This window comes from Electrona antarctica, assembly GCF_951216825.1.
Source record: "Electrona antarctica genome assembly, chromosome: 13".
NCBI classification, from domain to species: domain Eukaryota; kingdom Metazoa; phylum Chordata; class Actinopteri; order Myctophiformes; family Myctophidae; genus Electrona; species Electrona antarctica.
The window spans coordinates 14,439,461-14,491,090 of NC_136794.1; the positions used below are offsets into that span (position 1 = coordinate 14,439,461).

General features: G+C 41.8%; 1 protein-coding gene across 3 annotated transcripts; it reads left to right on the forward strand.

Moving 5' to 3' along the window:
- The first annotated feature begins 554 nt into the window (after positions 1-554).
- On the forward strand, positions 555-50,177 carry mlphb (melanophilin b). 3 transcript variants are annotated; one of them, XR_013791378.1, is made up of 14 exons: positions 555-630; positions 4,267-4,437; positions 17,801-18,022; positions 18,571-18,704; positions 25,674-25,715; positions 30,686-30,750; positions 37,332-37,512; positions 38,458-38,693; positions 44,142-44,513; positions 45,568-45,720; positions 46,497-46,565; positions 46,951-46,999; positions 47,418-47,507; positions 49,411-49,444. XR_013791378.1 is itself a non-coding variant. In XM_079518288.1 (14 exons), the coding sequence occupies exons 1-14, from the start codon at positions 623-625 to the stop codon at positions 49,435-49,437; spliced, it is 1,824 nt and encodes a 607-aa protein (XP_079374414.1). In that variant the 5' UTR covers positions 555-622; the 3' UTR covers positions 49,438-50,177. The 3 variants fall into 3 exon arrangements, 2 of the variants coding, with proteins under 2 accessions (XP_079374414.1, XP_079374415.1); XM_079518288.1 differs by having other exon boundaries at positions 47,413-47,507; positions 49,411-50,177; XM_079518289.1 differs by having other exon boundaries at positions 44,142-44,507; positions 47,413-47,507; positions 49,411-50,177.
- Positions 50,178-51,630: the final 1,453 nt, after the last annotated feature.

Below are 51,630 nucleotides of genomic sequence, written 5' to 3' on the forward strand. Positions count from 1 at the left end.
AACAAGAAAATTGGATTGCTGGAAACTTCACATGGCTCCAATTAAATTGGACACTTTGGAAAACAGGAAGTACTGAACAGATGGGAGGAAATTGAACGTTTGTGGAAAAAAAGACGAGTGGAATGAACTGACAAGAGATTCTTTGTGGTGATTTTGGATCTGCCCTGATTTGAATTCATATGGTGTCTGGAGTTAAGGTTTTTACTAACATTTAAACTACATGGTCTTCAAAAGGAACAGCATATTTGAACGGAAATTTGTTTGCTCATTTTTAGCATTTTAAAATACAAAATGGTACAACTGTGGCACTCAAAGAAATTAAATTTTGTCACGTCACTTCTGTGAAGCAGATCCTACATAATGGTCAAAGTGGTCAAGACATAAACCTCTGTCTGTATGATATGGCCCATGGCTGACCTCCACACCGGGACATAAAGGACTAGCCTGAGGCCTGAACCTCTGAAGAGAGGGCAGCAGCAGGGAGGCGGAGATGAGGCCGTTTGCCTCCTGGTTAACTAGACATGTGATTAGCTTTGCTGTCGGCTACTTACTAACTTAGCTGCCCTGCAGTCACTCTGTCCGTCTCTCAGGGGAATAGGAGCTGGACTAGCTGCCAGAAGCCATGACAAGGTACGTTAATAAATTGATATGTAGAAAAAAGGAGAATCCCGCACACTGTCTTCACTTAGGTTGGTTTTTATTGCAACGTTTCGGTCGTCAGACCTTCATCAGGCATGATGAAGGTCTGACGACGTTAATAAATTGACCTCTAGAGTGACGACGTTGGAAGGTTGTGTCAACCGTATATTACTGTTTATTCAAGTCTGAAACCCCTGGCTTGTATTGATTGATTTATGAATGATAGTACATACAACTGCTATACAGCTACTGTACTGTCAGTTGTGTTCAACTGGCTCCAGGTTGTGTTGTTTGCGCAATTTCAGATGTGAGAAGCATCCCCTACTCATGTGAAAGGGAATATATGGACTTATAGGAGACTTTGGTGTAAAATCTATGTGTTGTTAGGCTTTGGTGGCTCTCTGAAACTTCATGAGTTTGAGTCTGTAGTTTGCTAAATAAAATATAAGAATAGGATGAAGTTCTGTTAAATAATTTTTAGATAGATTCCCTTTTGAAATAAGGACATGTACTATTTAAAGCAATTGCACATACCTCAGTTGTCCCATACCGGAATGAAATGACAAACAGTACACACCCTCTGTGCAAATACTTAATGAGACCATGTGTGCACTTGGCACTACACTTCCATCCTTGGGTGTGTGAACTTGGGAACATTATTGCTTGCAAATAGATGTAGCCAAATATGCATCAGCTGCCATTTGTAGATATAAAAATCACACCCGTGTGAACTGAGTGGTGTAAGGTTTTATATAGCATGATCAGCTGTGGTCTGACGTAATGTCTGACGTAATGAAATAAGGTAAGGTATTATATAGCCTGATCAGCTCTGATCTGACGTAATGAAATCACACCTGGATGTGATTTCACAACTGGCTTTTTTTGCGCAGAGAAAATGACCACGGTTGCTACGGTCATCCAGTTCACCCGGGTGTGATTTAATTACGTCAGAAATTATTTTGAACATAGCAACCATGGTCATTTTTTTATGCACACAAAAGCCAGTTGTAGGAGTGGTTTACACCACTCAAAAATCACAAGTGAGGGTGAGGGGCGCTCTTATCATTATACATCATCATACATTATTTTTCTCCTTTCATTGTCAATGGCAAATATGAGACATGTGGGGACAAAAGCTGTATATAGGAGGGGCTAGCGCCCCTCAAAAATTAGATTACTGCATCGTTTGACCATTATGTTCATTGTGTGTGATCATTGTTCAAGTGATCATTGAAGTGTGTGTGTGTGTGTGTGTGTGTGTGTGTGTGTGTGTGTGTGTGTGTGTGTGTGTGTGTGTGTGTGTGTGTGTGTGTGTGTGTGTGCGTGCGCGTGCGCGTGCGTGTGTAGTGACATCATCTTCTCCTAAATAGATGTTTTGTCCTGATGGTTAAATGTCTCCGACTGCAGACATGACATTAATCTAGATTAAGTCAGTAGCAGATCTTGAGACCATCCAAATTCGTGTATTTAAGATTATTTTTGGGCAATTTTGCTTGATTTTAGGTATCCAACTATTCACGATATATCGATAAATTTAGCAAAAGATTTTCAAAAAAGAATCACACCCGTGTGAAGTGAGGGGCGCTCTTATCATCGTACATTATCATACAGTACATCATCTTATTCCGACCAATCAGAATTTGCATCCTCACCTTCGTCTTCAATGTTAGTGTTACGCAATGTTTCTGTTTACACAAACACTCAAAATGTTCCATTCATTGTCAATGGCATTTAATGTTTGTGTTAGGACAAAGTTTGTGTTTACACACACACACACACACAAAAAGCTGGACATAGGAGGGGCCCCTCAAAAATATCAGGATTATTTTGCTGAATTTTTTAGATATTGCATTTTTAAGTAAACTAGATCGGTGCCCGTTGGGTGCAGGCACAATTCCATAGGCGAAGTCAGGAATACAGACACGGCCATTAGTGGGGGGTTTTTAGGGACCCTAGCCCCTCCAATGTCTGGCTTTCGGAATTACGTCATGTGGCAGCAAAGTCTATGGCTTTTTTAATGTATACAAAATGAATTCATTTTTATAAACTTGCAAAGCTGATCAATGATAGCCCCGACTAGTAGCGATGTGGCGATGTAGTACCCGAGTGGAATATTAAGAGAGTGGCGACACAAGCGTTGAGTCCCATTGTAACAATGGAATGCGGAAGTGCTCATTCTATCTCAATGGGATAGTTCCAATATTTGGAACTATAGCCCATAGACACCGCTTTGCGGCGAGATCAAAGCGTGTCGCCACTCTCTTACTATTCCACTCGGTGTAGTATTAGGGGCGAGATTTTCATAATTGGCTGGCCTCTGAGCCAATGGGAGACTAGCCCTATAGGGCCAATGGGACACTAAGCCCGGCATCCCTCCCCCCCACCACCGCACCATGACTAGAGACTGCAAACGCGACTACAGAAAGCGCCACTAAGGTACAATATGCAAGAGAATGGAATGCAAGCTGATATGTGACTTGAGTCATTTCTATTTCTTTTAACATTCTTGCTTGATGACCAAAATAAGGACACTAGATTGAAAGTGATTCCTCTTACCGTATAGTGAGTAAGAGATTGCAGATAGAGATACAGACAAGTCTGTCTGTCTGTGAATAAAACACACATTGTCTTGTAAACAATGTACCACTAGATATATTGACATAATAAAGGCATGTATGTCATTAAGGTAAATAACCCGACTGTTTTAGTGCTGCTGGGATGAGTTCCTTGGATGTCATGGTAACCTTGACCAACCTTAAACCTTCCTGGTTGTTAAACAAACACTCAGGATGTTTGCTTAACAGGCAGGTTAATACGTACTGCCTTTATCACATAATGGGACCATGGGCTGTCTAGTGGTGGTGGATGCTGATGGGTATTTTGATAGATGTAAACCTGTGAGAAAACCTAGAATGGAGAAAGACCAAATTAATCAATATTATTACCTTCTAAAGTCAAATAGTAAGAATCAGAAAACCCTTTAAAAATCCTTAGCCAACCAGGCAATGAAGAAAACCAAAATAGTAATTTAGACGACTCCGGAATGAATGCACACGACACTGAGAAATAAAAGAAAGATAATTTAGTGAATCATTTTCAGTAAAATGATGTTGCAAAGATTCAGGAAGTTACAAAGCATTATAGTCCATGTTACAAAATGTCTGTTTCCCCTGAATAATGTCTCTAGCACTGTCCATGGTTTTTGAGTGGTGTAAACCACTCCTACAACTGGCTTTGTTAGTTTACGTGTCTGTCTGTCTGTTCTTACCAAAAAATGAGCATGGTTGCTATGGTCACCCAGTTCACACGGGTGTGATTTCATTACGTCAGACATTACGTCAGACCACAGCTGATCAGTCTATATAAGACCTTACACCACTCAGTTCACACGGGTGTGATTTTTAAGATGCAAATGGCGTCACAGTTGTTTATTAGTTTTGGATGAGGAGAGTCCACATGTTGAGTGAAGGATGACATGGACCGACATGACGGATGTTGCGGACCCTGGTTGATCACTCTGACTCAGACATAACCATTAAACAGCATGTTACCTACTAGTTAATATTATGACCATCATCATCACAAGGTTTTGTATATATTTATCTTTTTTTCCCACTGTTACTGTAGCCCATCAGCATTCCGTGTGGCAGGTTCTGGTCCTCCTGATCTCATGATGATGCGTGACAGTGTGGCTAAGAAGTTGGACCTGTCCAAGCTCACAGACGAGGAGGTCCAACATGTCTGGGATGTCGTGCAGCGAGACTTTGACCTGAGGAAGAAAGAGGAAGACAGACTTGGGTAAGATGAATCCAAAACACTCGTCGTTTGATATTTATTTTACATAAAGACCTGTCTGTCAACAAAATGAACAAATGTAGATTCTAAGGCCCAATTTATGCGTTGTCGTACCGTACGACAGCATCACACGCCAATAATAGCTGATCTGTGAGTTCAGAACGCATCACATCCACAACAAGTTTATAGATCAGCTATTTGTTTACAAATTAGGCTTTATGCTGTCAGTAGATGTGGATTCCTTCCTTATTTTGACCCAATGTAAAACGGAAAACAAATAGTTTTGTTGAGTCACATCTTCTCCATAGAGCGTCGCAATCCCGCCCCGATGAGCGGCTCAGAAGATAATTTCCCATTCATTTTTCCCATAGACATTTCAGAAAGTATTTATTTAAAGACCTTTAAAGCCTCGGACAAAGCCAACTCGGCTGCTGACAAATCATGACAATAAACAATTAATTAGAAAGAAGAAAAAAAAAGGGCACGGTACACCTTTTTTCTAATTATTTGTTCGGCCCAATTTTTTTTGTTTATTGTCATGATTTGTCACCATCCGTGTTGGCTTTGTCCGAGGCTTACAGGTCTTTAAATAAATACTTTTTGAAACGTGTAATGGGAAATTATCTTCTCGTCGTCATGAAAGGGGGCGGGACTGCGACGCTCTATAATATGCACTGTGCAACCCACTGTATGGCTTTCGTTAGTTTAGTCTAGTCTCTCTTGTTAATTCAGGTCTTGTTTATTGACCATTTCTGTGATATGGCATTAGAAGTGAGGGATTATCAGAGAATTATTGTTCCTTGAATTGGAGGGGGAAAGTTATGTTCATGTGTTCGTGCGTGCGTGCGTGCGTGCGTGCGTGCATGCGTGCGTGCGTGCGTGCGTGACGGCCAAGCTACACCAGGCTTTTCAGTGCGCGTTACACGAATACGCACACACGAGCATGCGCAAATTTAGGTGCGCGAAAAGCCTGGTGTAGCCCGGCCGTCAAAGAGTGAGTGAGTGAGTGAGTGAGTGAGTGAGTGAGTGAGAGGGTGAGTGAGTGAGTGAGTGAGTGAGTGAGTGAGTGAGTGAGTGAGTGAGAGGGTGAGTGAGTGAGTGAGTGAGTGAGTGAGTGAGTGAGTGAGTGAGTGAGTGAGTGAGTGAGTGAGTGAGTGAGTGAGTGCGTGAGTGCGTGCGTGCGTGCGTGTGCAGTCATGTCTGTGTGGAGATTTAAGAAAGTTGTCAGTTCATGAAGGAATTGTTACGTCATGACAACATCGCTGTTGGAAAACAATTCTTCAAAGCCTTTCTTGCTCAAACAAGATTATGTTGGATCCAACTGGAAAGTAGTAACCTCTTTAGGTTTGCAGTCTGGGAGAGTGCAATGCTGTGTATCTCTGTGGGTTCAAGAATCCAATTTGAATTAGACTTGGCAGTTGACTATAGGGGATACAGATTTTGGTTTGTTTTTCTAATGAGTCAAGCATCACAGCACAAGGTCACAGTTTAGACCTATGGGTCATATTAATAATGACCCTAACACAACAAATGTGTACAGTACCATCTATGAGTGCATGTCTACAAGTAGTATACACAATAATACTGTATGGCTGCTTGATGCCAGAATCAGAAATGGACAGTGGTAGGCCTATATAGTAACTAAGTACAGTACATGTACTCAAGTACTGTACTTAATTACAATATAAAGTATTTTTACTTTTACTAGAGTACTTCCGTATTATACTTTTAGTCCACTACATTTATTTGAAAACTTTAGTTACTACTTTGTTTTTTATTATTATTACAAAACATACATTGACTTCAGCACTTTATATACTTCGGCTATTTGAAAATAGCCGATCTACAAGCTCACAACGTGTTGTACTGTATGCAGAACTATACATACCTCTGGTGGTTAACACACAGACAAAGATTCAAAGAAACAGAACGACTGTGACATGTGCATAGTTGAGGTGCTAAATGTGATACTATGTTATGCTGGGAGATGAAAATGCTTGACCTTATTCACCACATTGCACCATAACGTATGTCAGATACGTCCATAGATGTCCTCTATAAAATGTTATGCCTTAAGCTGTTGTGATGTGTAATGATACCATATATTGTACTGAGTCAGTGACACAGACATATTCTACGTAGACAGCGAAATCCTGTGTTAACTGGGTGTACAAATGTATTTGTTACTTTTCAGTACATTTGTACAGTCACAGATAAATCCTGAGGATTTGACTGTGTAGCAGTGTGTACTGTGTACACAGGGCATTCACTTCTAGTCATTTTTACTAGTTGACTAGTTGCCTAGTTTACTAGTCGACTAGTCGACTAGTTGTTTAACTACCTATTGTGTAAAAAATAAAATAAATTAAAAAAATAAACTTTATTATTATTATTATTTTTTAAATAAATATTTGTACATTGAAAAACTGTGTACATGGTGACTATAACTATAATCTACCTGATCTTGAGGCCTACAAAATCGGGGGAAAAAAAATATATATATATATATATATTTTATTTTTTCTTATCAACTAGTCAACTAGTACCAACAAGGTCGACTAGTGGATTTACTAGTCGACTAGTTGCTTAATGCCCTACATGACATACACACATACTGGTTCAGTGAACCAAGAAGAACGCAGCCTGTTTCTGAGTCTGACCACTCGCTCTCATTAAACAGTGAGACAGGAATCACATGAGCCTTGGAAGCTGTGCGTGTAATGCCACCTAATTGGTTCAGTCCCAGGAATCTGCTGCTTCTATTCCCTTTCAGACAGATTTTATAATTCATCGGTTTCACTTTTTCAGCATTCTGTACAGTCTATGCTGTGTGCTGTACAGTATGTTGACCTAATTATCTTTATTCAAGGTGAATTATGGTGGCAACTAGGGTAAAAGAAAGAAAGTCATCATTTTTCAGCAGAATATTTACTTCATGTACTTTTAAATAAAGTGAAGGGGAAAGAAATAGGACCTCAGTCTCTACGAGATAATCACCAAATCGTAAGGTGCGTCCATGCATCTTCTGGGCAGCATTAAGGTGCGTCCATGCATCTTCTGGGCAGCATTAAGGTGCAGAGCCAGTTCCATGACAATCTATCTGGAAAGTCTCTGTCGTTTTGTTTGGGACCAGTGTTGGACTAACCAAGCGAACGGTCAACCAACCGACATGATCATCCTTAAAGCCATGCACTGCAAGTGGGGCTAAAAATGTAAAAATGAATATAGAAATAAACTGCTCTAAAATTGAACAACCTTTTGAGGGCCGCCAGCCCCTCCAACGCCTGGCTTTCGGCATTATGTCATGTGGCAGCCAAGTGTATGGACTTTTAATGTTTGTTTAGAGCACTTTATACAAACATTACCAGGCGCCCTTCAATTCACACTTCAAGTCCTAACCGAACATGATTGTATCCAGGGTTTGTACTGTACACTACAGTATGCTTTTTGTTGATATCTTATTATTTGTATTATATTGAATAGACTTATGCTGTTCTACCTGGTAAATAATTGCATTCAGGTCACAGGTGTATGACCGAGCATGATTAGAAATAGAATGGAATCCTGCAGTACTTTCGGTTCCCATGATACAACTGGATAACTAACTTGCAATCCAGTTCATTTGAACAACCCTCTTGTTGAAAGTGTGTCCGTTGATTTCATCTGTTTGAAAATGTGCATGTACACTGAAGCACATGATTGGACCGCACCAGACCACTGTAACAAACCAACAGCAGATGACTCAGACAGACCAACCACACGTGTCTCCCATGGGAGACAGTCTGGTGGAGGGGAAGAGATGGACAGATGAGGGAGGGAATTTCCTTCTTCTTTGGTTGAGTTTACGGTACAAGCCAGAAAACTTGGTGTAGTTATAGATTCATATCTACACATCAAGTCAATATCAATCAATATCAGCCTAAATGAGCCTATAGTATTTCCATCTGCACAATATAGCAAGAATCAGAGGATTAATGTCCAAACAAGAGTTAGAAAAACATATCTATTCCTTTATCTACAGTAGGTTAGACTACATGGGGCATTGAGGTCTTCCAAAAAGCATCAGACATCAGGCAGAACTTATTAAAATGGTTACTACATATACTGGGCTGGCAAGGTTTCATAAATCAACTCAGGTGCAGAAACACACAGACACGCAGCAATGCAAGCGCAGCAACACAGACACGGCAATGCAGATACAGCAACACAGACACGGCAATGCAGATACAGCAACACAGACACGGCAATGCAGATACAGCAACACAGATACAGCAACACAGATACAGCAACACAGACACGGCAATGCAGATACAGCAACACAGACACGGCAATGCAGATACAGCAACACAGACACGGCAATGCAGATACAGCAACACAGATACAGCAACACAGACACGGCAATGCAGATACAGCAACACAGATACAGCAACACAGACACAGCAACACAGACACGGCAATGCAGATACAGCAACACAGACACGGCAATGCAGATACAGCAACACAGACACGGCAATGCAGATACAGCAACACAGACACGGCAATGCAGATACAGCAACACAGACACGGCAATGCAGATACAGCAACACAGATACAGCAACACAGATACAGCAACACAGACACGGCAATGCAGATACAGCAACACAGATACAGCAACACAGACACGGCAATGCAGATACAGCAACACAGATACAGCAACACAGACACGGCAATGCAGATACAGCAACACAGATACAGCAACACAGATACAGCAACACAGACACGGCAATGCAGACACAGCAACACAGACACGGCAATGCAGATACAGCAACACAGACACGGCAATGCAGATACAGCAACACAGACACGGCAATGCAGATACAGCAACACAGATACAGCAACACAGATACAGCAACACAGACACGGCAATGCAGACACAGCAACACAGATGCTGCAACACATTCTGCCTTTAAACCAGACATAACTGACTTATTTTAACTTCCCTATACACTGGTTGCCTGTCTGTTTTAGGTTAAGATTTCTGCTTTATTTTCTGTAGTGACAGTGAGGGAGACAAGAGGGGTCTGAGAGAGAGAGAGAGAGAGAGAGAGAGAGAGAGAGAGGGATTGACAAGCAGCAAAGTGCCTTGGGTTGGATTTGAACCCGACCCAACTGTGGGAAGGGAAGGATTGCAGCCAAATCTATGTGGTATGCACTCTTAACAGGTGTGCCACTGGGGCACCCACCGCCCATTACTGATTACATTTAAGGCACTTCATGGCCTGGCCCCTAATTACATGTTGAGTTCAGAGTTATGAACCCTTTACAAGCCTGTGTACAGCATGAGGTCCAGGCAGGAACTTGCTGGTGGTTCCTGAGTCAAGGCTGAAGAGAAAACGTGATGGTAACTCAATGTCAGGGCTCCTTGACTATGGAACCGATCAATCACTATTTTCTTTTGAATTACATCTTAAAGCTTACTTTTAAATGGTATTGTTACTTGTTTAATGTTTTCGATAAGTGCTTCATACATTCTGTGCACAACACTTAAAAGATACTGTGAATAATGAGGTACTGTGACAGGAATGTAAAACTAACAAGATGAATTAGAGGTTTGTGATCAGAAGAATGGCAGTAGCCTCTCTCTATTTCTCCCATTTGTCTCATTTTGATTACTCTCTCCCTCCCTCTTCCCTTTATGAACTGGTGATGCAGAAAAGGCTTTGAGACCAGTTAAGCAGTTCATATACAAACAAATTCAAAGTGGAGAATAGAACATCTGATAAACAGAGACAGAGAGACAGATGTGGTTAGAGAGGAGAGGCAGTGACAGAAATAAAGAGACAGAGAGACAGATGTGACTCGGGAGTAGAGACAGAAAGATGAATGTGGCTGGAGAGAAGAGACAGAAAGAAAGACAGAGAGACAGATGTAGCTGGAGACGAGAGACAGAGAGACAGATGTGACTGGAGATGAGAGACAGAGAGGCAGATGTACTCTATAGTTGGAGAGGAGAGTGACTGGAGAGAAGAGACAAAAAGAAAGACAGAGAGACAGATGTAGCTGGAGACGAGAGACAGAGACAGATGTGGCTGGAGAAGAGAGACAGAGACAGATGTGGCTGGAGAAGAGAGACAGAAAGATGGACAGAGAGACGGATGTAGCTGGAGGGGCGCAGACGTTGCTCCGATTTGCAACAGTCTGACACATGCAACAGTCCGACACATGGTTGCTGGTTAAGACTCACTCGTGGCTCCCGACATGCGTTTCCAGTTAAGACGCATGCGTGGCCGGTTAAAACTCACCCGTAGCTCCCGACATGCGTTGCCGGTGGCTCACCCGTGGCTTCCCTGTGAGGTTAGGGTTAGGTTATGTTTTGGGGTAGAGTGTTGGAACTAATGCCTGTTGGACTGTTAGTACGTCGGAAACAAACACATGCACCCGTAGCTGGAGAGGACAGACAGTTACAGATCGTGACAACTTCAGTCTTTCTAGGCCTTTGTTCCAGGTCAAAGTTCTTTGTCGGCTGTTTGTGTTCTGTTTCAGAGGAGGACCATTGTTTGTTGCTTGGCCAGTGTCGCTGGTCTTTGTCCAAAGCCTCTGGAATCTATAAATAGATTGTAAAAACTTTTAACTCATGTGGTTTCATGTTTAAAAACTATCACGCCTTGATGCTGTCAAGCCACAGATATGTTGGATGGTAGAAGGCAAAACAACTTCTTTTGAAAATGATTTGGGACATTTTCCTCTCCTAACCTCAGTAGAATAACTGTGGGATCATGTGCATAATTTCCAATCAGAAACCTTTACCTTGACACGCGATGTCAGTCCAACATTTATACATGACCACAGGAGGAACGAGCACATGGATGCAGTACTCAGCTTACAGTCTAACATGAAACTTAAATACTTGAACTTACATTTAGATATTAGACTAATGCACAATGGTAAATTACTCGAAGATGACATCTCGTATAAGTCGTATTTGATTACTCATAGCTTCAGGGTGTCTTGTGTTCTCTTGGCCTCTCTACTAGGTTATGCAATTGTTTGAAATCGTATTCATTTACTTTGAGGTTCTTAACCACTTGAACCATAATAGTGTCCCTAATCTGGACACCAAAGAGATCTTGTGTGGACAGAAATAGGAGGGGATAGTATTGACCATTGTACAAAAATAGAATCCAAATAGTAGAATCAAAATTATATGAATTTAAATTCATATAAAAGGATATACAATGTGAGAGAACATGTGCAAGAAGTATTTTTCAGTTTTCTGGCCTTTTGAAAAACACATAACTAATGTTATGTAACTAAGTGATCTGGACAGCTCTCTACTTCTATTGGGAAAATGTGATTCAGATATTCAGACAACAAACCCTGCATGCTTTCACTTATCTGCTTGGAGCATGATCCACAAGTGTCTGTACTCTTTATATCAGTGCCTCATGTTCTGCCTGCTTTCCCTCAGTGTGAAACCGCTAAAATGTTCAGACTACAGAGGTCATTATCAACCTCACACACAAAAATTATAACTGTAAACATTCGTAACTAAAGTGTCTTTAGAAGCACAGCAAGTCTTACCAAGTACAGTATGATTCAACAAAGTAAATCAAGAGTTGGAGATGTGTACAGTGTATGGTTTTTATTATTACAGCTATGTGATTAAGAGAGACTTGGAGGAGGTTGTGTTAGACCTGCCAGTGTGAACGTTGTTTGTTTGGAGAGTCTGACTGTTATTTATGACAGGATGATGGCGTTACCTTTACAAATGATGGTTTATATACATTACAGAACAGCATTGGAGTCACTGAACCTGAATTTTTGGTAAATAAATAGCTTGGTTGAAAAAGCATAGACAGACTCACAGCTGGATATGAAGTCAGATACTGTATAGCCATCTGTGCTAGGCATCCATTCAAGTCATATTAGTTAATTGCTTCCTCCTACACTTGAGGATAAACCTGCTTTATGTAACTGTCTCTCTAAAAACTGCTACGGCCAAATATTTAACTAAGAAGCCTTAACTTAACGTTAACCGTGCTTAATGTTATAGAACTGTGGGCCTCCGGAAGCCATTATCTTTATATGGTTTTAGGTTTTATAAGTCTCTCTCTCTCTCTCTCTCTCTCTCTCTCTCTGCGTGTGTGCGTGCGTGCGTGCGTGCGTGCGTGCGTGCGTGCGTGCGTGCGTGCGTGCGTGCGTTCAGAGCAGATCTCCATGTATGGGATCAGACAGCAGCAGTCTGGGTGAACGTCTGGCTCCTGCAGGATTCTTCAGCTAAACACTGCAATTCCTGCTCTTAATCACATTATAAAGAGGATCTGACTGCTGCAGTACTGCAACCAAAATGCTTTATTATGACATTTATATAATATGTGTGAGAAATTCTGTCCTTTTGTTGTACAGTTGATAAATTGTGTACAGTAGTGAGTCTTGAACAAAATCAATCGCAAGATGCACAGTAAAATTCCTTTATTAATTTAACTGAGTGTTAACCAAATGGACTCATAAGTCCACTTGGTTACATTTGTACGTGAGAATGTACAAACAGTTGTACAAGTGTGAATCAATTTAATAACACTAAGGATTTTACGGTGAAGATTTTGTGTGTGCACAATGACCTCTTTCCCAACCGGTGGAAACGGGGCCAATGTGGCTCTCCACCCAACAGAAATAATTCAGTAAAATTAGCCTGATTTCTCATCTGATCTGTGGTGAGAGACTGATGACTGAACCATTTCAGCTGTTGTTTGTTGCCTTTAGTTTGTGGTGTTGTTGCTCAGTAACTAGAATTAACGTTATAATTACTAGCTCTCCATTTGAGCATAACATCTGTGAAACATCTGTGAACAGAGGAGGACACTTCACACGAATAATAACACACACTCTCGCCGGCTCCCCATGCAGGATCTCTAAATATAGGCGCTAATTTGGTCATGACATCATAATGTGTGTATTGATTTGTCTTAGTGTAATTCTCATGCCCCTCCCGAGCACACATATATAGTTCTTTCCCAGTCTGAAATTGCTGAGTCATTTCCAGCAATCTCACAGCACAAAATGTTTCAAATTGCTGAGTCATGCTTTAATTGCTATATATGGGTGCCTGCCATGAAGCTGACCGTCAAGACTAGGACAGCCAGCTTCAGTTCTAAGGCCAATCTTTTCCATTTCCTGAAAACGTAACGGTTTTGGACATACAGTACAAGGTTTCCACACAACAGCGATGATATACTCAAGTCATTTTGGAATAGCCATTTTTGCTATTCCAGAGCCTGGTAGATTTATACTGTTGTACTGTACATCTAAATCACAGGGCAGCAGCTGCCCAACCCCTCTACGTAAGAGAGAGGAGGATGCTTACTAAGTCTCCCTTTTATCCAGTAGAGCCGGGCATGATTGGAGAAGCATGACCTTTGATAAACAATGACAGTCCTCTCATTCTGAACAGGCCTCTAGTCAAACTCGTTTTTTTGGGGGGCTTGTTATTGCAAACATCTCTTTTGCTACTGTCAGCATTTTGCAGCACAGAGCCGACTGAGGCTTTCACTGTTCAGAGTCTCAGAGTCACAAACGTTATCCAACCGAAATGGAAATAACTCAGAAGTCATAATGTCATTTGTGAAATTCTAGAAGCGTACAGAGCTGCCAAGAGGTTTGGTGCCACACAGCACTGAGGAGAGAGTTGGGTCTGGAAAGACTTCTTGGCTTGGCGTTTTAAAAGCATGTCAACTACAGTTTGAGTGTGGTTGAATCTGTCCTGGTTGTAGGGTTATTTTCTGATTATGGTGTTCAACTATTCATTGAGGAGGTCGGGCTGGCTACAGTCCTTGCCACACCAAAAGAAAGGACACTTTCCTTCTCAAGAGCCTTGTAAGAAAGATGGGTTAGAGGACGAGCAACATTGAAGAAATCTATGGCTGCTTGTTTTATATGAATAAAAACCCTGCGTTGATCTCCTTATCCCTCCTTCCCTTTCTTTGTTTTCTTGGAAAAATAGTGTGAACAAAGTTGAAATTGTTTCCATTAAGTTGATTTAGTGTATTGCAACAACTTACTCATAAAGCGTTCAATGACTCAGGATTTCACCATTACAATTGCCATATTATGTGTAATTGTGTATACATAGACTATCTATTGTAGTTTCTCAGTGGTGGTGAGCTGTGTGTTTTAACGAAATGTACCTTTTTGGTAAATGCTCCATTGAATTTTCAAGGTACAAAAGGGTCTTAAAGGCCTTCGGAGAAGTCATTTTATGAAACTTCATACCAAACAATCATCAGATATTTGCGTGTGTGTGTGTGTGTGTGTGTGTGTGTGTGTGTGTGTGTGTGTGTGTGTGTGTGTGTGTGTGTGTGTGTGTGTGTGTGTGTGTGTGCGTGTGCGTGTGCGTGTTATTCCTTGTAAACTGTGAGTTATTATTCACTTTTATTATGAGCCATGTTCTGGAACAGATATGGTTGTCATAGCAAGATGACATGAAGGAAACAAACAACATAAGATCATACAAAAATACATCATACGTATGTCTAATCACATGTTGAATGACATCAAACATCACTATACATCACAATGTGATTACACATACATTATTATCATTTACTGTATATTAAAAACATGTCAGAACACTGCACAATTATGCATGTAATGGTGGGCTTTGATTTGGGTGTAGAGTAGACGTCATACCGTATGTTCTGTTTTCCTGTTGTGTTTTCTTATGTGTTCCTTGTTACTATTAGTTGTAGTGTAAGTCACCTGTGTCGATCTTCTCTTGTTCCTTGTGTATTCCTTGTATTTTGAATCCCTAGTTCCTAGTATTTGGTACTCCTGGTATTTTACTCCTCATATCGCTTACCCAGTGCATTTCCCTTGTGTTTTGGAGCTCTGGCTGTCTGTCCTGCTTTTGGGTCGTACGATATCCTGTCTCGCAATGTTAGCATGACGTAAAGTAGACAGCTAGAGCTAGTATATTATTTAACTGGATGACATACAGAGAGCTGGTTCAGTTACAGTTTCCATAAATGTTTAAGGTAAATACACTGAAAATGTAATGTGTTGTAATTGACAGCCAACTGAGAGGTCGCTTCTGTCGACTTTTACACTTTATCTGAACTGCCATGGGCATGGAGCACAGGTCTATTGTGGCCTCCTGGTGGGGCTATAATAGGCCATTGTGAAAAGGGTGCCGTTTCTTCTTACGCCTTTTACAGCAATTGGATGTTCAAATTCATGATTTGAAGCATTTAAATTTGTTCCAAAAATGACAATATGAAATATCGGACAGATCCTGACTATTGAGATACTGTGTGATTTTTGTATTATCAGAAAATGTGTTTTACAAAAACATATTGTGCCTCCCCTGGTGGCACAATAAAAGGCAGATGTGAAATATGCAGGTCAAAGGTTTTTCCTTGGCCTCTAGGGAGTGTGAGTTCCAGACCCACAGGAACGCACCCAGGGTGCCGGCCCGATTCCGGCGAGCCGCCCCGCGTCTGAAACGGTTGAGAAATTACAGAGTTACCGTGTGGGGGTCCCTCTACTGTACCCTCCACTGTACTGTACTGTACTGTCACTGTACTGTACTGTACTGGCACACCCGCAATCACCATATATACAGTTAATATGTGCGTAACAACCATGCTGTTTTCGTGCTCAGACGCACCCAGCCACCCACCCACTCACACACCCACCCACTCACATAGTCACTTAAGGAAGTGGTTGCACGATACTTAAAAAATGTTTTGCAAAAATTAAGTTAAATTAAGTGGCATTAATATAACATTAATATGTATCGTCCAGTTTGGGATAAGAGATTTACCATAAAAAGCATGAATTGAAATAACTTTTCATAAATGGGGTCTGGTAAAACATATGGTACTGTAACAGACGTGTAAATGGGGTCTGGTAAAACATATGGTACTGTAACAGACGTGCAGTTAAAGTGATTAAAGAGGCTTAGTACACATGAACTTCTTCCACATGAATCATCTTCCATCAATAGACACATTAATCCCCTGTTCGTACCGGTCACCTTATCTTTTTTGCAGGCATACTGTAGCTTTGATGTTTTAGCTTTGATATTTTTCTATCTGTTTCTATATGTTTATTGTGGTCTCTTGAAGGATATAGATATTTCTCACTTTCAAATTGCTTTCATCGCATTCATGTTGTGTATGAATTATGATGCGCCTTACAGATTGGAGAGGAGCATTAACATTTCAATAAAAAATGAAAGTCTCCCATGGGCCTATAGCTACAATGATGGGATTTGCCCTTGGTCTGTTCATATCAGTTTTGTATTCCCTGGGGACAGAGGGAGTAAAGAGAGAATGCCTTTTGTTGCCTGGGGTCCAGTTTTTCAGCTTTGTTCCCACTTCCCAGATGTGAAAACAAAATAACTACAGGCATGGAGAGTCTTTGTTCTTTTGAATTTCTTTGGTTTGTTGGTACATTGTGGTGTTCCGTAGAGACTCTGACTGTGAAGCCCCATGTGTTGCTTATTCTCTATTAACTTTATGCCTCAAGCAATATTATAGATATAGCCGGACCGCCGGCCATTTAGAAATGTAGAAATTGTTGTACTGGTTGCGACTGCAGGTCGCATTTACTATGAAAACGGGCATTTCCCGTCAGTCCATCCGTCCGTTCGTCACCCCACGCCTCCATATATGGTCACGCATCGTGACATCATGTCTAGTCACCCAGGCCTCCATATATGGTCATGCCTCGTGACATCACGTGACATAATCAGGGATCTCCATATATGGGCATATAGTCGCAACGTAGATGACATCACCAGGGGCCCTTCCCCATATAGGAATGTCAATATATGGCCATATCATTTCCCGTTGGTTCGTTGGTTCATTCATCACCTAGATCTGCATATATGGAGCCGGCCAGCAACTCTACATCTGACCTGAAACCTTTAGATCTTCATATATGGAGCTCACCTGTTCTGACATTCCATATGTTGATCCTTCCCACCCGTCCTTCCTGTTCCGGCTCTTCCATATGTTGATCTGACCTCATCAAACCCTGTACACTCAAGACACTCTCTATATATGGCCAGTACAGAAGTCACCCAGGTGGCTCGCATCTCGCCCTCAGGGTGTCTTACTGGTGGTTATTTAAGGTGATTACATTCTCAGTGGAATGTATAGTTTCAGTGAACACCCATCAGTGCACTCAAACATTTATTTATTATTCAACTGTAAAATATCCGGCCTCCATCACACATCATTGTCACAATTGTTTGATAAAAGTGTGTGTGTGTGTGTGCATGTGTGCGTATTTAGTATACTGTCAGTCAAGTATTTATACTGTGCACAAGAGAGTGAGTGGTACAACTGTTCCATGGCTTTCTCCTCTCCGTCATGTCTTTATTCAGGGACCTGAAGACCCAGATTGAGAAGGAAGACACTAAGAGAGAGTTGTTGGGCAGGAAGAGCAGTCTCGCAGAGTCGCACTGTATCCGCTGTCTGCAGCCCTTCAAGTTCCTGGTCAACAGCAAACGCCAGTGTCTGGACTGCAACTTGTACACCTGCAAGTCCTGCAGCCGCTACAACAAAAAGGAATGTGGCTGGGTGTGTGACCCCTGTCGCATGACAAGGTAAGTTGCGGTGCCTCTAGCTCAGGCACACAGCTAAATAAATACTGGTCTATGTCAGCTGCATGTGTGTTATGAGTGATGAGTAACGTAATATTTCAAGTTGTAATCATTGTCACAATTGTCTTTTGGATGGGTGTCGGCTCCCATTCACTGCAATGTGGCACTGATCTGCTATTGACATGCATAGTTGAATCTGATGCATGTAATCTACAATATGCTGTCTGATCATCATCCAGAGGATCTGGCTCTGGCTGCACGCAAAAGCAGATGTTCAGGGAAAATAGTTCAACGGCTGTTTGTGTTCCCAGTGTGAGCAGTTGTCTAACATTTTAGGCATTTTAGCTGACTTCTTACACATACAGATCATAATGTAGTCAAGTACATAGTGTACTGTAGGTGTTTCATGTATTACTCAAAGATGTTGACTAGACATCTATTGATGTTGACTAGACATCTATCAATAACTATCAAATCTGTGACATCTAAGTTACAGTTCGTCTGCCACACTGTATATCACTGCACCTTTTGATCCCCTCTCCTCTCTACAGGGTCCTGAAGATCGGCACATTGGAGTGGTACCACGAGAATGTGCGTGCACGTTTCAAACGCTTTGGCAGTGCTAAGGTCATGCGATCACTCTTCAAGAGGCTGAATGGAGAACACAGTACCTCCCAGCGTGACGGTGGGAACACCAACATTTCTTATTATTGTCTCCACCAGGCCGAAGGCATGGGGAGACAGTGGGCCCTATTATGCGTGTCTTAAGTACCAGGTCTTATGACTTAACTTAAGACCTGGAGGCGTGGTCAATGCTGTTTGGCCACTCAGAATAGCCAAATGGCATTGATCACGCCTCCAGGTCTTAAGTTAAGTAATAAGACCTGGTACTTAAGACATGCATAATAGGGCCCAGTATGTTTTGCACTCCGTCCGTCCGTGTGTCCGTCTGTCCGTCCGTCCGTCCATCTGTCTGTGACCAGTTAATCTTACTCTGCAGTCTGCACACACACTCCCTGAATGCCAGAGCTGAACCTCTGCCCCAAAGTTTTCACATTGGCCTGTTATAGCGCCACCAGGAGGCCGCTTTGTGCAACACACATTTTTGGACAGTACACCTACAGATTTTGTCCAAACATCACGCAAATTGGTACACAGTCTGTGTAGAGCCATTCAACGTCTTTCAGATTTTTCAGACTCCATCCTGATTGGCTAAGATTGGCTTCCAAAGTTCGCAGGACTGCTCCGTTTCAAACAAAATGCCGCAAATCATGAACACATCGTGTGATTTCCGTGAAATTTTGCACACACATTCCCCCTCGGCCGAGGAAGAAATGCCACTTGAAAATGTTCAACTCAGCCTCATGGTGGCGCTATAACTGGCCGATTAGTGTTTTTACCTATAACTGCACCGACTTGTATGCATGCTCCCTAGAGGCCAAGAAAAAACCTTTGCCTGGAATTTTTCACATCTGCTCTTTATAGCGCCACCAGGAGGCCGACATATGTAAAACACATTTTCTAATAATTATTACTCCTTCAGATTTTATCCAATTTTCACGCAAATCGGTACACATGCTCTCCATAGTCATGTGATCAAGACGGGTTTGTTTGATTTCTCATAATCAATCCTGATTGGCTACGATTGGCTTCTAAAGTTTTCAGGAGTAGCCCGTTTTGTACAAATCGCCACAACTCAATGCAGCGACCGATTGCATGCATATTCCCACTAGGCTGAGGAAGAAATGCCACTTGACAGTTATTATTCATTTTTCACAGCTATGTGCTATCCTGTTTAGAGCATAAATGTATAATGGTTATGCTGTCAAATTGCGCTATGAAGAGACGTTTGAGTCCAAACCAGAAGGCTGCTGCATGGTCTCAAACCCTGAACTAATTGCTTAAGTCTGTGTGGGATGTAACAAAACACTTTCCTGTTTTGTCAACTAAAACATTTGCTTGGCTCTTGATGGAACTGTGTGAATTTAACACAGACTCAGCCAACGTCAGCCTCTAGTGAAACAACGTGTAAAGACATTTTCTAGGATTTTAGTAAACTAAAATCCTAGAAACTGTCTTCATATCAAGGTCAGAATGTCAGAATGTGAATCTGAGGAGGCCTACTCTTTCAAACTTCCATCTGTTCCTCTCATTCCATTGCTAGGCCAGAGGAGACATCAGGTCAGAAGGGAGCCACAGCGTGCCAGCCCCAGAGTGCTGGAAATCTGTTGTAGCTTTTCCTCATATCTTGAAATCCCCAGTAAATGAAAAGCTTCATGGAGAAGCAGTATTGTTCTGTAGTGTACCTGTAACTGCTTGGTTTGCAGCAGGGCTACATAACATGTATTGTGATTCATAAATCATAATAACCTATAATAATAACCTAATCACAATAAACAAACAAAACAAAACTGAGAAATAATATAAATAATTAAAACATTCCAAGTTTATGTATGGAGCCCAAAGACATTTTACAGATGCTGCAGACATGCAGGGTTAAACTTAGGGCACTATACGTCCGGCCCAGTGACTTCTCAAAAGTTAAGTACGGTATTCCCTTTTTTCAGACAGTAAGGCCCACAGCAGCACGTTGCCAAATCTAACAGAGGGATTTTAATCTCTTCCATCTTCTCTGATTTTCCGGCTCTGGCCTCCCCCAGCTGTGTGTACTGAGCACTTTGAGAGAACAGTCCACGTCTCAACTCTGAATGTCATCCGTCTTCTATCCTCAAGTGACCAGCAGTACTCAGGAACGTGTGTGTTGACTCGGGTGAACATTAACAGATTGCTGCTCTATTTGTGTTTGTTGCGTGTTTGAAGTCTAACGGGGTGACGATGGACGATTTATCTAAGTCCCGTTAGCTGCAAGTGATAACGTCCTTCTACACCCGAGGCTGAAACACATCTGTCATACGATGGGTAGCATGGGCATTCTGTAAACACATCTGTCATACGATGGGTAGCATGGGCATTCTGTAAACACATCTGTCATACGATGGGTAGCATGGGCATTCTGTAAACAGAGAGAGCAGCTGAAAACACATCTGTCATACGATGGGTAGCATGGGCATTCTGTAAACACATCTGTCATACGATGGGTAGCATGGGCATTCTGTAAACACATCTGTCATACGATGGGTAGCATGGGCATTCTGTAAACAGAGAGAGCAGCTGAAAACACATCTGTCATACGATGGGTAGCATGGGCATTCTGTAAACAGAGAGAGCAGCTCCTACTAGGATGTGACCAGTGGTGGACAACGTACTTGAGCCAAAGTATAGATACTCCTGGTCAAATATTACTCAACTACAAGTAGAAGCTCAGTGAAATGTGTACTTGAGTTAAAGTACTGGAGTACTTGCTTTTAAAAATACCAAAAATGTAGACACTTTCCCCCCCAAAATCTAAAAATGTCCAGACTTTTTCCAAAAATTACAATAACATACTGAAAATAACAGAAAACACTGTGTCGCGATGCATTACATATAGCTAATTGACTCAAAAGTACAATACGGTATACTATTTGTCTTTGAAAGTATTGAAGTGAAAGTCACAAATATAATTAACAATAGGCTACTCAAAGAATTGACTTACTGTAAGTGCAGTACTCAAGTAAAGGTACTTTGTTACTGTCCACCGCTGGATGTGACTGTTATGTCCTGTTTGTGGCTCAATATAGTTGTTCTGATTCAAAATGCACCTTAATATTGTTGCCGTCAGTCTGCTGTCACCCAGGCGGACGCGTGCACGCGACCTCGCCCTTTAGGCCGAGGTCGCTTCTCGCCCTCAGGCGTCTTACTGGTCTTACTGGCTATTTCTGCTACTTTTGTGTGACACTGTATGACAAAGTAGGACATTAATTTATGAAAAAAATGTAAAGCTTAAAATGTGGACATAAGAGGTTCCTGCCTGCCAGCGATGATATACAGCATAACTGTAACTATGCAGTTGCAGCACAATACAGCGGGTTGCCAAGTGAGTTCACAATGCATACATCATCATGAGATCAATGCGTTTATAAGAGGCTCCTGGTACCGTTTACACTGAGTCACCCTGGAGGATTGTGGGAAGGGACTCGGAGTGAGACGGGCGGTTTACTGGGGCCCGTGGGGCCATGTGATCATCCAATCACATGTCTCTAATTCTTTGCAATGGAGATAGAGGGGAGGGAGGGAGAGAGATGGAGGAGAGAGAGAGAGAGAGAGAGAGAGAGAGAGAGAGAGAGAGAGAGAGAGAGAGAGAGAGAGAGAGAGAGAGAGACTGATAAGGCAGAAGAACAGGGAGGTTAAGTGAGAGAATTAAGGAGGGTGACGGGGAGGAGCGAGAGTGGAAAAGAGAGAGAGAGAGAGAGAGAGAGAGAGAGAGAGCGCAGAGGTTCATTTGTAAACCTCATATGTACATGACTAGAATTTCGCGGGCCTTCGGCCCGCTCATCCTAACGCGATGCGTCGCAAATGGGAAGAAGGCAATGGCAACCCATGATGTTTTCATTTATGCATTTGCTTGGAAAGCGCAAAGTTGCCAAGCTGGCTGAGTGGCCCTGTTTGGTTTTGTGTATGTGCGTATGAAAGCGAGCATGGCAAGGCGCAGGAACAGTATACTGTACTGTACTGTACTGTAAGTCTTTGTACTGTACTGTAGTCATGTGTACTGTACTGTACTGTTCTCTGTACTGTTGTATTAGTGTGTTTTTATTATTATTATTATTACATGGATTAAGATTCTGATGTACTGTACTGTACTGTTCTCTGTACTGTTGATATTATAGTTAGTAGTGTTGTGTTATTATTTATTATTATTATTATTATTATTATTACATGGATTAATATTCTGATGTGAGCTTTCTTTCTGTACTGTACTGTACTCATGTGTACTGTAGTGTTCGCTGTATTGTTGATATTATTGTTGTTATTAGTGTAGTGTTGTTATGTATTATTATTATTATGATTGAAAGAGCATGGCAAGGCGCAGGAACAGTATACTGTACTGTACTGTACTCATGTGTACTGTACTGTTCTCTGTACTGTTGTTAGTGTTGTGTGCTTATTTATTGTTATTATTATTATTACATGGATTAATATTCTGATGTACTGTACTGTTCTCTGTACTGTTGATATTATAGTTATTAGTGTTGTGTTATTATGTTTTATTATTATTATTATTATTACATGGATTAATATTCTGATGTGAGCTTTCTTTCTGTACTGTACTCATGTGTACTGTACTGTTCTGTACTGTTGTTATGATTAGTGTAGTGTTGTAATTGTGTATTATTATTATTATTATGAGCGTTTTGTGGCGTGTGTGTGTGTGTGTGTGTGTGCCATTTCAGCTGCATCGCGAGGCGATCCAAAGTCCCCCCCCCCCCCGCGCACGCACGCACGCACACACCACACACACACACGTGTCTGCAGTGACACTGCGTTGTACACAGCTGTTCTATTTCATCCTTACTGACTGCCAGAGGCAGTGCTTAACACTGGACGCCAATCATCCAGTGTTAAGCAGTCATCCAGGATTCATAGAACCATAGTTACATACGTGACTTACGTTTTGTGTTGCAGCGCGTTGTTGCAGCGTGTGCGTGTAGTGTTGTTATCCATATATGCGCCTCGGTTCGTCCCGATTGTACCACGCCAGGTGTCGACGCGGGCGTGTTTGCATGATTGTAACTGTGTATGTAATCGCGGCGCTCTCCATCCAAGTTAGAATCAGTGTAGAACCTGTGTTGTTGTTCTTCGTCTTCTTCTACTTTTGGTTTTCTGCGCACGCACGCACGTGTGTGTGTGTGTGTGTGTGTGTGCGTGTGTGTGTGTGTACCGTGTAACTTCCGGTAGTGTTTCCGGAAGTGTGAAAGGTAACACGAAACACACGTGGGTCACGTGGTGGGGTTTTGAGCCATTGGGAAGGGGTGATGTAGTGTTGCCAGGTCGACGTATTGTAAGCGAGTGGTAGTGTGTGAAAGTATAGGCTGTAGGCTGTAGGAAGTCAGGGTTTGCGGCCTTGTTTACATAGACGTGGCAACAATGTTTGACAATGTTGGCGGCGCAGCCAATGAAAAGAGTGGAATCACGGGATGCAGTGTTGCCAGGTCTGCGAATTGTAAGCGAGTTGTAAGTAGCGTGTTGAATGGCATTTTTTCTGTGCTTGTTTGCATAGACGTGGCAACAAATTAGGCGGGGGTGTCGGTGCTTGTGGCGTGTTTGTGTGTATTATTGATATTGCTGTTGTTTGTGAGTGTGGACGGGAGTCGGCTGTAATGGCAGTGCAATGACAGTTTTTACGCGGGTGTTGTTGAGTGTGGCCGTGCGGCGCGACATGAGGAGATAGCCGTGGATCGACGCGGAGGGTAAGACTGTGTCGTGTTAGTGTGTTGTTGCAGTGTGTGTTGCAGCGTGTTGCAGCGTGTCAGTGACGTAGTAGCTGGTGACTTTATGTTCCTTTCCTGGGCTTGGGCACATGTTTTCAAATGTATAATAGATATATGTACGTATATGCATGTGTATGTGGTTCAACTTCAAATGTGTTGAATAGATTTATGTGAGCCATACTTTTGACATCCTATATGAGCACACTGCATGTGTGCTCATTTGGCACAGACTGGCCCACCACAACTGGTGCACAAATACTCTACCCTGCCCATTGAACCTTGAGCAAAATAAAATAGATCATATCAGTCAAAAAATTTAAAATAGGACAGGTCCGTAACAGTAACTATATATAATTTGTACCGATGTGCATGATGTCTGGACAAAGTCTGTAGGAGTAATATCAAAAATCACACCTGTGTGAAGTGAGGGGCGATCTTATCATCGTACATCATCATACATCATCTCGTTCCGGCCAAACAGAATTTGCGTCCTCACCTCAAAATTGTCCATTCATTGTCAATGGCATTTAATGTTTGTGTTAGCACATACACCAAAAGCTGGACATAGGAGGGGCTATCGCCCCTCAAACAAATCTTTAGCATGGCAGCAATGTAAGGTAGCGTAATCTGTGGAGATAATTTCCACGGGACATGATGTATTGGACCATTACAAAACTGATTTTGCACACACGCACACACGTGCACGTACACATACACACACTGCTGTCTTCTACAGAATGTGACTGTAGGCCACTGCAGGGCCCTCAGAGTAGTGAGTGTGTCATCAATGCTCAGCTAGTGCAAAAGGAGAGCAAATTAATGGATGAGGAGAACGGATCCGTGTTCGAGGCTGCCATGAGGGCGGCGGTGGCTCAGGGGTAGAGTTTCCGGATGGTAACCGCAAGGTCGCCAGCTCGAACCCGGGCTCCCCCAAAGTTAGTGTCGAAGTGTCCTTGAGCAAGACACTGAACCCCAAATTGCTCCTGATGTGCTGGTTGGTATCTTGCATGGTTTCTGCCGCCATCGGTGTATGAATGTGTGTGTGTGTGTGTGTGTGTGTGTGTGTGTGTGTGTGTGTGTGTGTGTGTGTGTGTGTGTGTGTGTGTGTGTGTGTGTGTGTGTGTGAATGGGTGAATGTAATGCACAATCTATGTAAAGCGCCTTGGATAAAGGCGCTATATACATTTACCATGATGATGATGATGATGATGATGATGATGATGATGATGATGATGATGATGATGATGGTGGTGGTCTCATGATGTCCTCTATGTGTTTTACAGAACCCAATGAATATGATACATCGAGCATCCCAGAGAACAGTGGTAGGTTCACAACTTCACAACCATCTCTACAGACTCTATACTCCAATAGTCCATTGGTTCCATTTGTAAACTCTTATATGCTGCTTCGTTTTTGAAACCTTTTGAAAGTGTTTGTGGCACAAAACATTTTCAGATGGGGATCCGCGGCCAAATACAGTATATAAATATCAATTTGGGGGTCCTTGATACGAAATATTTTTAGAACTACTGTTTTTAGAAGGCAGTTGTAGAATCAGCCTCAGGTCGTAAAGGGATATTTCACTTTCAAAAAAACTTTTGGTAATTTTATCATCTACTCAGGCCTTTGTGAACACCCCAGACTGTTTTTATGTTGCTCGATTCAGTATTTAGATATTTTATATAAATTTTAGCTCCCACACCCCCTTCCTATACAAACTTCAAACTCCATTTTAACCATGTTAGATTCATCGAAAACACCCGTCCTTTTTTCTGGTGACTGATACATGCCCTCCTATACGTGAGGTGCCCGTGTTTTTCGGTTTATCTAGGATGGTTAAAATGACAAAATGAGTGCACAAACGAGCACGTGAAAATACGCTTGCGTAATCGCCACTCTCCGCATCACTCGCCCCCCGTCTCCCAGATCCTATTTTAACCCATTTTGGACTGAGGCCGATTCTAAATAGCCCTCTAAATCCTGACCTAAGCTTTCTGAAAAACTTCAAATATTTATATAGCAGCCTCAAAGTTTTTTTTTTTTTTAATACTGTACATACTATACAGAACCCCAAGAGGCGTTCCAGTCCAGAAGGGTTAGAACACCAAAAGGGGTTCCCGCCCAGAATGGGTTTTTAATGTTGTTTAGGACACAAAAAACACTTTCATGGGGTTTTTATGTGTGTAAATATGTGTTTTTAGATATTTTAGTCATGACACCATCTTCATGACCAAAATTTGTCATGGAAATGTGTCACACCTCCACGCAACCCCCCCCCCCCCCCCCCCCCCCCCTTTACAAAGAGAGGCAGTGCACCAAACCATTATGGTCATTGTAGGAACATAGCAATCCAGTCGAACCCTAGTCAAACACACAGACTCATGATTATTGGAGTTAGATGTTCCCATTACTGAAGCCTTTCATTAATGAGAACATTAAACCTCTAGAATGTTTGTAGCTCTGGTGGGTACAGAGGTTCTGGACCCTGCCAGGAGGCTGTGGCTAGGCTGGCATTAGCTAGGCTGGCATTAGCCTGGCATGCTTAGCTGGGGTCTGGAGGCATGCCATGCAGGGGAGGGGTAGTAAAAGAAGGTTAAGGGAAGTTTTAGTCACCGAGTCAGTGAGATTTGCTATTCGTCAGCATTTGCTTGCTTTGTGTGTGTGTGTGTGTGTGTGTGCGTGTGTGCGTGCGTGCGTGCGTGCGTGCGTGCGTGCGTGCGCGAGTGTGCATTGATTGATTCTTTATTGTCAGATTTCTCTGAAATGTGTTGTGCATCATTAGTAGAACCAGAGTGTAGTGTACCGTACTGAACAAACAAAACAAAATACATACAGTTAACAACCAGTAATAATCGCAATCACAATACACAATGAGGCCCTTCAACATAGTCTAGCCTTATTAAATGGTGGAACCTTGTATCTCCTCTAATGGTAAGAATGTGCAACCCAGTCTTGGGTCACGGCCCAACCGCTGAGAAACACGGTTCTGTTAACCTTCAGATTTCAACCCTATGACTTTTCTGAAAAGCTGAAACGCTGTTCCTTATGTTTTCTGTTTTTGATCCTCTCTCTCCCTCTCTCTCTCTCTCTCTCTCTCTCTCTCTCCCTCTCTCTCTCTCTCTCTCTCTCTCTCTCTCTCTCTCTCTCCCTCTCTCTCTCTCTCTCTCTCCCTCTCTCTACCTCTCTCTCTCTCTCTCTCTCTCTCTCTCTCTCTCTCTCTCTCTGTGATCTGTTGTTCTCACTTCCAGTCTAGCTCGCCCTCCCATCCTGTGTCTCCTTAATTCAATAAAGTGGATCAGAATGTAGTGGAGAAATGAGGCTGGCTCATAAACACACTCATAAAAGTGGACTGACAAACACAGTGTTTCTGTTCCCTATCTTCTGTGGTATGTGTAGCCATGCCAGATAGAAATATAAAACATTTGATTTGATGCTTCTTGTTATGGAAGCTATTCTGTAAGCAAGCGTCTGAAATACCCATAAGTAGAGGCTGTGAAGATCCTTACGTGTACATGTCGTGTATTTTGGACACGAAACACCATGAATTACTTAACCAAAACGGGAGAGCGGAGATAATTGTGTGAGACACGGCAGACAGCAGAGTAGATGTTCCTTGATGTTTTATTTCGGAGTACACAGCAAAGCATAGCATGGCATAGGCTCCTCAGCCTTTCGGCCTCGGACAGAACTGACTGAATGACAATAGAAATCTAACGGCTTAAGTACATTTCCACACAATACACATTGGACCAGACTACCATTTGGCCATTCCTAGAAGGATCACTGTGGCCCTTTGATCTACTGTTTTAGCTTGGAACTCCTTTTGTCATACAAATAGCACAGGATAGCAAATGGCAAAGCCCTCACCACATGGGATCGGCGTGGGAAAGACAGTCACATACTTTGGAGACGAACTGACTGGTGCAATTAACTATACCTAATGAATAAACAGGATCACCCATATGCTAGGCCCACGAACATGAGATATTGTAAGAATTATTGATTCATAATTCACCACATTCCCCCTTTGACAGACACAGTCTGTCACTATGAAATATGAAACCATAATTATCTTACCAGTTACCACCCCCCTTGATCCTCAGCTTAACAATACTCAAGACACCAGAATAACAGATTTCCCCAACATAGTTTTCAAACAGACATTCAAGATTACACAACTCGACATAAATGATTTCCATTACAGTGTTACAAATACAATTTCGTATCAGTGGATAATTCATAAATGGGTTCCATTACAGTAAGTTCAAACACAATTTCGTATCAGTGGATGGATCGGATCAGAATTCTCTTTGCGTTATTTCTTATGGCTAAAAATGTTACAGAACATTAGGAGGCTAATTTCCCTGTTGTTACTCAAATCTAGGATAACATGTTTATAAGCACCAGATCACATGAAACTCTCTCTTTGGAGTTTTCACAGGACCGAAATCAAAATAAGTCTTAGACTTATCCTGACCATAACACACCAAATCACATAAACCTCTCTTGGAGATTCACAGGACCAATAACACACCAAATCACATGAACTCTCTTTGGAATTCACATGAAAAATAAGAAAAAGGAAGAACACGTTATATCCCAGAACAGAAGCCAACAGAAATTTAACCCCTCACTAATAACTCCCATCCCGTAATTTAAATCACATTTTAAGCCCTAGAAAACCACAAAAGAGTCAAATTAAACCCTCCTTTCAACACTGTCGGTACTACACGACTACCAATTAATTACCCTGTAATTGAATCACTATCCTGACTTTTAACACTGTCGGCACCAAACGACTACCAATTGCCCTGTAATTTAAACATAAATGATTAGTACAAACGAACGTGACGCACAATTGTAATCAGAAAGAAGGAATGTCCGTCTCCCCTCCGTATGAACAAAGGAAATTCTTCTGTTTGCTGCATTCCGTTACCTCAAAGTTCGCTCAGCTGCATGGACCAAGTTGAGAAAATGTTCACCGCTCTGTTTTCGCTGAAAGTTCTCGAAGCAAACTCTCATCATCTCATCATCTCCCCCCCCCTCCCAGCTCTGAAACAACAGAGATGGGAATACGAAGAGAAAAACAACATCTTCATCACAGACCCCGTAGGCCCGCAAGGCCCTCAGCTTGTGTCGTCAGTCGGCCAAGGAAAGTGAAAACCACCGCCACGCCACGCGTCGAGTGGTCGCCTCTCCCCCCTGGAACGCTGGTGTCCCCGTGCCGTTTTGCACCGCTCCTCTCCACTGCTCGCCGTCCCCAGCGTAGAATTGAAGATCGAAGGCCCCCGTGAAGGCTGTCCGCCCCTCGTCGACCTCTCCTCTGTCCACCCCGTGCACTGGCTGGACAGTGACGCACGTCGCCGCCGCGCAACACTCCTCATCGCGGTGGTCCGTCGACATCCCCCTCCTCGATCCGCTGGAACACGCCGTCGTCGTCCCTCACAAAAACTCGCTGATTAGACTGAATAAAAAGCCGCCGATTCTTCCTGTCTGGCGCTGGAACGCACCATAGACACCGGTTTCTAGGCACCACATGTCGAACCCTCTCGCCTGACGCAAAAAATGCATCAACACGACCGGGTCGGCACCACATGTCGTGTATTTTGGACACGAAACACCATGAATTACTTAACCAAAACGGGAGAGCGGAGATAATTGTGTGAGACACGGCAGACAGCAGAGTAGATGTTCCTTGATGTTTTATTTCGGAGTACACAGCAAAGCATAGCATGGCATAGGCTCCTCAGCCTTTCGGCCTCGGACAGAACTGACTGAATGACAATAGAAATCTAACGGCTTAAGTACATTTCCACACAATACACATTGGACCAGACTACCATTTGGCCATTCCTAGAAGGATCACTGTGGCCCTTTGATCTACTGTTTTAGCTTGGAACTCCTTTTGTCATACAAATAGCACAGGATAGCAAATGGCAAAGCCCTCACCACATGGGATCGGCGTGGGAAAGACAGTCACATACTTTGGAGACGAACTGACTGGTGCAATTAACTATACCTAATGAATAAACAGGATCACCCATATGCTAGGCCCACGAACATGAGATATTGTAAGAATTATTGATTCATAATTCACCACATACACACTGCCATTGTTAGCAACCCATGCACACACTAGGACTATATTTGTACAAAATATGTATTAATAGTGGGCTTGAGTAACGAGTAGCGAACACTGGCTATGTTGTAATAATAATAATAATAATAATAATAATTATTATTATTATATGTCTCTTCAAAGCCTCCCATTAACATATTTTTTCTTCCTTAGTGGACGGATATGAGGACACAAGCTACAACAACATGGATGCCGCGGATGGACAACACTACAAAGGGGTACTGCACTGCACACCTTAAAGAATGTTTGAAAATGTTTCATCACTGTGTGACATGAACTTCGCTGATCAACGTAAAAACCTTTTGATTGCATGCAATACTTTGCTGTCTGAGCCAACAATACCCAGGCTTGGTTCTGGAATAGTTTACGAGGGCATTGCGCCTAGTGGCCCCTATTGGCAGAGGGGAGAATAGCTGTAGTTTTTTGATGTTTGCGTGACTACCACACTGTGGTAGTTGTCATCACAGGTCCAACATACGCAGACATGAACTGCAACCGTGAAATGAAAAAGATAAAAAGAGATATTACAGAAACGAGTCAAACGACCCCGGCAGTCATGCTGAATAAATACAATTGCTATTAGAAATGCATTGCCATTCTACCAGTAATGCTATTCTACCAATAGGCCGATGATTGACTACTCCATGGAATCTAGCAGCTACAGTACATAGCTGCACAATGAGAGACTAATTCAATTTAATGTTTTCACCTCGCTGAAGAAGGAATGCATGATTAATTGATTATGCATGTTTGTTGTGCTCTCCAAATTCAGCAGACCTGGCAGCCTGCATGGCACGGCTGCACAGCCCAACATCCCCCCCGACCCCCCCCTTATTTTTCTGCAGTAATCTGATTGTAGGTCAGCCTATTCATCATGCAAGTTACATAGCACTTCATGCATTTCACTCCTGATTAACGCTGAGTAGGCCTATGGGTCTACACATAATGATAAACAGACCCAGGACCCAAGGTAATAGAATCTTAACCGAATTGACCATTACTGACCTTGTGTCTCGAGTGTTGTTTGGTATTTTTGGGTGGACTCGTGAAGACCTCGACTGTGCAGATCTTTTTATTTTTGTTCTTTCAATTGACATCCTCTGTGATACAGATGGAGACAGCAGAATGAATTAATTGATAATTACACCTGCTGATAAATACTCCCTAAGCCTATACTGTAGCCTATAGTTCATCATACAACAAATAGTGACATTTTCAGATCCGTGTGAATTAATTTTGGGGGGTAATGTTCTGGAATTGTTGGACATTTTCTAAAATTGTTTTCTTTTCCTGTAATTACGTGCCCAAAATAGGGATGCCAGGTAAGTGGTTAAATGTCTCTGATTTACATAATGTTTAATAAACCTACTGGAAGTTTTGCCACTATACATTATCCCACTCATAAGCAAACTCAACAATATGACACAATATATTGATTTTAAAATAATGTATTTATTAAGTTAGAAGTTTCCACTTCCGTAGCCACGTAAACAGAGGCAGAGCAGCAGTCTGGCTTGAGTCTTGACCAAGCATTCACTGTGTTGCATGCCAAGGAGGGAGACGGAAGCTGCTGACAGGGTCCTCATCCTGAACAATGTTTAGTGAACCTCAGAGATCTAGTGAGTGTGATTGGGTGTCATGGTGTCCAGATCTCTAAGCCAGGCATGTGCTGTAGTGCACGTGGTGTGTTCGCATTCTTTCATCTTCGCTTTCAATCAATATGGAGTGGACAAAGGGGGGGGGTCATCTGCTTTTGATATGGTCATTCATTGTTATGGCCAGTGGGCTATACTTAAAGTGACTAGTGCTTAAGTGGTTTTAAGACTTTTCGAGTGGTGCAGCCACTCCAATGACCAGCAATGTCTGTCCCTATCTATGTCTACAGGTATGTCCCTTTTGATTACATGCAATACTTTGCTGTCTGAGCCTACAATACCCAGGCTTGGTTCTTGAATAGTTTACGAGGGCAATGCCACTAGGCATTGCGCCTAGTGGCCCCTATTGGCAGAGGGGAGAATAGCTGTAGTTTTTGAGTGGTGCAGCCACTCCAAGGAACAGCAATGTCCGTCCCTGTGTCCCTATGTATGTTTAGGGTAACAAAGTGGTGCTGTTGAGCTTCACACTGTGCACCGGTGCATGATGGGAAGTTTTTGTGTAAAAGTACAGAACACACTACCAGACGCAAGAGCATTTGTTGACCACCAAGTGTCACTGTTGCACCACTCACTTCAGACAGGTCTGACAGATTGAACCCTGCACACTGAGAACATGTTTATGGGGCATGTTGTTGGTATTTTCTAATGAAATAGCATACAGTCTTTAGATCTAAGAAGCGTGTGGCTGGAGGTAGACACTCCCTGTACACACATCTACAGCAGGGGTTCTCAACCCGTGGGTCGCGACCCCTCGGGGGGTCGCCAAATTATTTTAGGGGGTCCCCAAATTATTTTCAAAAGAAAACTTTAAAAAAATATATATTTTCACGATTTTTCAAAAATAGCAGACCTACAAGCTCATAGCGCGCCACTCGGTGGCGCGCTATGAGCTTGTAGATCTGCTATTTTTCAATAGCTAAATTATAACAATGCTTAAAACACCAAAGGGGGTTCCCGCCCAAAATGGTTTAAGGTTATTGTAGCAGTCAATTTATATTGGGGGTCGGGAGGGGGCGGGGCGGGGGTCCCGAGACATTGCCAAAGCATTTCCGGGGGTCCCCGGCCAAAAACGTTGAGAACCCCTGATCTACAGAACCAGAAGCAGATTTACAGCCAGACAGGAGAACTGTAGCAGCCCTCTGGACCTCTTCATGGATAATTCATGCTGAGACACACATGGAAACATTGTAAACATTACCTGGATGTGTCACCAGCAGTAATACCACTTACCGGTATATCAATCAAGAACTTGTATATCAAGAGGAAATCATAACTAATGGGTAATTTAGTTGAATTGTCTTATCTTCCCTGCAGGTAAAAATGTATGTATATACAGTATATTAGAGAGAGAGAGTGCAAACATACTTGGCCACAAACGGCACACTATCGTGAGAGTTTAGAGTGTAAAACTTCACCTATAACGGTCATTCTTTTAAACGTTATTGGTTGCATTTACATCCAGGATTGTGCTGCGTTTACTTGATGCACTTCTGTAAGTGTGATTCACGTCTTGGCAGGTCAAAGATCAATCTCCGTTCTGGTGTCAGGCTCAGGCCGACTTTCGTCAACAGTTGGAATAATTCCACACAGCTGGCCAGGGTTAAGGTTAGGCTTGGCGGACACGCACCCCATCCCAGTGCATCCTGGGTAAATACCAGGTTGTCATACATTCATAACACATGAAAGCGTCTGAGCAGGAGCTGAATGATACTCTGGTTATGGTCACAAGCTTTTTAAAGAGCCAAGAACAGTCCACTGGAATTCATCATAAAAGCTAGACTACTATTGTTTACACCACAGACTGCAACGTTGTACAGTATGTTTATATTCAATAGTCATGTCTATTGAAGGGGGGATAATATGCTGTGGACTTCTGAGTTCTGCTGGGTTCCAAATACTTTCCCTTTGCTTTGTGTCTGCTTAATTGTGACTTTGAAAACCATTCAAAACTCTATCTAAGGCTACATTGGCAGTTTTACAGGAAATAATTCCAGTAAAAAGAAAAAGGGGGAAAAGTGTTGCTGCACAATATCGCTCAGGCACTAATTTATTTATAAAAGGCCTACATTAAAGCCGTCCATGCTGCCTTCATCAGGGTTAAGACAGAAAGGATTACCAGGAAGCCACAAGTTGGGCTATAGCCACTGTTATTGTTCCACTTAGACACAGTGCCCTCTAGTGTTTATAATGCAGTAGTGCAGCAGTCACTAACGATGTAAAACCAGATGATGCATAATTCACTGACTTCCTGGTCATTGGTTGGTGATTACAACATTCAATATGATTCTGGTCATTTTGATGTGCAATTAAAAGTATATAATTATCGTGCTTAATGATACATAAAAAACAAAAGTGTGAAGTGAGGGGTACTCTTTAATATCATCATACATCATCTCATTCCGGCCAATCACAATTTGCGTCCTCACCTTCATCTTCAATGTTTGCAACCCTCAAAGCTGGCCATTCATTGTCAATGGCATTCAATGTTTGTGTTTACACAAACCCTCAAAGCTGGACATAGGAGGGGCTAGCGCCCCTCAAAAATGTAGGTTGACGCAAGTTGCTATAACAACATCTGTGAGCTACACATATATATGCAGTCTTTTGGAAAACTGGGGCGTGCAAAAGAAACTTTGTACAGTCATGTGGATAATGCACATTTTCCCTTTGGTGGAATGGTCGTATGCGTAATCTTCTGTAATCTCCCATCTTTAGCCTAGTGTTCCAGCTCTGGACACCAGGTGAATGCAATTAACTCTGGAAATAGAAAATCAACAGTACCATCTGTAACATCTGGAGAACTAGACTTGGTGACCTCATAGTTATAGGTCGAGATTTACAATATAATAGAATTAATATTTAATGAAAATATTTGTGTCGACCCTGCACAATGCTGTTTGTTGCCCCATTGACAGTTCCTCGCCTCCCTAACACTATAGTATATATATTCTTTTTCTGCTGTGGTTTCTTTAACTACTTAAAGTAAACCCTATAATTAGTTGACCGGAGTCCCTCAGGGCTCTATACTAGCTATTATGGGAACCAATTTGGTAAAAAAAAGAAAAGAAAAATTGAGCTGAATCTGTCTTAAGAGATTACTAATAGCTTCTCTGTTTTCACTCCCTTCATTGAAAATAGCCGAAGTTCACACCGCACGTTGTGAGCTTTAAGATCTGATATTTTCTGCAAAGGAAGAGAGGTTTAAGTGGTTAAGGCTGGTGGTGTCTTCGACTTTCATTATTTCCCTTCTCTTCTGTGTCTTCACCTCCTTATTTCATTCCCTCTCAATGGGCCTCATGCGCCAACCATTCTTAAGAAGTTCTTAAGAGGAAATTTGTTCTTAGACCCACTTAGGAAGTTTTTAAGAAGGATTTGGGATCCCTCAATCTTTTCTTAGTTGTGATTTGTTCGTATGTAAGAACAGAATCTACGCACACTGTGGAGCACTCTTAGGGTGCCTTTTTTGTTCTTAAGTGCAATCTGAAAACATAAAGGAAAAACAGCGCCCTCTGCATGATGCTCAAAGTTTGGTCTGAGGACCTCAAGGGGTCCTTGAGGAAGTTCCAGGCAGTCCACAGCAAAATATGGAACATTTTACCACTTTAATCCCATTTTATACTTTGAAAATAGCCAATCTACAAGCTCACAAACGTGTCCCATTACTGCCCATTTTGAGCTTGTAGATTTTCGAAACATTTTGATAAATAGCAGAAAATATTTTCATATGGGGGTCTGCAGAATGCATGTACATTTTGGGGTCCTTGACATGAAAATGTTTGAGAACCACTGGTTTAGAGTTTACAACCCAACCCAAACAAACGCAACATACCCACCACATAAGAAAGTTGACTATTGTGAGATAAATAATAAAATACATTCATGAATATTGAAAATATTGAAATATTGAAATATTGAAAATATTGAAATATTGAAAATATGAAAATATGAAAATGTCTGTTCACTTCAGTACCTCTACAGTACTATTGATTTTTAATGTTTGGAGTCTGGTGTTCCACCATATTTAGACTTCTTTAGGTATTCTTGACTTCACTCAACTTTATTTCTGTGTGTGAGGTCCTGTGATTTTTGTGTGCTGCAATCACACACAGGTGTGACTGCAGGCAAGGCCATGGAGTCATGCAAAACCACACCCACCTGGGTGAACACAGGTAGGAAAGTGAATTCCCAATGCCTTATATGGGATTGGTGGGGCTGTTCACTATGGTAATTAGGATGCTAATTAGGATATGTGGGGCGTCTACCTATGATAATTTGAATGAACTGGCACACCCCTTCAAATTACGAGGATTTGGATTCATCATCATAAGAACATGCTCACGAACAATTCTGCCTACTTAAGAACGTTTCATGAATCTGACTGGACTTCTCTTAGGAATTCACTTAGGAAGAAATGTAAGAAGAAAAGTTAGGAACTTATTGGCGCATGAGGCCCATTGCCTCTCCTTCCCTCTTTCCTCTTACCCCTCCTCTCTTTCTCTCTCTTGGTGATGGTGTTTCTTTCTATACTATCTTGGTCACAGTGTTTCTCTCTCTTTGTCCTTCTCTTTCTTGGTGACGGTGTTTCTGTCCCTCTGCTCTCTGAAGACGAAAAAGGCCAGAAAGTTGCTCGCGGTCCATCCTTTTGATTTCGATCTGGAACCTGATGACTCTGGGCCGTTGATGAGGAGACGTTCGTATCAGGTAGAAAACACCATGGAGTATCCAAACCAAGAAACTCCAAATAATTCTGCTCTATTGTGTTAGTACTCTGCTCTACTATGCAATTTATTCACTATGAAAATAATTCCGGTCCTTGATTGGATGATCCATGCCCAAAGCCATCTTTACTGTCATTAATGGCACGCCTGCGTTGCAGCAGGAACGAGACGATAGGCGAGTTCCGTACAGGCAGCGCAATCATTGCTATTTCCAACCAATCAGATTGCTTTCTCGAAACGACCTGTACATACAACTAAATGGTGATTCATAACTAGTTGCAATGCACACAAACAGCAGATCTACAAGCTCAGCTATTTTCGGTGTATGACACCAGCTCACAACTACTGTAATTATAAATCCAGCTTTAGGCATGTTGTTCTGATCTGTCAGCATGCAGTGCTGATGGATACTTCCTTCCTCCATAGGTCCCAGGCTACCATGACCTGATGGAGAGCGATGTGAGTGAGCCGCATATGACAGCGGCTGAAATGACATGCATGTTCAACCAGATCATAGAGGATAAACATGGAGAGTCAGAGTACAACCCCAACAACCAACGCCACTACAACCACAGATTGAGCCTTGCCATGGCTCCACCACGTACTGGTAAAGAAATATGTGGCCATGAGAACTATTGTCACACACGTACAAACACAAGCACTCACTCACGCATGCACGCACACACATGTGCGCACACACGCACGCACGCACGCACGCACGCACACACACACACACACACACACAAATATTTTTGAAAGATAACTTCCTGATTTAGTTCTTTCACTGACACAATTTTAAACATGCTGACTTGATTCCAAATAACGATTCCCTACCATATAACTGGCATAATTCTGAAGGTCTGCCAATTAGCCGTTCGCTAAGTCCCACCCAAGCCCGTTCTTGGCCAATACCACGTTAGCGACGGTTACTACAGTAGGTAAGGAACCTGGTCACGCTTTCAATGCTGGTCAAAATGGTTAAGCAGTGTCAATAAATATATTTGCTGTAGCATGTGTGGACCTCAGAAAGATGGTTTGTTTTCTTACCTTGTTATGAGCAAACTAGTCCATTCCATGAATGAACCGCATGAGTTTTCCTGATGTCATAAACGGTCAGAATCAGCTTTTGCTGTGTTCGCTTATGTGCTAAAGAGTGACTTTGAGAGCTGTTTCCCCGTTACAATGGAAGTCAATGAGAGCCTATTTTTATTTCTAATATTTACTATTAAACTGCAAAACGGAGTGAAAGAATTCATGGAATGGACTAGTTTGCTCATAACAAGGTAAGAAAACAAACCCTCTTTCTGAAGTCCACACATGCTACAGCAAATATATTTATTGACACTGCTTAACCATTTTGACCAGCATTGAAAGCGTGACCAGGATCCTTACCTAGTAACCGTCGCTAACGTGGTATTGGCCAAGAACGGGCTTGGGTGGGACTTAACGAACGGCTAATTCATCAGTGATGCGTTGTCTATCTATCTCATGGAATACACCTGTAAAACTGTGATGTAACAAGTAAATTGGTTCTGATTCTGTCTCTACACAGACGATATAATACTGTACTCGGACAAACCATATATGAGGACTCGCTCGCTCTCTCGGCTCAGTCAGTCCTCGCATGGCAGCGGTAGTGCCGGGGGTCTTCGCCACAGCAGCTACCTGCCGGGCCCAGATGACTTTGAGATGGACGAGGACGAGTATCTTCGCTACCCGCTGTATCAGAACCACTCTCGCCTGCAGAGCCACGAGAGTCTCAACTCACAGGCCCTGCAACCACCAGAGGTAGAGTACTTATATACCGTACTCACATACCTTTACGCACGCACGCACGCACGCACACACGCACGCACGCACGCACGCACGCACGCACGCACGCACGCACGCACGCACACACCCACACACACACACACACACACACACTGTGTAGTCGCTATGGGTTACCTTACTGATTACAGTGCTGGCAGTTCAGAGACGTCATACACACATTGCATCAGTTTCTATTCATGTATTTTCATACATCTCTGGAAACCCACTGATGAAACATGCTCTGTGTTGTGTACCATCACTTTAGTTCATCACTTCATTCATTACATGAATTACATGTAATTGCATGTAATTACACTACCCTCCAGGAGTTCTTTTTTCATTTCTTAACGTCATCCCAGTGACGTACATAATGTGTGGAATGCGCAGTGGTGTGATTTCCGCAGTTTGGCTAAATCTTCAAAAATGTCATTTTGGATAACGTTAGATAATGATTTAAATCAAACACACCCTTTGTACTTCCTCAACATTAGACCTAATAGGAGAGAATTAGGAACACAGGAAGTGATTTAGCCAGATGATTTTCGCCTGTCATGGTATAAAAGCCCTGATATTATCGCACCCCTGCAGCTGGCTCCCGGCTGACTGCCACCTTTCAATATTGAGTGCTGTGCTTAATTTGTCACAGACCAGCTGCGTGACAGAAGGGGTAAAGCGGACAGTGGTGGATAAAGTACCCAACCACAGTACTTGAGTCGAAGTATACACCTAGTCATATATTACTCACTACAAGTGAAAGTTGCGCTTGAGTTAAAGTACTGGAGTAGCCTACATACTTTAAAAAAAATCTTAAGTATTCAAAAGAATAAATTACAAAGTAGATTTCGCTTTTAATATCAATGCATTGCTGTACTGACATATTTCACGTTCAAGTATCCAAAAATATAACACCGCTGGCTGGCTGCAGTTATAGTTACAGTGCTCAGTGTGAATGGCCCTTTAGATATACTCATACACACGCGGCCAGTCATTGGAGTGGTTAGGCAGACCTCAAAGATTTTCAAGTAAAGGTACTTTGTTACTGTCTGTCCACCACTTGTATATAGACAGACCAGACAGATATGCATTGTCTGACATCAAGGATAGCTGTGACACAAGGGAATGTTCTCTGTGAGGCTGCTTGCTTGTGGACTTCTGTCTCATTAGCGAGCAGGTGTGAAATCTGAGCGATTGTGTTGTCTCTGTGAAAGCAAGGAAACAATTGTGTCCCGACAAATCTAATATCCACTGTATTATGAGGCATTTTAGACATTTTTGCCAGACAGGAGGCAGGAGCATCTATTTTGTATGCACACTTAAGAAAAAGAAACATGTTGAATATGAAAGGCAAAACCCCCAGAATAATGAAGTATTTTCTTGCTTCTTGTAAACAATATAATCTCATACCAGGAAGCTGTTATGACTTGGCCAGGTTCATTTTCCACAGGAAACTCTCAATTATTGTGAAATTGCGTTCAGCTGTGAGCTCAGAGCCTCCACATACGGATTAATGCTTTTTATAGTGGAGGACAGCATGACATTTGGAACAAGTGGAAAATAAATTGCAGACCAGATTTGTATTAGACAGAAATATCTCTGTAACAATACAATTAGACCGTTGATCAGCTCATCATGATGGATGAAAGACACCAGCGTGGGAAAGATATGATCTGAAAAACTCACACCACAGCTTGGCAAAAGATTTATTTCTGGGCTATCATACTTACTGCCTGTATGTTATTGTGTGTGTGTGTGTGTGTGTGTGTGTGTGTGTGTGTGTGTGTGTGTGTGTGTGTGTGTGTGTGTGTGTGTGTGTGTGTGTGTGTGTGTGTGTGTGTGTGTGTGTGTGCACGCGTGCGTGTTATTTAAATATATATATATATACCGTATATATATATGAAAATCTCCAGATTAGCGAACTGAACAGACGTATGTCAGCTATTGAGACACTGTTGAACCGTTTGGAACAGAAGGTCACCTCTCCATTTAAACAGGTATGTCATTGTCACCCAACGCATCCTCAAAAATATCACCATCCAAATGTCATTTGGATGATGTTTGGACAAGGTACAATGTTTGTAACGGCCGTTCTCTAGACTACAGTATATAGGAACACCGGTTCGACACTGGATTGACGTCAGGCGATCCTCCGGCGTTTTAGTCAATGGAACGGGCATGAACCACAGACTTAGCTTGCGTCGTTACTACTGCTCCAAAAGGGTAAAGGACATGAAAACTCCCGTCTTCACCTCACAGTCTTCACACACCACCGGTCTCCACACACACAGCTCCTAACACTCCCATGCCTCTGTTCATAGTGACAGCTCCATGTCTGATATGGGCTGGGCTTCCGTGGCATGACCAACCAGGGTCACGTAACTGCCGACTTAACTCAGACAGCATTATGTGTGGGGAATGAAATGTTTATTATTATTATTATTGGTGGATCGCCACATGCTTCTCTAGCACTGCACAGTATGGGGTTTGTAACCTTTGTAAGTAGCAGGTCACTGGGGGTGTTATTAGATTAATGGGTGCACCATGCACTCCTGAAAAGCCTGGAAGACCATATTGACCACTAACCTCAAACTAAACAAACAGTACAAAAACAGAGCTCATGGTTAACTTGTGGCTCCCAAGGCACTGTTCAAGAAGGTTGGACATTTTCTACTTCATGTTGATGGCAGCTCCATATCTCCATCTCTGGAAGTCCACAACCTGGGCATCATTCTGGACTCAACCCTCTCCTACCAGTCCATAACACAATTGGCCTTCTAATCGGCCTTCCGCCCCTCACTCTTAGAGTCCGTGGCTGAGTCCCTCATTATCGCCTTTGTTACCTCCCTGGACTACAGCAGTGGAATCATGTTTGGGCTCCGAAACAAGTATCTGGATAGGCTGAGGCTCCAGTATGTCCAGAATTCTCACCCGCAAGCCTTGGCAGCACATCACCCCCACCTGTAATGTTAAGTTCTGCATCTTTAACAAACTCCTCCTTCTCACCTACAAATATCAAAAGCCCTGGCTCCACAGTACCTCTCAGGCCTCCTCCATAATACTCCGTCACGGAACCTGCGGTTCACAGACTTGGACCTCCTCTCCTGACGGTCCCCAAAACAAACTAGCGAACCTTAGGGGACAGAGCCTTCAGTGTGGCAGCCCCCAGACCCCCACCATATGGAACTCTCTCCCAATAGAGATTCGCCATGCTCCTACACTGGAAAGGCTGCCTTGAAAAGACACCTAAGCTCTCAGGCTTATGGCATATAGTTGTTTGTTGTTTTATTTGGTTGTTTGTTGGTTGTTCATTTTGTAAAGCGTTCTTGGGTTCATGAAAAGCGCTATATAAATTCAAGCTATTATTATTATTATTATTATTATTATTATTATTATTATTATTATTATTAGTAGTAGTAGTAGTAGTAGTAGTAGTAGTAGTAGTAGTAGTAGTAGTAGTAGTAGTAGTAGTAGTAGTAGTATTATTGAACATGCATCGACATACAGTACTGGCTGGGTGGAGTTTGCATTCGATCTAATAGTTAACTGACATTAAACCAGTGTGAATTTGAAGCCAAAGCATGTCTTCATTCTTCTACTTCATTTTTGGATTTGCTTTCATCGAAACTGTTCCTTCAGCCAACCCAATTTTCATGTTACCCAAATGTTGTTTCCACTTTAAGAATCTGGTCTCAATTCACACTTTCTTTTGGATTCCAGCGATTGTGTAAGAAGTAAGCGCACAGCCCCATTAACAATATCCATTTATGTCTCCGCCAACCACTGATATAGTAATTTCTAATGAAAGAGCTAGGTCAGGCCTTGTCAGGCTAATGGACATTTATATTGGCAATGTCTTTTGTAGTTTCAATGAAATGGAACCTTCCCAAATCTCTGTTACTTCTGGGTCCATTAACTTTGTTAAACACACCAATAACTCCTTCCACAATATTCCTCCAAACTCTGTAATTGACACAATCTTGGACATGAATCAGGAAGGCAAAAGTACAAAAAGTACACCATGATTGACCATGTCACAGAAGCCAGTACTGATTTAAAAAGACAAAGAGATTGGGAATATCAATTGGGCAGGATATGACGATAACTGGGATATGGTGCATTAATTTGAACTCTCTAACTAGAAATGCATTCCAGTGTCACAGATACTTGTAATAGTTGCCATACTGTATTACTGGACTGTATTACTGGACAGATATTTGCTGAATATATCTGGAGTATTACCAGGTCATAAATAATTCACAAGGACAGTATTGTTTTACCATAATTATTAGCATATAGAATACTGTAAATTGCCAGAGGGAACATTTGACTCTGTCTGGGGCACTATGATTCAATTGAATTAAAGACATGTAGGACAAATGAAACTCACCATTGATGCACACTCTTTCCGTACATGTCTTTCTTTTCTTTTATCATTGATTTGACCACTGTTACAAGAACCTGACTGATTCCAGAATTTTGGTTCTGATGCCGTTCCCGAGTTTGGAGAGTACTAGGTTATTGTTATTGTCATTGAACATTTGAACATTTTCACTTTACAGGAAATGTGTCATCTGCATTTAGCCATCCTAACTACTAGCATTGGGGAAGAGCACCCACACTTTACCAATTCCCGGCCGTTATGGCCTCTAGCCTTCTACCCACTCGTACCTACAGCTGTTCTCTATCTTCATGTACCTGTTGGAGAAGCTTCTTCAGGGACCTACATTTTTGCCATCATCATATGAAGAGGATTCTGTGGAAACTTCTGTGGAAAGGTTTATTTGGGTTTGAGAGTCAGCTGTTTTAGTTGGCAAAGTTTAAAATTGACTCATGTGATTCAAAATGTGTTGTGCGGTGTGTGCGTCTGCATGTGTCAGTAGGTTTATTTTATTAAGGATCATAATAAAGTCAATACAATCAGCTAGCTATAGCCAGTGTAGGCAATTACTTATCATAACTATCAATTAAGTTGAAGTCTTCCCATAATGAAGAGAAGGGGGGGTGCAGATAACCACAGCAACAACAATAATAACAGAGAGAGATCTGCAATCCATTTTATCAGCAGAAAATGAGCCACTAGCCCTCAAAAGCAGAGATTTCAGCTTGATTGGTAATTAGTAACTATTGGTCACTATTTCATTGACAATATTTCATTTTCTCATGTTTTGGCTTGCTTGTGGTGAACTATAATTTATGTCCACTGTGTCAAATGTTTCAAGGGTTTATCAAGTGTGATATGAATACATGCACACAAAACATGTCTGTATGTCTGAGTGTCTTATAACAAGAAAATGTGTCAGTCGAGTTTTTATTCATCTTTGTATGTTGTATGTATTTATCATGAAGAAAAGGGCTCCATAAATAATTATTTTAGATTATTTTTCTTCAGCCCATAACCTCTCCTCTTTATTATTGCACGTGCCACAGAGTGATGAAGTGGATCTGCCAAAGAGCGATGGGGTCGACTTGCCCGATGGGGTGAACAATCTCCACATCAATGGGATGAATCTGCCCCAAAGCGATGTGAATCTACCCCAGACCAGTGTGATGGATCTGGAGGTGATGCAGCTGAGACAGAAACTGGATGAACTGACAGGAAACATCAGTGACCACGGCCTCACCTCGGACGAGGATGAACCCAACTCACCCCGGAAGACTCTACGCTGGAGCAGCCATGAGGGAGACACCAGCCTCACCAGCCCCACCAGATCCCTCTCCAGACCCTCTTCTAGGCCAGGCATCTTGGCCTCCTCACCACTGGGAGATGTGCTGGAGAAACCTGAAAACCAGATGGTACAGGTTTGTCTTTCTCCATCAAAAAGTAAAGCAAAGCAAAGTCAACTAACTCAACCAGACCAAATTCATAATATGCAGAATGACACATTCAATTATGATGATAACATTTTGATGTGACAACATTAACTAGTCCTGAATAGAGCTCAGCACACATACTGTACTTAAATCTTTAATGTATTTGCTTACTTGCCAGCGAGTTTCTCACAATCCTCTCCGCCCTACTGCACCTACTGTAACACAGCGAAAAAAATAAAAAAAAAGTTTCCCCTGGCTCACCAAAGCCTTATTTCTGCCACTTCAGTTTGAACCCATCTCAAGCGAAGCGCCAAGTAATAAATCACATTACTCTTTTTGACCGTTTCTTGAATTCCAGATTTCTTGAGACGGGCTAGAAAAATAATTCTTGCTTGGTTTCCCTGCTCAGTCACCCGAACAGTCCATCCCTAAGGGCTTGAATACAACCTGGTGTCTACTGTCAGGAAATTACACAGTTTGATTTCTATTTGAAAGTTGTATATTAAATTTCAACATTGTGAAAAGGACATTTAATTTTAATTATACAATGAACAAGCCATTGTTCATATACTGAACTTAATTTGATTTAACCACTGAAACTCTATTAAAATAAATAGCAGATATAGTGATTAGAATTGTGACACATCTGCTGCATAATTGCCAATACTGATGTCATCAAATAAGTCAAACTGATGTGATTCTATTCACATAGTGAAATGTGCTGATTCGTGTTTCCTCTATGCCCTTTGAATTGCAGTCCATCAGTAAAGTGCCTTGTTGGAGCTGAAATGGCTGCCCTGGAAAGCATTAAGCATCTCCTTAGATGAGGCTGCTATTGTAGTCTCCAACACCAACAGAGCTGATTGTTTAGGATATTAACAAGATATTGGTTACTTATGTATGTTCTATAAAAAGCAAGACTTTTGTGCAACATACAGTCGACTCATGTTCTAACAATCTTCTTTGTTCCAGTTTGGCTCTGAATTGGAAATATCCTACTATTATTGAATTTGTCTCAGCCCAGATAAAACTTCTGTCATAGGTCAACTATTCAACGGAGAGCCCGAATGGGAAATGGCGCGCCCCAGAGGAGGGACCCCAGAAAAGTATCCGCCGGGGCTCCACAGCCCTACTGTGTGATTTGGAGAGTAAGATAGCTAAAGCAACTGCCAGCGTCCAGAACACAAAGAGTGAGGTAATTATGACCTTCCCCTTGATCAATGTTTCCCAAAATTGACCTTGGGAGGGGGGCGGAGGCAAAGATCACAGGAGAGTGTGAGGCCTTGTCTGTTTGAACATAATAACATTTCATAGATGTTGCTCAAAATCATATAGAACATGCATACAGTAGGCTACTGTACTTGTCATACATAATCTATTATCCTGTAAGTTGTAACTAGCACTCTCGCTGTAGCTAACTCTCAAAGAATATCATTGTGAAGTATAATACAACTGCGATTTAGCTACTTTCAACCTGGCACCTCTAGTTTGGATTTTATTTTTATTTTTTACTTTTCAAACTTTTTCAAAAAGAAAAAAACGATGTGAGCTTGTAGATTGACAATTTTTGCAACTCATTAGAGAAGTAGAGTTAGAGAAGTTAGTTAGAAAAGTAGGGCTTAAGTGGTTAAAAACAAGCGTGTTGGTGTGCACATGCCACATGCCTGGGGGGTCTCAGCTTTTTTCAGGGGGGTTCCTATAGGAAAATAGGTTTGCACTGCACCTCTGCACTGCACCCTTAGTTAATATGTTCTGCAGAAGTTTGTAGGTCAGTCAGGTTATAATTCCAGTTTGGAAAAATCATGCCTCACGATCAGGCTCTGGTTCATTCTTGGATAAAAGATGGCTGGAACCACAAGTGGAAAAAGTGCTTACTGAACATTGTTGCATTATTTTTTGCATAGTAATTCACATTACACAATCGCTTATCTCTCAAGACAGATTTTGTCAATGTGTTGTCTCTCCTCCAAGGTATCTTATATACAAAATCGGATCACAGCCCTGAATGCAGCAGGGGTGTCATCACATAAAGGAAGAAAGGTAAGGTCCATTTAGTTGAATGACACTCACAAATTGTAGCATCGTCAAACCACCACACAAGGCCATTAAACGTCATGTATTTGATCTCTATCTCCATATCTGACATACGTTGGAGCAGGTGCATTTGGCATGAGGCGTGCAGTGCCAGTAAACCGCTGAATTTGACAATTTCTAGAGGCCAAGTGGCATTTATTTTGTTTGATATTTTGTATTATATTAACTGCATTTATTTACTCCTATAATCATTTGACATTCTCTGCTCTTGGTGGCCAGTTTAAGGTGCCGTTTGTACCATTTGTTGTTGACATCTTTGTTGTCAATTATTGTGAAACATGGCAGCAACCTTCTCATTCTCTTCTTTGTATTTTTTTCTCCTTGTTTCTAGTCTGCTATTCCAGTCCAAGCACGGAGGGTCTCCCAAGACTTTCCCACAAGTAAGAACAATCTGCTGCCTTTGAGCAACCCCCCCTGGGGGGCTCCTGACTGCTGGAATCAAACATCTTAACCTTGTTACACAATGCTGTCATCTCTGGCCTTACTTATGTCAAACGACGAGTGCCGTGCTGGATCGTGTTACCGTTCCTATTTTCTCATTGGGTTAGCAGCCATGCCTATAAGGTTGCATACTAGGGGACCAACAAATGCTGGCCGATAATATGTTTATCATATAACAATAGCCAAATGTATTCCCCAAGACAATGAAAGATTTGTGTGACACTTTAGATTTACAATACTGTCAACGAGTGTGTGCACGGTGTGGAGGGAGTTAGCTGAAAACATAGCTAGCCTCACACTGTACGCTGATGGAGCATGAATGTACATTGTGGCTATCGCATATTACTTCCAGGTCAGGTGGACAACTTTGCGAGGAACTCTCTCTATAGGGGCTCCCTGACCCAGAGGAATCCAGTCGCCAAGCCCAAAAAACAGAAAAGCTGTGCGGTATGACCTCTGTATGACCTCCCCATCCTGTGGTGGTGGGTGCTGGGGAAATGAATGGTGTAGTTGATCTGGTGGTGGGCTCCTGGTTTGTCCTCACGGGGGTTTGGGGCTGTTCTTGTATTTATGAACTCTTCAATATTTCAAGGAAACTCCAATGTGGCCAGAATTAGTACGCTGTGTGGTTCTTGAACATCACAACCAGCACACTGTGTGGTTCTCTTGCACATCAGAACCAGCACACTAGTGGTAAGGTTCTCTTGCACATCAGAACCAGCACACTAGTGGTAAGGTTCTCTTGCACATCAGAACCAGCACACTAGTGGTAAGGTTCTCTTGCACATCAGAACCAGCAGTGCACACTGTGACCCCCTTTCCACCGGTTGGTTCCCAATGGGAACCGGTTCAGTTCTTTTAGGTTCTTAGTCCATGAGCCAGAGCTCCAAAGTTGGTGGGAAAAACTAGACCTATATTCAATTGTTTATAGGATCAATACAAGTAAATTAATACACAATATTATTTTCCTACATAATGCCTCATTTGCCTCATTTCTTCGTGTAAGTACTCAATTGGGGAAGTTTCATGGTGATAACAATTTAATATAGGTATGGTTTTGCCCACTCAATTCATAATTAACGTTCGAATTTTGGAGCTCTGGATCATGGACCAGTGGAAAAGGGTCCTGTGTGGACCGTTCTTGCAGAGCTCAAGCAGAGCTCCCAATCTAAAGATGTCCCTCCTGGGCCTGGCTCATTTAGACATTATTGGAATAGGGTATTCAAGGTTAGTGAGATACCAGATGCCCTGGGTTGCCATGGGTCCTCTAAGATGCCACAGTTAATATGCTCTATTAGTTTGATATAATTAATATTATTGTCCACTAACCACTATGTTATGGTGCGTGGGTGGGAACACAGAATTCAAAGCAGATCCAATGTTTGCAGTCATTTTGGCTCCATCATCATGAATGATGTGTTTTTGTGTAGTGCCACCATAAATATGACAAGATATTTGGAAGCTGGAAAGAGAACTGACAGAAAAATGAAACATAGGGGAAAGATGAGGAAAGAGAAGAGAATGAGAGAAGAAAACAATTTAAATATACTTGTTTGGTGATCTTTAACACCCCAATGTGTTTCTTGTTTCAGAGGATTTGAAACACATGTGGTTGCATCACACAGAGCTGTTTCATATAGGAGGGTGTCATTATTGGAACATTATCTTACTGTATCACAGTGTCGAACATTTCACTGTGTATTTCACGAGATTATTATGAAAGTCTCTGGAAAGCCATCAAGTAATCATGGTCTCTTCTAGGGATGCTTCATTAGAGGTGACTCAGGTGAGGCCACCTCACATGATAAACACGCTTCTGGAATACAAGTTTTTCCAACCAAGGGGTTGCATACAGAGTACAGACAGTAGGATCATTAGTCACTCTATCCTCTAGGCCGGGCAGTGGATGCCAAACAGTGTGTTGAGGCACACTGCTGTGCCGTTTGAAATATCAATAATATGCTTCAATTCAGGATTGTTCTACCTTATATACACTCTGATGAAATTAAGTTAATTCTGCCCATTTTCTCTTCGACTTCTTATGGACTCGTTGATATCTCAACACTCAACAAATTCCTCGTCCTCAGCATGCCATAACTCACATTGATCTGTCACGTCAATTTAACTTTGTTGTTTCCCAATGTAATTCATTCCAGATTCATCCTTGTCATTCTCTGTTCATTCTGCACATGATTTTATTCACCACTCACTTACTCATTCAATCAATTAACAAACACTTTGTCATTGTCTATATGTCCATCCACCCATCCACCCATTTGTTTGTCTATTTGCCCATTTATCTGCCTGTCTATCTGTTTCTCTCTACCTGTCTTTCTGTCTGTCTCTGCAGAAGCCAGTAATGGCACAGCTCCCATGAGAAGGAAGTAGAGCATTATCTAAGAGGCAGCATGTTCTGTGTCAAGAGTCTCACTTTATTAAAGCATAATGGCAGCTTCTGGACCAATAGTAGGCCTATTCTACTGACGCACACTCGTCTTGCCATAGATTGTAATCCAATTCCAAGACAGGAGACTATAGGATTGTCAGTGGCTGTCAACTGGAATGTGACTAACTTAATGTCATGGTCATTAATGTCATTCATAGAAGTGTATGTTTGTACGTCATTAAATGTTCCGATGAATTGAAAAAGGAGGACCCTAATGTAAACTAGTCTTTGTGCTTTTTCTGGTTCTATTCTCAAGTAACAGTTTTTGTATTGACCTGTGTACCCACTACCCATTCTGCATACTGTAAAATAACATTTTCAATCAATCAATCAATGGTAACATTTGGTCTTCATATATAATATCATTATTATATATTATCATATATTGTGCCATAGGGCCATAACCATATCTCTATGTGAAACTGTTAACATTATGCAATTTACACAGCCTTTATTTTAAGGCAGAGATTAATTCTCTGCTGCAATTCAATATTTTAGTCAATCTTTTGATGTGGATGAATGCACAGATCTTAATAATTTGCCTTGCAAATGTTAAAAAGAACGTTTTGTTTTATATATTTTTAGCATATCCATCTGAAAGAGTGGTTTTCTTCAATATTATCCCACATTGATAATGTATATCCGAAGTATGACTATAAATCATTAGTCATTTCATAATTCTGCTTTTAGAACCCTCATTTGCAATTAACCACTTGAACTGTGTTTTTAGCCATTAAATGGCAAGAGTCATTAATAGGAGCCCATCAGCAAGTCCATTTTCCATCACTAAACTGCTTCAAAATTCTTTATCTACTGTATGGTGCAATTTTAATAATGTCATAATGTCACATAACTCATCAAGTCATCATGCTCATTAAATAGTTGCAAACTACATTGTCGTGGTCAGTTTGTCTTTTATTATTTAGCATTCAACTACTAATGTGTGTTGTGAATTGTGACACAATATTATTGAACAGGTATGTATTTAGTAGTTTATAATCTCTACCAAATCAAAGCTTCACTGAAGACATGATAGTTGTGGACTATAATGACCATCATGTCTAGTTGTTAACATGGTGATATACTATATTATCTAACTATGACATCAGCATGTAGACAATGTCGCCCCTCCTTCCAGAATATAAATAGGTAGAGATGGGTAACTAAACAGTCATAGCAACCCTCACCTCGTCTATCCACATTAGAATACACACAACTCAGTCTATGTATGACATCAGTGACATCTTTCCAGGGAGGAATTGAACTGTAATTTCCACACCTGTTTATTGAGGCTGACAGTGAAGCACATGCTGAAGATTGGTTTCTGAAGAATCCTACAGAAAGTTCTCTCCTAATGGTAAGTATATCTTTGGATTTTGTGTCCTATAAAGGCAACAGAAATAATGTAGAGTACAGCATAATAATAGATGCTTCTACACAACATATTTAATTATGCTTTTGACAACAACCGAAGCAGATCCTAGGTTTGGAGAGTTTCAACCTTATCTTCATATAATTGGTCCAAACTAATGTTCAGTATAGGCTTTTTTGTCTACTCACTTTGTCTCTCAGAGGAGGATTGTTGAACACCTGCCTACCTGCTGGGGTTCAAGTGCAATGCTGCGTTCACATTGAATGGAAGCAGTAACATTAAGTTTAATCTTCAGCTACAAAGATACAAAGCTACAGATACATGTTTGCTATGTAGCTTTGTATTTTTTGTCTCTGCCAGTGTGAATGCAGCACAAGAAGGCTGCAGCTTATTGCAGTAAGGCAGTTCAAATAGAGTCAGCCAAGAAAAGAACATTGAATTGACTTTTAAATTGTCTCAAACTGTCATCAAACTGTATTGCTTTAATGCTTTATGTTTCAAGTTTGGAATATCAAATAAAACCTGCATGGCGATGGTGTTTCAGGTGGTTCTGTGTGTCAGTGTGTGTAACTGACTGCTCCTCCCGTTGCATATGATGAGGTTGTGTGCATTTCTCTGGGTTTTCCTGATATTCCTGAGTCCAGCGTCATGTAAACCACACAAAGAAGAACACCTCATAAGAAGTAGGTACCACCTTTCATCTCAGGAACTCACTAAAAAACACGGTTTCACCTGTCCAACCCTTGATGCTG

Bases quoted from the DNA above. Each gene is read 5' to 3' on its own strand.
- mlphb (XM_079518288.1), top strand. The intron at 18,023-18,570 runs GTAAGTTGCGGT...TCCTCTCTACAG, and splicing joins GACCCCTGTCGCATGACAAG to GGTCCTGAAGATCGGCACAT. The intron at 47,000-47,412 runs GTAAGAACAATC...TATTACTTCCAG, and splicing joins CTCCCAAGACTTTCCCACAA to GTCAGGTGGACAACTTTGCG.